Source organism: Phytophthora infestans, genomic scaffold, assembly GCF_000142945.1.
Source record: "Phytophthora infestans T30-4 supercont1.3 genomic scaffold, whole genome shotgun sequence".
NCBI lineage: Eukaryota > Oomycota > Peronosporomycetes > Peronosporales > Peronosporaceae > Phytophthora > Phytophthora infestans.
In genome coordinates this window covers 4933869-4994816 of record NW_003303756.1, presented here as the reverse complement: position 1 = coordinate 4994816, position 60948 = coordinate 4933869, and the positions used below count along the sequence as shown (strand labels likewise).

Here is a 60948-nt window from a genome sequence, read left to right as displayed (position 1 = left end):
TATGGTTTCGTACGGATCGAGAAAGCTCGAGATCAGCGCACAGAGCACAACAAAAGCAGAGTATATTGCTATGAATTAAGGTACTAAAGATCTACGGTGGCTACGTGGACTCTGTGAAGAACTATGTTGGGAGTTGGCGACTCCGGAGATCATCGGCGATAACAAGTCGTGCATCTATCTGACTGCCAAGCCTGGCAAGCACAGCAAGAACACGCACATTATGAACAAGTTTCACTTGGTGCGCCGCCTCGTGAAGGACGAAGTGCTATGGATTCGCCATGTTGGCACCGATGACATGATCGCCGACGTGATGACGAAGCCGTTGCCGAAGGACGAGTTCGAACAATGCCGTGATGGTATGAAGGTGCTGCGCATCGACCGTCAGCAAGGCTCAGCTCGTTCAGTGGGAGCCAAACATCATCGCCGTGCGTGAATGTAAGCTACTACTGCCAGCTCATGCATGCCAAGGACAAGAAGGAGGAAGAGCGCTATCAAGGACGAAGCGTCGTGCTGCAACGCAGCTAGAAGATGTCAAGGACATCGTGGTGAGCTCTACAAGGTGCACATTTTTTGTTGCCGCGCTTCCTCAAGATCAAGTGGGAGTGTCAAAGAGGAAGAGTCAGGACTGCGTCCAGCTCCAACTTGAGGCTCAGGTGCCTTCAGGGCGCGATGCTCGCGTCCAGAAGCCGGACTTTGACGGACAACTGGCTGGCGAGCCGCCAGTCCCATCCTACTGCTAATCCTACGAGTGTATTACCGGGGTTTTCCGTTTGCTGCTGCCCACTCGACAACTTGCGCCGTCAAGAGCAAGCAGCAAGACTCGGCTTTTTCCCCTGCTGGACTTTCAGTCCCTGCAACTAAGCGTTGTTACGACTACTTCCTTCATCGTCTTGGTCACCACTCGGAGCAACCGTGGAGTGACCATCACTCAGTACCATGCTCACCAATTGGTGCCTGCGAGGATACTGGATGCGAAGCAGATAATAATGATGGAGAACTCGATTCTGCGGATATTAAAGGATCACCTCAAGTGGATTTCAAAGCTGCTTATTCGAGCACATTCAATGGGCATGTCGGAAAGAAAATGATCAGGGGCTTAGAACGGTGCAGAGAGAGCTGCGAGACGAGCTAAGGTGGAAGGAAGGCTTGCTTGCACAGAAGTGACTTTCTTATAGATAAGCACCTCAGAGCAGTTATTTTTCGTAACTTTGAATTTCATATTTCGAGGGGGGGGTGATAAGTATTTTTTCGTGGAACCTATATTTTATCATGAACGAGGATACTGCCCAGGTTTTTTTTTGCATAGCCGCGCGAATTTAACCTGTTTTATCTCCTGATTTGAATTTGGCAGGGTAAAAAACAGGCTGTAAGATAAAATTCTCTGTAATAAAAACGTAATATAAATAAATGGATGCTCTTTGTTTTTCTGCAGCTCTTGAATACTCACCAAATGATTCATAAAGAGATCTGCGCGTCCATTTTATATCGAAGTCGGGCTCCAAAGTAATCATGGTGCTTGGACGACATCCGGCTGCAAGCTGAGCTGTAGCTCCGTCTTCGGTGCGTGTCCGGTTACATACCAGGTTGCGCACCAGGTGTAAGTGCAGGTGTGATAAGATGGATTGTATCCTTTCCTTTTATTTTAGTGTCAGGATTTACACCAGGTTTTTCAAACAGGTTTCTGCCAGGTTTTCACACTTGTTTTTTTTTTCAATACTGCTTTGGTTTTAGGCTGGAAACCAGGTTGATGCCGGTCGCTTACCAGGTTTGAGCACTTTGTGTTTATTCAAGGCGTCGATAGCTTCTTCACGTTTTCTTTCTGTCTTTCATGGACAAGTTTCTTTTTATGTCTGGTGCGTCTTTTGCACAGGTACTTACGCTATAACGGGAATACGTACACATCAATTACACAGAGTAAACAAATGTATTACAGATTAAGCAGGGCTGCTAGCACACGTAGCCGGAAGATATTGATTCCAGAGTCCTCATGCGCACTCTTCACATTTTCGTCAAGCTGTCTCCACATGAAGTTCAGAATGTATATTCCGCAGCTGTTTCCATCGTCTTGCGTCGGCGACGCGACCAAAACCAGTTCGAAGCTACTGAACGCTTGATCTTTAGTGATGCTGCTCTGAAGCTTGGTGAGAAACGTGATGTAGTCTTGGTCCCCCAGCGGATCGTAGACAAAAATGCTCTTCGTCGTCGTGTTGATAATAATCGCAGTCCAATACACTTGCGCAAAGCTAACAGGTATAAACACCAATCTGGACGTGATAGACGTAAGTTTGTCCAACAAGTGAATGATGGACACTGGAATACACGGAACAAGTCCAGCAAAGCGGCGAAAGCATATCACATGGCGGCATGGAAGCTTGAGAGTTGTCGAAAAATCACAAAAATCCAGTCAACCTTGCTAAATGAGTATCGCTTCAAACCCCGCTCCACTTCCACTGTGTTGTCAGAGGTTGCGTTAAATGTGTACAGCCGGACCGCGACGTCGGAGATAGCGAGCTCATACTCAGGCTGCAGCGTAGATGCTACCCAAGGTGTACACAGACGTAATACCAAATTAAGTTCTTGTCCATAGCCGTAATGTGTCCACGCCCCCTCAAACGCCACCCTTGCCAGACTTTCGTTATCACATCGACGCTGAGTTCGAAGAAGAGACTCCAGACACTCCTTCATTGAACAACTACCGTCAAGATCGAGTTTGATCTTTCCAAAGTTCGACTCGATACGGTTGTTCGTATTGTTACGAAATGCGGCAATGTTTGACGTTTGTAGTGTGTCTACATATCCTTGCTTTCATCCCAGTTTTGACAAAAGTACTCCCAAAACGACACGTTGCCTTGAGCGCAAGAAAACGTCTCTAAAAGAGAAAAAATCTTAGCGTAGACCTCTTCTGAAGTAGCGTCCACCAAGTTAGCGAAGAGATGACCCATGGCATCGTGTTCACTTGGCGAATAACGCCCGAAGCGCGCCTCACGGACAACTCCACGTAAAACTTCAACACATGGAAATGGCAGAGCAAAACTGTCGCTTCAGGAAAAGCTTCACGGATCACAGAGATCTCCGTCATGTCTTTATCGACCATCACGACACGGAGTGCGTCCCAACCAACGTTGGCAGTCTTGAAGTGAATAAGAGCTTTGCGCATGTGCCAGTCGGAATTCGTTTCAATTAACGAATGCTGCACGAATTGCCCTCGACCGAACGCATCCATACCCTTTAAACTGCAAAGTTGGTAGTCATATCTGAAGGTACAAACGTGAACTGAATTAGTAAGGATTAAAACCTGGTTTATAACTGATACTCAACCTGGCCAATCACCTATGCGAAAGCCTGGTGTCTAACCCGGCATAAACCTGGAATGAAAATTCCTATGAAAACCTTACCTGTTGGTTTTGTGGGTACAGTCAACCAACAAGAGCTCTGGAAACCTGGCGAACGTGGCTCGCATACGTCTCGTAGTCAGAGAAATTGCACCGGTCTCTCCGGAAGATGTATCGTCCACACTAACCACATTGTCTTTGTCCTTTTCACAAAATCCATAAGAAACTCTGCAACAGCCAAATCGTCGTCTGCTTCTCCACGCATTTCATTGCGAATCTTGACTAGGAGGTTAGCCACGTCCTTGCGCGTCACCTTGTAGCTTGAATAGTCACGAATGTACTCGTAAATGCGCAAACTTTTACCACCCGCTCGAACCATCAGCCGGAGGTTTTCAACAATAGGCTCACACATCGCTATCTGCCGATTATGTGGATAGTTTTCGAACACCACTTCGGATAGCGCGTGGTTGTGCGTATATATCGGGTTCTTCACCTCTACAATCCACTTGTCCTTGACGAAAATACTTTCGACTGTGAATCGAAACGGACAGCCAGTACCACGAAGTCGGTACTGTTGCCGCTTTCCCATACCACGGCGCCGAGATTTCGCTCCATGGGTGCAAATATACCTGCGTCGCCACCGCGGTAAGTCGTCAGGTAAGTAGCGGACGCCCCGGCCACTCTTCGCACGTTTGGACTCACGCAGCTGCTTGTTGCGCTTCGACACACTCTTTGCTTCTTGAACGACTAGATGCGCGTTCTCCTCCTCGCTGTAATTAACTCGATACCTCTCCCAAGCGTCCCAACTGGCGTGGAGCAGCTTCAGCTCCTTCCCTTCAAATGAATCTTCCTGGAGTAAGAGATCGTCGAGTGAGTCTTCGCTGCCCTCCCGAACTAACTGCGTGCCCTGGGCTAGCTGCGTCCGGTCCGTGTCTTCATTGTCGTCGCCTGAACTATCTCCTCCTCCACCGAACGTTGACACAGCTTCGTCGTCTTCGTCGGAGTCGACGTCTTCCACATTACACAGGTTCCGCTTCATTGTGGGCTATTGGCGCAAATTGAGAAATGAGAGGCCAGGAGAACGTTTCACCGCCCACCGTTGTACAAAATCTTAAGATTTGATAGGGTAAGGGGAATCTTTGCACATCATTGTAATTTACTTTTTAATTACATTTTGGTCAATACCGTACCGATTACCTGGTCAATACCCTGGTCATTTGTCGCACGGCTATGTAAAAACAACCTGGTCAGTAGATTTTCCGTTTTATCATGGCCGATGCTACAGTCCATGCGTCGACTCAGTTTATTTTCCATGTAATACTCCATGTAATGTCCATGTGTCGAAATAAATTACTTACCACTGTTTTTAAAATCCATAGTGAATGGAAGTTGTTAGACCTTCGCAAACGAAAGTCCTCTGACATCTCTCGTACATACCGGTATACAGAAGTCAGGAGGTCAACCATACGCATGAACATTAGGCGGGTCGATTCCAGTTTCAATAGAAATGAGATTGTATTAGTTGCATTATGGCTTGCTACCGTGAAGCACGAAGTGAAGGATGCGGAAGCGTAACAGCGTTAGACCAATCGGAGCTACGTCCAGCGACACACTCTTGTCTACATATCGCCAAAACCTCAACATTACGTAGAATCCGCAGTTGTATCCGTCTGTCTGGATCGGTCCATTGACGGACACAACTTTGAAGTCGTCGCTGAGCGTAGTAGCCAGATCCCACGACATGCGGTCCAGTACGTCCTTGTACGTCTTCAGGTTCATTGAGTCGTAGTACAGGACATTGTTCTGCTTGCCATCCACGATCATTGCACACCAATGCATGTTCCCAAAATTTACAGGAATGAGCAGTACATCCGCTTCAGTGAGTAGTTCCTGAACCTTTGTCTTCATTTTTTCACTCATGGATTTCTTCTTCTTTGACGCCGAGGCTGCCTCGACACCGACGATGCGAACGCCGGTGCCCGTCCTGTACAATCTCGCGCAAAAAGCCAAAATCAGCGCATCATTAGCCCATTGGGGCGGCTTGAGACGGTACAGCATCGCGTAGTGGTAATCGTTGCCGTCAATTGGGATGGTATCTTGGGGATAGGCGCGAGCAATGGCCTCTGCCATGCTCTGAAGCTTCGATTGTTGTGCTGCTGGTATGGCGCTGGCTGCATCCTGTGTTAACCATTTGGTAAACGCCATTCCATCATCACACGAACGCTTCACGTTTGCTAAGTATGCCATGGCCTCAATCTGTTCGCGTGAAAATGTTCCGATACCCGCGATGTAGACACACTCGATCTCCGGTTTTTTTTCCGTTGCTGTCCATGATTTGTCCAGGTATTGTAGATGTTTCTTCGTCTTTTTGTGTAGTTTGACTCTGGGTGAGTACATCGATGGCTGTTTCATTGGTGTTGCTCACAGGCAGCACGGCAACGCACTTGTCCAACAGTTTGGGTGGAAGTAGGTAGAACGCGTTTTCATTCAGCACAGGCGCACTCTCTCTAGTGTAGTTGGGTTTCTTGCTACCCACGTTGTTGTACCTGGTTTGGAGTGGCAGAACACGACGTAGAGTGTCTTGAAGTGAAGGCTTCTCAAGTTGAAGACTGCGCGCAAGTTGTATTAATGTCACCTCTCCAAGACATCTTCTATGGGCTTCTGACTCGTTAAACAACGCTCGTTTCTTCTTGTCGTCTGCTTCTCTCTCCTTTCTGTTCAACCGGGGCCTACCAGACTTCGCAGCTTTGGGGTTCAGACGGATGCGCAATCCACTATCAGAATTTTTCTCTTCGTTGTCATCAGGAGTGGTCTCAAGCGCAAGCTGCTCCATTTTGGGCTTGGTTCCGGTTCGATTTCGGCTGGTTGTCACTGGAGAGGTCACTTCATCTGTTTCTGTTTCTTCTCTCGTGACTGGAACCTTCGTTTTTTCAACCTTTACACGTTTGCGCTGCCTAATGTTCCTCCATTGTTGCACGACGAAGTCTAAATGCTCACGGTACTCGTCGTCATCAGAGATATCGGCTAGCTCATTGCATATAGCCTGGAACGCGCTGACTGCCTCCTTGTACTTAACATTAGCGTCAAGCACCTTGCGTTTCGCCTCCCCTGGTTTAAACTCATTAAGCACAAAAGGCCGCAGAGTCATCGGTTGTTCAGCAGGATGTAACCATCTAAATGAATGACATGTCAGACCCTCAGCACAACATCAATATTGGATATTACATGGACAACTCACGGCTTATACGTGGATAAATTGTGAGTTAACCCACCTTTCATCGATGCAACTCAGCGGTATTACGCTTCCTGGGGCGGTACTCCACTTCCGAAACGCGATCGCGTGTTGACAAGGCAGACGCATTGCAGAAGCGAACGAGCAAGTGCAGCTCCACGTTTTCAAATCCACAGCATGCGTCTTGTGTTTACCCGTCACCTCCACGAAGCCTGGATTTGACTTTAAGTCGAAATTGAACTTGTCGACCTTCGAACATGCCATTACGTACGCCTTCTCCACGTGTGTTGCTACGAAATGCGTCGTAAAGCGCAAAACTTGGCACATCTCCTCGTCGTAGTTGCGGTTGACACGTAACCCGATCCTAGTCTTGTCGAACACGTATTCACTGGAAGTCCTGGCATCAGCACCCACAAGGGCCTTCACGGTGTCCGTCATGGTCATGTTGGAGTTTACCCCGTCCTTAAAATGCCCAAACCAATTCTCTAAATGGTTGTTCGTGTGGACGCGCAAATGTGCCAACCGTGAGCGTTGGTACATGACCCACATCTCCGTACAAGTGTTCCAGTTTTCATCCATGTAGTTGTAAAATGCCATATATCCAGTCCTAGTGCAAAGTGCCTTCATGGAGGTCCAATTGGTCTCGTAGATCTCTGAACTTAAGGCATATACCATGTTGTGGACTAATGAGTCGATGGCGTCGTGATCGTCCGACGAAAGTTTACCATATTCTGGCTTCCTGGACGCTGTGCGGAGATATTTGAGACGTGAAAGACGCAAATCAACACGCGCGACTTAGGGAAGTACCGACGCAACACGCGGATCTCATTCAGATCTTTGTTGACCATTATAACTTGAACCTTGTCGCCAATCTTATCGTCAATCCGAAATAGATGATCCAGCGCTCGGGACATCTGCCAATCGGCGTTTCGTTCGAGCAAAGACTGTTGTACAGGCTGCCCACGCCCATTGTCGTCTATCATCATGAAGGTACAAAGCTGGTAGTTGTATCTAATGCACATTACATGGACAAGAATCGCACAATACATGGGCATGACATTAAAATAAGCATGGACAATACATGGACAAATAATTGCACAATACATGGGAGGACTTACCGATTCGTTTTGTGGGTACAGTCCACAAGCAAAAGCTCTGGAAACCTAGTAACCATGTCGCGCATATGTCTGGAAGTCATACTGATCACACCAGAGTGTCCCGCATCAGTTTCGTCCACCGTGACTACGTTACCGTCAATAGCTGCGAATTCCGCGAGAGTTGCGGCGCAAGCGTCGTCGTCATTCAACCCTCCTCTTATCTCTGCTTTAACACGTTGCACAATGTTGTCCACATCCTTCTTGACGAGGTTCTCGCCTCTCCCCAGAAGATACTCATAGATGCGTGCGCGCTTTCTACCGTACATCACCATGCTGTCCACAGCATCCTTCGTGTCCGTGTCGTCCAACCTACGGTTCTCCGCGTACGTCTTGAACTGCGCTGTCTTCACCGCATGGTTGTGCTGGTACACACCGTTCTTCACGCGAAGGCGGCATAAGCCGTCAACTTGCACGAGCTGCACCAGAAATCGAAATGGACAGCCGCATCCTCGGACGAAGTGCTTGGTTCGCAATCCGCTGCTCCTGTCTTTTGCTGGCCAGCCATGTGTGCAGATGTATGTGCGTTGGTAAGCACCCCACGTCTCTGGTACGTACGGAACATCCATTCCCTGCTTTGCTGCCGCTGTTTGACCCAGCCGCTTGTTTCTCAATACGCAACTAAGCGTTGACTGGATGCGGATGACCTGGCGGGACTTTACCGAGTAAGCCTTCAAATACTCATTCCACGCCGACCAGCTCGGATACGTCACGTCTGCGGGGCCCTCCACAAGGGAGGGAGAGTCTACGACCTGGACAATACATGGACGCTTGAAATCGTCCGTGTCAGGCGAGGCGTCGTCCGAGTTTGCAGCCGCGCCGGAGGCTGCGGAAGCCGTGGTGTCGATATCTGAAGAGGAGTCGGACGATCCACCCTGTATTTACAAATAGATAACGCACGGTTAGAAACACGTTTACAGAGACCACAAACAGCAAGATAACGCACCTCAGACGTCGCGGAAGCGGGTAGACTGAGCGACATGGCCGGCGATTGCAGCAACGGTTGATCTCGTGACGTAGGCTGCGGCGTGCAGGTAACGGAGCGGCGGCGGCGGCAATGCTCGAAGGGGGGCGAGTTTGGGTTTGAAAAGCAAATGAAAGGCTGGTGTGATTGGTACAACTACCGGTATACAGTATTGTACCGGTATTAACTACATAGATCACATCGTGGACAATACACGGATGAGAGTTGGACAATAGACTTGGCTAGTCGCCAGTTAAAACAATTGTCAGAAAACGGGCCAAATTGAGTTGGAAAATGCGTAAAATACATTACCGGCTTTAAAAAGTGTTTGTCAAAAGTAGAATAAAATTAAAAAAATATCCTCCTAATTAGCAAAAATTCTCACAATTTGCATTCTCAAATACTCGCCCGCTGACATCAGAGCATCTCTCACCTATGGGAAAGCACGACTTCCTGACGCCCAAGGCCATCGGCATCCGCATGAAGGTGCGTCTTCTCCCCCTTTACACGCTCTTGAATATGTGCCTGCAGCTTTCACTCCTTTTACGCTGCAAACAACTCACGTTTCGTTTCGCACAAACCTCTAGGCGAAAGGGCTCCAGAAGCTCCGCTGGTTTTGCCAGGTGTGTCAAAAACAATGTCGAGATGAAAATGGCTTTAAATGCCACACGACCTCTGAGGCCCATCAACGACAAATGTTGATCGTCGCAAATAACCCGAACAAATTTATGAGCGGCTACAGTGAAATGTTCGAGGAGGCATTCCTCGAGAACTTGAGACGCCGTCACGGCACCAAGAGGATGCGAGCCACTCATGTCTACAATGAATATATCTCTGACAAATTGCACACCCACATGAATGCGACGCAGTGGACGACGCTCGGCGGCTTCGTGCAGTACTTGGGGCGCACAGGCAAGTGCGTGGTGGACGAGACGGAGAAAGGCTGGCACATCCAATACATTGACAGGGATCCAAAGGCGATTGCGAGGAAGCAAGAGCTGGAGAAGAAGACGAAAGCGGAACTTGACCACGACGAGAGGAACAGACTGTTCATTGAACGACAACTGAAAATTGCCAGCGGAAACGAGGGCGCCAAGACGCAACACCAACCCACAAAGTTACAGCGGGGGGAGAACGGAGAGAAGATCAAAATGTCACTGGGGTCGAAGAGAGAAGGTGCTAAGAAGGAGACTGCTGCGTTTGGAGCGAAGGGCGCGATTGTGTTTGAACAGGATGGGAAGCAGACGGTAGAGGCTGAGTCGGAGGGGAAGCGCTCGAGTAAGAGGCACGCGGTGGATGCTATAATGGAGGAAACTGAGCGACGCAAGAAGGAGAAGAGTCGACGACTGGAAGAAGAGTCGAAGCGACAGCGAGAAGAGAACTGGGTCACTAGTGGCATTGTGGTCAAGGTGATGAACAAGAAGGTCGGTGGTGGTGCGTACTACAAGTGCAAAGGAGTGGTGAAGGATGTGAGGGATCAGTTCTGCGCTACGGTGGAGCTGATGGATTCTGGAGACGTGCTACGACTCGATCAGGATGATCTGGAGACTGTCATCCCGAAACCAGGACGCAAGGTCAAGGTAGTCAACGGACTTGGACGGGGCTGTACGGCGAAGCTACTGGACATCTCAGTTAATGACTACTGCGCTCGCATCCGAATTGACTCTGGGTCGCATCGAGGAGAGGTGTTAGATCGAGTAGAGTACGAAGACATTTGCAGGCTAGCTGATGAATAACCATTGGCTCTGTTGAAAATTGCACACAAAAAGGGGCATGACGCAAATGCAGTGCAGATGAACCCTTCGCTAGTAATCCCAGTTCATGAAATACCCTCCGCCAATGATAAAACGGAAATGCTACAGTCCATGCGTCAAATCCGCTTATTTTCCATGTAATACTCCATGTAATGTCCATGATGTAAAATATTTTCATTCGGTAATTTATAAAAACAACCCAGTCGTTGAGTGCAATTGTACAGTACCTGAGACTGGTAGTTGAAAAACTGGCTCGGTAGTTATCAATGCTTTGACTTCCGGCACGATCCATTCAAGAGTTTTTTAAAGTGCTTGTTGAAAAATTTAGGCTTTAGGAGAAAATTATGTATTGTCAAAATTTCATTATTGAATTAAGTTTTGGAAGCTTTGTCCCCAGTTCACCGTTTTCGCGTCCTTGGACCTCTGATAAACTTCCGGATGTGATTTTCCTGAATTCAAATGAACTATAGTTTGTAAGCTACAATCTGGTTTATTTGCAAATCCTATTGAGTCCAACCCCGCGAAAACGGGGTGCAGTACTGTATTTCCACCAGATCGATGCTAATCCTGTAGCATTAACATCCTGCAGTAAGTCCATGCCATGCAGATCTTCGAGCAGATGCGTTCACCTTTGTCGAGATATCCCGTGCGACAAATACACCGTACTCGCTCATGTACCAAAATAATGAATCTTGCGGATTACAACTCTTCCGCTCCGCCTCGAGCTGTGATCTTAAAAAAATATTGTATTAAACATTTGTGCAGTGTTTTATTACAAATGGGGCAACTATAACATTATATTTGAAATAAATACCGTCAAAGGCTGCGTTTGCGAGCCGATACTCCGTTTATTTTTATCGTAGCCAAAGCAACAGCAGAAATAACACAAGCCGCTTAAGCAATTTTGCATTTTATTACAAACCACTCCGTCGTATATTTCTTATCTTTATCTTGATTCCAGCATACTTCAAACTCTATCCCAGTCTCGGCATCAGCCCTAGCTTTATTGGCATGCATTAGGAGCATAAAGATTGCATTTTTTAGCACTTTCCTGAATTTGATATTGAAGAACCTTTACAAAACCTCTTAATTTTTTTGCTCCAACGGGGAATTTAGATATAATATCAATATTTAAAGCGCTTAAAAAGTCCCCGTCCTTACTATCAAAAGGTTTATTTTTCTTAGTTTGGAATCGTCTTTTCACGAAAAAGGACTATGAAAGTCCAATAAAAATTGGCTCCAATTTAAAAAATAAGAGAATTACTAATTTGCCTAAATCTGAGCTGAAATTTAATCAAAAAGCTAATGATTGAATTTAAAATCCTATTATTGTTCTAATCACTTATAATGATAATTTTGAGCAACGAACCACTTCCCAAAAAAGCCCGATGCATGCATTTGAGCAAATGTTGGTCAATTCAAATAAATAATCGCATAATGTTACCGGCTCACTTGCCTGTGACTTGCTGCAACACCACACTCTTCAAGAGGGCTAGCGAGTCCTCTGCGTTTACCTGTGTTGATCCGCGCTGGCGACAAATTGACGAGTCATGCTTCCACTCAGCACTAGTGTTTTTCAGCTCTTGAAGCATTTCATCAGGAAGTGGGAACAGGAGGGGTCCAAAGCGTAGTTCAGCTGGAGTGTTATGCTGCATATTACGTTCACGAACTGATCAGAGAAACCTCGAAATCTCAGCTGAAATACTGTGGAGATGACATACCGTTTCAGTCAAGACATGATAGAACCCCACCAGATTGAAAGACGCATCGAACGCTGGCAGGCCGCAGCCTTGGAAGTCGTACGCCATAATTATTTGCACACCTTGTTCCGGATTTCTCAACTGATCGCTTGGTAGCAGTGCTGACAAGGATATTGGTCCATGCCGGGGCTGCGGGTCTTTATCTCCGGGGCTTGGACGAAAAAAGTCGCTCAGGTTCATCGAGTTCATCGAGCTTACGATACTTCCATCTCCATGCAATGCTGCTTCGCTTTCTCGGAAAAGGTCTGCCGCATCAGCCGACATGTCTTTTGTAGCGGCCAGCAGTGCTGAAAAGCGTTGGCTCTGTTGTGTCTCAGCTTGTTGATTCTTCAGCGAACTGGGAAGAGAGGGAAAGCCGCGTGAGAGTGTGCCTACCGGAGGTAGTACCCCCGTCCACGGCACAGCTCCTGCTTGAGGTGACTTGGGGTGTATAGAGGAATTGCTGTTAAGAAGCGATGGCTGAATTAGCAAGTAGTCACTGATCGTCAACATGCAATCAACGACGAACCTGTAAAGTAGCTTGGATATCGATGCGTAGTCCTTCCACGTGTGAATACTGAAGCTTGCAGCAGCTGCTGCAAAGGAAAGATCGTCCGCAGGTGTCTGGGTATCTTCACTTGCACATTTTGACAGTTCATGCGAGTTATTGGACGGAGACGCCTGCTTCTTCGGTGTAAGCTCGCCGCCACTGTACATTGGTCTTTGTCGGTCAGGCCATTGCGTGTGCTTGTCCGACGACCACTGGAGTGAATATGGCGCTGAGAGATTGGGAGCTGTTTCGGTCGTCGAAACCTCGGGTTTGCCTGCATAAAATGCACCAAGAGTAAGTTATACATACATCCGGGTAATCCGTCCCGTGACAAAAATGACTTCGCACCTTGCTCCAGAAGCAGCTTTAGATCGCAGTCATCTCGGTGCTTCGGTATTTTCCCGTACGTCTCTCCACACGATGGGCATTTGTATGCCTTGGACAACGCTTGAGCCAAAATCTCATCGAGATTTGCACCGGGTTTCTCCGTGGCGCTTGTCGGAATGCGCTGCCACTGCAGCTTAGACAGCAAGTCAAACGCTGCGTTCGCCCACAAGCACAAATTCGGTGTCGTTGGAGTGAATGGAGCTGTCGTGTCAGCAGCGCGAAGCGGGATCGACTCCTCCATCTCAGCGATAGCCGCCGCCACATTGCTCGTTATCGTAGTCGTCGAAGACTGCGAGCTCTCAGGTGAAGTATTCGACATTTTCCGCTTCGGCGTGTGCTGCGTTGGCGCTCGTTTTACTTTTTTAGTATTCGCTGATGACACTTCCGTCTCTGCGTTCTGCTTCACTGGCCGCTTCTTCTTCTTCGACAACACCAGCACCGGATCTGACACTACTGAAGCATCGTAGTCGCACCCAGTCACACATTGCGGCACTGCAATCTCCACTCGAAACCTCTGCAATAACAACAATCATTCTCGTTAATCTCAACCCACAGGGTCAACTGTGCGATATTCTCTCCCGTCACCTGGTTCAGATGGTTCTTGGACACTTCTGCAATGCGAATCGCCAGCGTGCTTTGTCTGTTCTTGTCCAGACATTGACCCGACATGACATGCAGGATTTCCTGCTTCTCCACCACCTTCCTAAGCAGCAAGAACCAGTCAGTTCAAACGTCTCCTTGATCGGGATCGATGAATCGCGCTCTACATACCCGCTCTCGTACAGCAACTGCACCGTAAGAACACGCTGCTCTACGCAATTGCCACAGAGCATTGCCGAGAGCTTCACTTTAAGCTCAAACGTCGCCTTGCGGCCGTATTGGTCCTTGTACCAGGTTTCGGGCGGCTGCTGCGTGATCTCGAGAGCAGTATTGAGCTGATTGTCACTCAGCTGCGGCGGCTTCTGGTTATCTGCGGCGCGTTGCCGCTGTGTGGATGGTGTCGGTGCGATCGCCACCATCGCGGCAAGCTCCTTCTTTACTGGAGGGATCATTGCGCACTTCCACCGGAACAACTTGTCGGGCAGCGCCTTTTTAAAATTCGATTGCAAGTACTAATATACTTCTTTTAAAATAAATTGTTCTTTTATTAAATAAAAAGAACATGATGTGGTGCACACGTATTCTTAGATTTTGCTACAGATGGGCTGTTGCTGCGAGTGGCGAGCACCGAAGCCGCTTCGCTATGTGTTACCTGCCATCATTGTGGGGGTCATTGCGTATTTGTACTCTTCCTTCGTAGTTTTCGCGCATAGTCGTGTGCTGGAAGCCGGGGCATCACCTTGGGAACTTGTGCTCTTCCACATCATGACATTTCTGCTATGCTGGTCTCTAGCGCAGACGATGCGCTCATCCGACTCATTCCTACGGCGCCGTACGCTGACAAGGGAGAAGCTCAACGAGATAAAGTTGCTAGCAGCCGAACCCGATGATGCACTGGTCGAGACCAAGATGAACGGCGCCATTCGCACCTGCCGCAAGTGCCGCGCATTGAAACCAGATCGAACCCACCACTGCAGCACATGCAGACGCTGTCTACTCAAGATGGACCATCACTGCGTCTACATCAACAAGTACGTATAGAATTATTTTAGTGTCGGGACAGGTGCGAGCTGACAAGCAACATTGCCTTTTTTGGTGGATGCAGGTGCATTGGCTACTTTAACTACAAGTACTTCGTGCTCTTCCTGGGCTGGAGTGCATCAACATGTTTGTATCAAAGCAGTTTAGTTTTCCGCTACGTGCTGGCCGAGAGTCTGGATCGAGCTGCGACTCTCTACTTCTTCGGCAAGCTAGGGCTGTTCAACTCGCACCTTCAGGTTGGTTGAGCTACTGGGATCCTGGCGGTAGAAGAGTGTTAACTTTTGTCGCTGCTGCTTGGCAGACTGTGAGCGTGTTCTTCGGTAGCGCGTGTTTGGGTTTGGCGCTGGCGTGCTTCCACCTGATGCATCTGTACTTCGTTGCGAACAATTACAGCACGCTCGAGTACTGCGAGAAGCGAGACGACCCCGACTACATCAACTACTACAACGTCGGTATAGTGCGCAACTTTCAGGAGGTCTTCGGTACTCTCCGCGAGTTCCCATTCTGGTTTGTGCCAGTGCACAGCCCCAGCTTTCGGAAGCGAGATGGGAAATCTTTTCCACTAAACCCCAAGTTTACTAAGGCCGACTAGAAAAATAGAGAAGCAACTAACTACGTATTCATTCTTGATATGCGTCAATACCGGTACTGTAGCATTAAGTTATGGCCACGCACTTGTCTGGCTACTCCTAGTGCCTAACTTCCATAGCTCGGCTCGGCCGTGAAGACTGCGACGGATGAGAAATTGCGGAGTCAGGCGAATCGTCAAAACGCGTCTGGTAAAAATGCTCGATTGCCTTTGCATCTGCCCGTACAGAGTCTGCGAGTTCAAACGACTCTTGTTCTTGAGCTGGTGACTCACCCAGGACTTTTGATAGTAATGGAGCGTCCCCAACAAGCAGTTGCGGACGATACACAGCCACAGAACCGCGTCTTGGTGACGAACTCGACACGTCCACATTCGCACGTAAGTCGGCAGTGACGCCCACCGCCGAAGACTGCAATTCTTCCGACGTGCCAAAGAACTCGATCACACTTTGACGCCGTGGTTGCTGACTCCGAAGCGCTCCAATATCGTCTAGACTCGATTCTGTTGAGACTATTTCCCTTAGGAGGTGCTGGAATCCTTGGAGAAGAACATTTCGCTCTCTCTTGGTTGTCACTTCGAGGACGATCCGTCCTCGGTGATAGCTTTTACACACAAGAATGATTCCTCGTCGATGGCTTACTTTCTTGGACAACCGCGGAGCCTCTGAGTTGCCTTCCTTCCGAATCGCGATGACCTGCTCGATGTCGTCTGCAAGTACAAAAGCAAAAAGCAAAAAGCAAACCACCTCGTGATCCTCACTGCATTTGATAGACCAAAAACTGGCACTCACGTAAATTGATCCGAGGCTTTTTCTTCCTCGACGGCGTCCATGTGAGGTAGCACTCGCCAGCCTCGGTATTCCGCACCAGTCGTAGCTGAATCGTCTTTAACGCTCCGGAGATGCAGACCTTGCTCGCAGAAAAACCTTCAACTAGCAAAAGCCGGAAGCTGGCCGCCGAAATGTTTGTCTCCTCCTGTGCTCGTAGCACCGCGAGTCGGCCTCGAGCAATCTCCACCATGTGATCCGTCGCCTGGTGCCAAGTTCGCAACCGGCGATAGCGGCGATAAACCCGTTGGATGACGATATTTGCTTCGGTGCGGTCACCCACGTTAAACACCGACGGCCTGCGTAAGAGACAATAATATCAGCCGTTGCATGCGCAATGATGTAGACTGAGTTGCTTAACACTCGTACGTTGACCGCCTTCTAAACAATGGATATTGCTGCTCCTTCTTGAGAACTTCTCCCTGTTGAGCAGTTTTGTCAAAATTACAGTGTAGAAAATCTATACTATCATCGATGATGGATAGTGTGACTTGCCGGAGAGTCTGGAAGCAGACCGAAGAAGCGCTGGATGGTCCGGCAAAGACTTTCTTCGCTCCAAGAAGCAGGTGCGGCCATTACTTCATCAACGAATAGCGGTTCAGCGCAGAGCACGATAGGAGACTTTGAGTTCTCAGTAGCTGCAAGGATTCGCTTCTGCTCTGCAGGTGGCGAGAGCGGCGGCACGCTCAGCAGGTTTCCCATGGTCTTCGCCTCTGCATTCGCTCTAATAAAATGATAATGTAGTAAAAGTAGGTAATGACTTACAATGTACTACAGCAGTATCCGTGGCTCTCGGATCTCATCTCAAGGAGACTGATTATTACGAAGAGTCGCATGACGTGAATGGACGGACAGCAATAATGGAAGACAGAAGCTACCGAGAACTACCTTCTCGACCTTCAAGGTAGTGGGGCATTTCGATAATGTCATGATGTGTCGTGTTATGTAAGGAGGGATACGTTTCCTTTGTCTTTTCGTACACTGGTATAAACGATCTGGCAAGATATAAAGAAGTCCTGCAATGGGGATATCAAAAGGTCTCTAGCACCAGCGGCACGACTTCGCCATTATCTGGACGGAAGTGAATACCCATGGTGACCGCGCACACCGCCTGAATAAAGCAGACATGGGATACCACCACTACATAGCGCTCCGGTACAGCGTCAAAGAGCTCGGACAAGAAGTTTCTCGCTCGCTCACGAATCTCGTCTTCTGTTTCATGGTGTGTCGGCGACCACAGCAAGTCCTCTTCGTCTGTCACCCGCGAGAAGTCGACGTCTGGGAACTTCTGCTTGATCTCTAACAGCGAGCGTCTCTTATCGAACGTGTAGCAGTCGAACACTTCGCGGCAGTTCTTCATGCACAAGAAGGGTTGGTTCGGCACCTGATCTTTCGTGAAGAAGGACTGTGCCGTCTGAATCGCTCGCGAGAGTGGCGACACAATCACCCGCTCGATGGGCGGCATTCCTCGCTCCAATTCGGCCTTGACACTTGGTGGACCTTTGCTCTTGGCGTCCTCGACTCCGAACGGTGTCAGGTCTGGGTCTAGGAACTCGTCGGTGCGCGCGAACTCATCCTCCCAGCGACCGACGCCGTATTTTTCCTCTACCACATTGTGATACCCCTGAGCATGGCGGACGAAGTAGATCACCTTCACATTACGCGAGCTCTTGGTCAACACATTGATCTGATGCTTGAAAGTGTTCCAAGGGGCTGCCATCTTGTCGAACCTCCTGAAGAGCGACAGCTGGGCGGGTGGGGCTGAGCCATTGAGAGTGAAGAACCCCTCGACGACCTTTATGACGGAGGCACCGTGTGTGTCGGGGGCACTAGTAATACCGCCATTCGACTGGTGAATGCACGGCGTTCCCCAGGATATTTTTGTTTCAAAAAGGTACAGTATGACTCAGTATATTTATTTTATTAAAATAACATGGCTTTGCGATCACCCCGTCTCAGTGACTCATCGTCCTCACATGACTGACAAGCTTCAAACACAAAATGTTTTTGTTCGCATTATTCGCATCATTGCTCGCTTCCAGCAGCCGCGCTAGCGACCGCCATGACTGTGACCATCGACACAACTGGTGCCAGTTCGATCCCCACCACTCTGACTATCGTAAAGGCAGTCGACGGTTTCTTTGCATTCAATACTCCGATTGAAAACGATGCAACCACTCCGCAGCCTCTCTTCAAGCGATTCAAGATGGTGCCGGCGTCCTGGAGCGAGTTCCAGCAGAAACTGGCCCAACTTGAAAAGGAGAAGCAGCCAGATGAACAGGTTAAAGTCGTGTACTTCCTGCGCCACGCCGAGGGTACGCACAACGAGGCCCACAGCAAGTACGGCTCTCCTCGGTGGGAGAATGAGTTCGCGCGCACTGAGACTTTTCTGGACGCACCTTTGACTGCATTCGGCGTTAAGGACGCACAGAGCAAGGGGCCACCGAGTGTCCAGATGGAGATGGACCTAGGAATGCCATCCATTGAGATGGTCGTGGTGTCTCCAATCTCGCGCGCCATTCAGACGGTGCAGAATTTTTTCACAGAGGAACAGGTGCCAAGTCAATCACGTGTATCGAGAGCTGCCGAGAGACGTTTGATTGCCACACGTGCAACAAGCGGCGGCCGCTGTCCGAGCTCAAGCGCAGGTTTCCGGATGTGGATTTCTCACGCATGAAGGATGAAGATGATCAGCTGTGGTCGCCGACACATCGTGAGACGACAGAGGAGATCCAGAAGCGAGCGTTAGGGTTTTTGATAGAACTTTTCCGCGAGGTTCCGGAGCGCTACGTGGTTGTGGCAGCGCATCTTAGTATCATTGAGGCGATCTATGCCGTCACGCTGGGTACGCAGGTGCGTCCCAGCAACTGCGAGGTTGTCCCAATCGTGCTCGAAGCGTTATCAAACTGAAGCGGTGTAAGTACCTAAATGACACGCTACGATTCTCTCTCTCTCTAGTGCAGTCTGGTGCTCGTCTGTCGGGCCAGTTTGCTAGCTTTTAACCTTTCCTCACGAATGGCTACACTCCGCCTGTTTCCTCCCATCCTTTCGACTGCACCTATCTTGGTGACTCGGCTCCGCTATGCAGTAATTACACTTTTAGCCATGCATAGGGTTAATGCAAATTCGTGCATTTTATTGACTACCTTTAATACTGACTAAAGCTTTCATTTCTGCAAAGACAAGCAGCTTCCGATTTGCAGTTCATATAGGAGCGTCAGTAGGGTTAGGGTATTTTTACAAAGCATGCGAAACCTATGTTTTCATTTCGTCAATGGAAGCGCTACTTCCTCCAGCGCAGGTGCTGGGTGACCCCGTCACAAATGTTGTGCTATTTTTCAATCACTTTTAGTAGTACCGTAATATTATTTCAAAAACTTATTAGCCGGTTAGTAAAAACAATGTTATGGATGTGCGCCGAAACATATGCCACGGTCGTAGATGTCCACCGATGTAAATAGCACACATCTGAAGTCCGGGTGCCTCAACAGGTAGGGAAGGCTGGCGCAATGCCATCTTATTCGTGTTTACATTTAGCAGTTATTACTACCGTACCGTACGTAGGGCAGGTTTTCAAAAGCGAAATGTAAATTGCTTAAAGTCAGACACCCCGCTGTTCCGACTTACTTAATTTTTGTATTAGTCTCTGTCTGAAGTAGCTTCCACGTCCAGAAACATCAAAACATGCAACTCTCGATTACAAGTCCAATCGGAGCACTTTGTTCTATTCGTTTTCGCGAGCACAGAAAATGTGAAAAATACTGAATGTGCAAAAAGTTCGAAGGTGAACAAAAAAAGTTGTAGAGGGCCTCGAGTGCGTAAAGGAATTGACAAGATCAAAAGTACTATGTGGTTTTGACGAGATTAAGAGTACTAAGACAAGACTAAAAATACTACAGCAAGACCAAAAATACTGATGAAAGAATATATTACTTGCACTATAGGTGGGTATGTTTCGACTTAACAACCCGACGCTTCCTGTCCAGGCGAATGCACCGTGCTAGCGCATCGATTGTGAGAACATTCAGGTGAAACGCGGCGGTGTCTTTCTGCCAGTGCTTCGAGTAGTATGCACTATAACCTGCCAGTATAGAATCGGTCGGGTTTTTGGCATCTGAAGCTCCCATTTGAGCAGCGAAATATCTCACATCACTCCCAATGAGCTTGGCAACACTCAGCCGGCTAGCCAAAACACCACTCCGCGATACTTGTTACCTTGATCGTCTGTGAGTACCATCCACTTGTCAGGTCCTGCTGCGTCTCGACGTTCGTAACCTCCGTAGTAGTTTGCTACAGCTACCTGATCTTCTCTGCGGTGTGGTTAGAAACCAAAGTGGATGCAGAGACACTTTCCATGAAGGCGACTAGTAGAGAAGGTAGCTCGTGATGTCGCGTAAGCGCTGGGTTGGGATACTCATGGGCGATACAAAACTCGCAGAACTTCCTGAAATATGATGTATACACATTCCTTGTGTCCTGCTTAATCACGTGTGTTGCTGTGTCGATACCGCCTTGTAACAGCTCTTGGAATGATGCGGGGTGTCTTGCCATAAATACGATAGACACTGGCTGGGTATATGCATGTCGTCCAGCCAAAATAACAATGAGCTGCAGATCCAATCATTTGAAGATTCGTACTTTTAGTCTTGTTTAGTATTTAGAGTCTTGTTTAGTACTTAGAGTCGAGTTTAGTACTTAGAGTCTTGTTGTTAGAGGGTAAATCCGATTGGTTAAAATTAATACAAAAACTATCCCTTAATCTGCTTCACTATCCTTCTTCACTATCCAAATCAAAACCAAACACCTCCCGAAAGCGTCGCTCGTCCGTCATATCCTTCTCCTTTTCCTTCATCTTGTTCTCATACATCTTGCCTTTCTCGATAAAGCCCGCCACATATATCCCTTCAAACTCAGCTAAACTTGCACAATTCTTGCCTTCTTTGAAGCTGTCAATTTCATCTTGAATTGGAGCTCTGAGAGCTGCGTTCTGAACCTGTATCTCCTCACAACTGGTAAGCTACTGCTTGACGCCCTCGCTATACGTCGTTCGTAAATAGGCAATATATCTTTGAAGGCGGACCCTCTCTTCAAAAATAGTATGGGCGTCCGCATCGAGCATTTGTGCCTTGTACTGACCGAATACTTGGCATGTTTCTTGAAGCAATATCTCAACAGGTTCTCCTTGAAACTCTGGTGGCATCCAATGGCGCTTGTCACGATGCAGAAGAAGGTGGGTCTTCCGGAACCACGCCTTTGACATCAAGTCGATTTCGTCCATCTAATAATAAAAGGCAGTCAGTGTTAGTGTTTAGCTGAAAGCTTACCGGAATATCTGTACCTGAGCAAAAATGTACTCAAACAGCGGTCCGTTTTGACTGAGCTTCTTAATGGGGTGTTGTCGTAGCCCTTTCGGCTGTGGCTTGTCAGGGACAGCGCCGTGCTCCACCTCTCTAAGCTCCTGTCGGAGCGCTGTCATTATTAGATACAAATCGTAAGTACCACAATTGTGTATAAAATATAAGATACTCACAGTACCTTCGAGTTTCTGGAAAAGTTGTGTAGCGCGGCGAGAACGCTGCTCGGAGACGCGCTTGGTGCGGTGCTTAACCCCCGACCTCTTGCGAATATCAACCCTAAATTCACGTGCTTTTATCCCCTTGCACTTCTTCGCGTGCTTTGAGAAGTTCGTGCGAGATATCGATCTCTCACACTTCACGTATTCTTTTGTCGTGGCGCTGCCGTACAGCACCTTTGTCATTTTGTTTTGGAGTATTTGCAGAAATTGCGTCCAGGCTGGCCATTGCTTTTTAGATGTGATATTCGATGCTGATTGGCTAAAACTATTTTTGCATGGGTTGTTTTTGAGCTGCGTCAGTGAAAGAAGTTGGCTTCCGAGAGTTTACAAACTCTCAGTGAATGGCAGTTCACTGGTCCCCTTTTTACGGAAAGGGAGCGAAGTGACCAATTTTAAAGTAGATTATAAACTGAGTAAATTTATAGGTAGGTTAAGCTTGAGCTAAATACAAACTATAAGTCACCTTTAGAAAAGCAATGTCATCAGCCAATGGTTGGCTTTGGACGACCTTGTCCCAAATATCCCGAAGTATGACGTGTCACACTTCATGTAACTAGGGGTACTCTTGAGGCTACGTACCCCGTTACATCCCCCCCACTTAGGTTCGCTTTACCGACCATTCAGAATGAAGAAGTGTACGTCACAAACTTTCATTCTCAAAGTTGAAAACATCGACTTGGCCGCGCGAGCTCGGCGGAGGCTCACTTCACAGTTAGAGCCTCGGGCAGCAGTCTGTGCGCTCCTTTTCTTGGTCTCCACATCGACCGTTGTCATGCCTCGTGGGACTGCGAAGAGCGGTGCGAAGACACGCTCCAACGCTGCTGCCGGAAAGGCGCAAGCCAAGAGCGCTAAGCCTCACTGCAACGGCTCGGCACTTCAGGAGGCTACTAAGGTGGCCTCCGAGTCGATCGGCTCAACGGGTGATGCGGCTGTGGGCAAGCGAACGAGCAAGCGCCGCAGTCCGTCGCCCTCGACCTCCCCAGACAATTGTCCAAACCCTCGGTTCGCTGAACGTGCGCTCGACGCTGGCAGTGAGGACGAAGCCGAGTCCGAGAGCACACATTATGCCCCTGTGGTCTCTACGGGAGAGCACATCCCGGTGCACAGCCAGCACAAAGACGACAGCGTGCAGTCGCTCGCTAGTGATCACGGGGATCACAGTCCCAGGACGTCGGTGCGCTCTAAGAGCCCGGCCGTCAAGGCTACGGGCACTCCCAAAGCTGGTGGCGATGAGGAAGAGAAACCTCGCAAACGTTTCTCGCTTGCCGAGGGTCTTGCGCGTGCTAAGGCCTCTAAAGCCGAAGGCGCCAAGCCCTCTAAGAAGCGTACGACTTCGAAGTCTCCACTCCGCGAGGAAAAGGAGACTGGGTACTCCTATCGAGGCCTATTCGATCCCTCGGGTGAAGAGGACGAGAAGGAGGAGGAAGAGGGTGCTATTCCTGAGCTCCGAAAGATCTCTAACGACCTCGACCAGCAGTAGGAGAACTTTAAAGCTGCCCAGCGTACGTGTGGGGTCCGTTGGTAGCACCTGTCAGCCAGGGAGCTGCCATCAACTCAAGAGGGTATTGGCCTCCCGAGGAGAGCTCTGGGGCTGATCTCTTCCTGGCGCTTCTCGTCGCTCCTCGCGGCCTTGTTGGCGGCCATGCCTCTAGGGGCGTATACGAGCGCACCCTTGTGCAAAAGGAGCAGTTGTTTGCTGACACCTTGGAGGCGGCTCGGTGTGTGCATCTCGCGCCACACCGTATCCCTCTTAAGGCCTTCTCGACGTGTCGTAAGAAGCCCGAGATCCGGGGTGGTCTCTACCCTCTTTGGGGCTACCCCTGGGTTCTTCCCGAGAACAGTCCCAGCAGGAGTTCTTGTGAAGACATGTTCTGGGCTTAAGTCGAGCCTCTCAAGTACTCACCCTCGGAGTTACGGGAACTCCATGAAGATCAGCTGCTGTCCCGCATCCTGGACCAGCGTGATCTTTGTATTCGGTTTGCCCAAATGGTCAGCAAGCACATGCTGACCAGGGAGATTCTGAAGCGTGCAGCTTCTAGCGCTCACGATGAGCGCGGGTACGGAGTGTCGTCAACGTCCGTACCCCTGTGGTGAAGTGCTTTCTCAAAAAAAAAGAGAATGGACCTAGCAAGGGATCACTATCCCGAATAAGTGACAGTTTCAAGTGATTAGTAAGGATTTGGATCGCCAGACAGAGATTCACGTTGCCTGAGGTGGATTGGCCATGATGAGCGGCATCCCGTATGAGCCGACGATGGATCTGGTATGGGTGACGTATGGGAAGGCAGGATCCACCAAGGAAAGACTCGGATCCACCCTTACCGGAGTTCACTTGGGGGGATATGAGATATACCATGTACGGGTGGATCGAGTGTGGAACCAATGAAGGGATGATGGTAGGTGTCATCTGAAGGTGGATCTAGTATCAACGACTAACGAGAAGGCAAGATCCACCGCGATATGCCCCAGATCCCATACTTCCGAGTTCGGATCCAAGGAGGTGAGGATCCCGTACAGAGGGGCCTGGATCCAGGATATAGGGATGGTGAATGCAGTGGATCTCGAACTTTCGTGGGATGATGGCGTTCATAGTCGGTCGCAAGACGATGTTGGAGGATTGGAGAGCTCAGATCCATGACGAGTGTACACTTGCAGTGATGTGGATCAAAGCGACCTGGATCCGGATCGAGTGTATCCATTATATGGCGACCATAATGATTACGCCATGGATCCGGTAGATCTGATGATAATACAGCTGGGATGATGGGTTAAGGAGATAAAGGACATGCAGCCGAGCCTGTTAAGGGATTTAACAGGTAAAATACATAGAAGGTAGAAATCCAGGCAGGTATAGGCTTAAGTATCAAAACAGACCATAATTTGCACAGTATCACGCAAGTGCCTTCCTGCCCTCAAGAATTGGAACTACATTGGCCGTACGAGCTCGGTGAAGGTTGGGAATTGCGAATCTAGTGCTGGTAGTGATAATTGGATAATACATTGGCCAGATCCTACAACCTAGTGAGCTTTCCTTTACACGTGCAGATCCGAAAGGTTAACCGGATTTACTACCTGGCCGGCTACATCCTAGAGGCTCTCAACTCTCAAGATCCCGTCACAAGAGGCGGCAAGTACGACGCAAAGGCAAGGGAACACACCCGCAAGGCAACCCTAAGGCCAGATCCACGATCTAGACCCTGGATCCACTTGAGCTCGAATATTCGCTTAGGATCCAGAACCAACCGCGGACGCAGAGTGAAGATTTTACCACTGCTGCGCCACCCCATCCCCACGTCTCGGCAAGACACTCAAGCTTCACCACTTGAACTCTTCGGAAGTTACCGAGAGAGCAAGATCCCGCCCTACCGACGGGTACACAAGGTGAGGAAAGTTCAGCAGAACACGGATCATCGGGGGACCCCCTCCGTTTGTTGGTGTCTGGGCGCTGTTGGTAAGTCGGATCCAGCAATCTCGCAGATTTGCTGATCCCGCTACACCACATCCCGTTTGGGCAAGAAGCCTTGGTCTACTTATGAAGCTGCCGCCGCTTCTGTTCCCAGATTGCGACAGCCTTCGGGCAGTCAAGCAGGAGCCGTTCAATCGGCTCCCACGGGTTCTTGGAGTCCGACACAGGGCCATGAGGTTGACCGCCTCCGTCAACGTGTCCTCGTGCTTGAGATTGCGCTTGGCCTTGGGACTGGCGGTGATGCTGCCGCTCAGGCCGGGAATCAGGGCGAGCTCGCTCGTCTTGCGGGCCGCCTGGACCTGGTGGAGCGAGAGGTCGCGAGCCTGCACCTGCGGGTGGACCGACGAGCCTCTTCGTCCGATCTGGACGAGGCCTTCCGCATGATCCGACGGATCGAGGCTCTGCTGCCACGTCCGGAGCCGCCTTCGGCGCACTCCCAGTCGTACGCGTATGGTGCGTACCCGGCGTACTCAAAGTACTCGGCGTATGGCTCCGGGGTCCGCTCGTACGGAGCTCCTCCTGCGTACGGTCTTGACCGCAGCTTTGCCGTTCAGACCGAGGCTTGGGTGCCTGCTCCGACACCTTCGTCGACGTCTGTGGCCGACCCTCGCTTCGAAAAGCTTGGCCAAGTTGGGTCGGCGAGTCAGCAACCCCCTGCGGATCAGAGTACCGCTTAAGACGGCCAACATAGAACGTCGGGTGCGTCGTCATTGACTTAGGCAGGTCGATGGTGTACGACGCACCATGTTTGGCCAGGACTGCAAATGATCCGATGAAACGGTGCTTCAGCTTGTTGCTGCCGACAGAGCTGACAGTGTCAAGAGGTAGGTTCCTCGTGTCTAATAGCACTAAGTCCCCCACTTTAAATACATTTAAGTTTCCTCTTTCATGTTTGTCTGAGTACTCCTTTTGTCTATCTTAGGCCGCTGCCATGGCATCGCGGACCCTGCTGACAATGCTCAGCTTGGTATCCATAAAGGATTCCACTTGTTTCCGCAGCGAAACTGGTCTAGCATCCGAGACCTGGGAGGAAAGGACTTTCCGAGCCCCCCCACTTAGAATAGAGGAGTCAGTGTCTCCTCGAAGCGTGCGAGGCACTCTGGGGTGGCGGAAGCCGTTCAAGTAGAACGGCGTGAACCCCGTGGACGCGTGCACCGCGTTGTTGAGCGCAATCCCAACAACTGGAAGCTGCGTCGACCACGTACGTGGTGCTTCCGCGCACACACTGCGCAGAGTGTCCTCGAGCACTCGATCGACGCGCTCTGTCTGTCTGTCTGTCTGTCTGTCTGTCTGTCTGTCTGTGGATGGACATCTGTAGACGAGCTCCCAGTAAAGGAAACAGCGTTTACCAAAACGCAGTCGTGAACCGCGGGACACAATCGTTTCGGGGAGCCGTGATAGCGGAACACGCCATCCACGAACAATCTTGCGGTTTGTTCGCCCCTAACAGTAACAGGAACCGGACCAAGATGTACCATCTTGCTCAGCCGGCACACAAACACCAAAATTCCGGTGTTGCCGTCTTCGTCGGCGGGAAGCCCAAAGATGAAGTCCAGACTCATCGACTTCCAACACTCAGTCGGTACGGGCAGGCTCTGTAGTGGAGCCGAAGAGTGCCCTGCAGGTTTGACCCGCTGACATGTTTCATATGTCTTCACGTATCGGGCAACCCACTTGTACATGTGGGCCCACCAGAAGGCCTGAGAGACCGACAGGAAGGTCTTCACGCGGCCCAAGTGGCCGCTGGAGGGCGCGTCGGGCGCCTCCGCGAGGATATCGAATTTCAGATCCTCGTCGTTGGGCACGACCACCCGTGGAGGTTCATGGGGCTCCACCCGGTAATAGAGGAGGCCATTCTTCAACTCATATCGGTGGAGCCGAGAGCGCTGTCGCGACGAAAGCCAGTCGGACTTCGCGCGCGTTCCTGCCCTGAGGAACTTGACGATAGGCGCGACAGCCTCATCGTTCCGATACGCCATGCGTTTCCGATCATATGGATCTGTTGTCACCCGTGTGATGTGGGCCAACTCGTAGTCCGGACGCCGAGAGAGGGCGTCCGCAAGCACGTTGAGCTTGCCCGGCTTGTACTCGACGCGAGCGTTGTACTCCGCGAAGAAGGACAGCCACCTCGCCATCCGTTGGGAGAGGTGAGGTGAATTTGTCGCCGTCTTCAAGGATGCGTGGTCTGTGTAGACCACGAAGCTCGTGAGCCCAGAAGGTGAACCCGAAACTTCATAAGAGCATACTTCATTGCGAGGACCCCCTTGTCGTGGACAGGGTAGTTCCGTTTGGTGGCTTTGAGCTGCCTGGACTGGAACGAGATGACTCGTTCATGTCCAGACGTGTCGGCCTGCAGCAGTGCACATCCGATGGCGTAGTCGGAGGCGTCGTAGACGACGCTAAACGGCTTCGTCTCGTCCGGCAGGGTCAGGACAGGGGCCTCTTGGAGACTGGCCTTGATGCTGTCAAAGGCATCCTGGTGCTCTTGCTCCCAGCGTCAGTCGACGTCCTTCTGAAGGAGGCCCGACAAGGGCTTAGCGAAGCCCGCATACCTTGCGCTGTACCTGTGAAGGTAGCTGGCCAAGTACAACCACTTTCGAAGATCCTTCTGGGATCGGGGCGTCGGCCTTCATGACTTTTTCTGGATCAGCCCGAACGCCCACGTTGCTTACGAAGCAACCGAGAACTTTAATCACTGGTGACGCGAAGACGCACTTGTCGATGGTAGCGTAGATCTTGTCCGCTCGCATCAGGTCTGACACTTGACGGAGGTGCATCTGGGGCACCTCCATGACCGTCTTGCCTCCCTCGGCACGGCTATGGACGAAGATGTCGTCGAAGTACGTCTGTACGAAGGCGCGCAGTGGCCGGAACAATTGCGTCACCAGGCGGTTGAATGTCGCCGGGGCGTTAGACAAGCCCTGCGGCATGATGAGCCACTCCCAAAGCATGCCGCTTGAAGTGCTTACCGCGGTGAGCGGGATGTCGCTCTCTTGCATCAGAATCGGGTAGTATCCGTCTACCAAATCCAGCGGACTGTACAGTACGCTTCCGGTCATGTTGTTTAACTACACACCCTTTCGTGGGATTGGTGATTGGGCCGACACCGTCGTGTTGTTCAGCTTGTTATAAGCATGACCTAGACGCCACTTTCCGTTCGGCTTCTGAGCGCAGAAAGCTGGCGTCGAGTGCGGGGACTTCGACTCCCGCACCATGCCTGCCTTCGCTTTCGCAGCGAAGACGGCATCAATGACCTCGCACTGCTCGCGCGGAAGAGTCCATTGCCTCGTGACACAATACTTTGTGCCGGGCACGAGATCAATCTCGTGCCGTACGCCTCGATCTGGTGGGAGTTGGATCGGTGGGTGTTTGTTCACCACCTCCGCATACTCCGTCACCAAAGGATACTCCGGATCCTTGGGATTCTTAACGATCTAGGAGCCCAAGCGCGTCTGACGCTGCTTGTTCAAGTCTTCCAGGACCTCCTCGTCCAGGACAGAGGAGGGGTTCAGCTCCTCCCGAGTGGTCTAAGGTCTTATGAGCACCATCTCGGCAACCTTTTCAGCCTTGAGGTTGGCCAGGAAAGCCGCGACCGTAATTTCCTCGAGGCTCAGTATCTCGGCAACCTATGGCAGCGGGTCCAAGTGGAACTTGACGGGTAAACCCTTCTCGCCATCGAAGATGTGATAACACGCTTCCACCGGCCTTGTCAGAGGAGCCCGGGCCCTGAACTCCGAGTCGCTTGAAGCGACGTCGATCTGAACGAAGTTCAGATCCAACTTTTGGCGGCGGCGGCGTCGTCGTCGACGTGGAGCTTTGTTACCCACGTCTGGTGATGTCGGAGCGCCGACATCCGAGGCACTCGTCGCCTCGTGTGGTACTGTGTTACCCACACAGGAAGCGTGTCCGACGCCTTCCTCTTCAGTTAATTTCTGGGCTACCACGTGTGGCACTATGTTACCCACACAGGAAGCGTATCCGAAGTCTTCCTCTTCAGTAAAGGTCTGGGTGACCGCGTGTGGCACTATGCTACCCACGCAGGAAGCGTGTTCGACGTCTTCCTCTTCAGTTAAGGTCTGGGCGACCGTGTGTGGAACTCTGTTACCCACCTTGAACACGCTATTGCCAGTGTTCGTGACAGCTGCAGCTGTCTGCGGAACTATGTTACCCGCTTGTGGACCTACGTTACCCACTTGGCCAGCGCCTTCTCTGGGCGCCGCCACCATCAAAGGATCCTCGGAGTCGTCATGTACGTCGACGACTCCCAAGCATCTGCCGAATGCTTTGGTACCCTGGCAGCCCTTGCGGGCGCCCGAGTCCTGACATAGGTGGGAACATGACTCACCAATGCTCTGTCGGACTTCGCAGGGCGGCTGGCACCAATTGCCTTGCCTCACCAGTCGATCCAGGGCTCGTGCTTCTCGATCCAGGGCATGCCCAGGATCATATCATATGGATCCATGTCGAGAGCAGTGAGCTGTTCGAGGCTGTCAAAGTCTTCAAACTTGACGGCCAGGTCCACTTGGACGTTGGGGACAGTGACGATCTTCCCGTCGGTCAGTCGCACTGACACCGTCCTGTTGCCCTTGCTTTTTCTCAAAGCATCGGACAACTTGTTGCTATTACGAGCAACCGTCTGGGGCGTGCGAAATACTTCGACGCCCCAGAATCGACCTAGATATTAAAGGGGTGATCGTATCCCCGTACCGTTCCGTGTACTACGAGCAACCCGCCGCTGCTCTTCACCGATTCGAGAGTGCGAAGATTCTCAAACGCTAAGTCCCCGTGGTACGCGCCACCCGCGCACCCTTCACGAAGGCTTAATTCTTCCCCAGTAGGGCGCCCCGCCCCTACTGGTTTCCAGCGTTCCCGTTTCCCCGTGGGCCTGGCTTCTGCCAGCTACTCTTGAGGACGGGCTTGGGGAAGCCCGTCTGCGGAGCCTTTCCGCGGGACAGTCGCGCTTGATGTGGCCCATCTTCCCGCAGCCGAAGCAGCGAATGTCGCGCTGCTCGGCGGACCCGAGCTCCATGGGAACTGGTCCGCTGGGGCTCGCTCGCCGGGAGTCGACAAAGAGCTCCCAGGCCATGCTGAGGTCGGCGTACGCGCCTGGCGATGGCTGTATTCTTCCTGAAGAGCCACTTGAATCGCCTCTTCAAGGGTGCTTGACTGCACCCGGAACAGCTGAGTGCGCGCTGGGCCCACTCGAAGGCCGTTCATGAACACAGTCATCTTGATGTGTCCCTAGTGGGTTTCCCACTAGGGACACCTGGAGCTCCCGTATCGCTTGGACGTACTCATGCAGCCCACGTCTCCCTTGTTTGCACGAGAGGAAGCGCAAGCGCTGGTGGTACTCGTAGTTTGCCGGGACGAACGCGGCTCGGAGCTGTTCGCACAGATGAGCCAGGATGTAAAACATCCAGGGGATGTTGCCTCCCGCGTGTACACCCGACGCTTAGCACGACCGCTAAGGCTGGAGAGTGCCAAAGCAACACGAAGTTGCTCGGTCGAGATCAGAGCCGCGTCCATCGCGAGCTCTACCTCTCGGACTCATAAGTGAAGGTTCTCACCTTTCTTCCCTTCATACGGCTTAACCTTCAGCCGTATTAGCTTCGGGTGAGGCGGATTTGTTTCCGCCGCCGAAGCCTGCAGGCTCTCCCGCACATGCGCGATGAGGCCCTGCTCGTACGCGTCAAACGAATTGACGCGCTCGAGCTGCTCGGCCGGTGTTGACACCACCAGGCGCTGCAGGGCCTCCATCCCGAAGATGCCTGCCATCTTCCGAACACACTCGAACTGTGAGTCATTCATATGGGAGAAGTCGTTCCTATCCATGGCAACGAACTTCAGAGAGGTTCAGGTAGTCTACCCGCGGTGGCGTGGATTGACTACAAGTGCTACCAGGTGTGACGGGGTCACACAGCACCTTGCGCTAGAGCAAGTTGGCTTCTGAGAGTATACAAACTCTCAGTGAACAACAGTCCACTGGTCCCCTTTTTACCGAAAGGGAGCGAAGTGACCAATTTAAGGTAGATTATAAACTGAGTATATGTATAGGTAGGCTAAGCTTGAGTTAAAAACAAACTATTAGTCACCTATAGAAAAGCAATATCATCAGCCAATGGTTCGCTTTGGACGACCTTGTCCCAAATATCCCGAAATATGACGTGTCACACTTCATGTAACTAGGGGTACTCTTGAGGCTACGTACCCCGTTACAACATTGTGAAGCCCAAACGTGAGCGATATATTTTTAATTTTAGTATCAACGGATAGTTATGTTAATAGCTCTAATTTCTTAAGAGTGCTACTTCTTTGAGCTATTAACATATAGCTTTGTTCAAAAGGAATTCTTCAGTAATACTGCAATGTGAGATGTGACTCAATATTGTGGACCATACGAACTTGCTGAATAAGGATACCTCGACACATTTTCACAATTGTGCTTAGTTTATTAAGCACGCTTTCTGTTTGAAGTAAAACATATTCTTTTAATATTTGCTGGGAGAGATGTGGCGACTGTGGCGCAGTGCGTAACGGCGCATGATCAGTAAAAATCACAAAAAGGCTTAGAGCCCAGCAGGTGTACCCTGAACTTGACTAGAGCGTACTTCATGGCAAGTAGCGCTTTGTCATGAGCTGGGTAGTTCTTCTCTGCAGCTTTGGGCTGGCGAGATTCAAACGCGATCACGCGTTCTCGCCCTTCGACGCCTGCTTGTAGTAAAGCACTCACGATTGCAAAATCAGAGGCGTCGCAAACGACGCTAAACGGACGATCCGGGTCCGGTAGCGCAAGTATTGGCGCCCGAAGAAGGCCCTCCTTCACAGCTTGAAAGGCTTCGTCGTGTTCGACATCCCGACACGACGGTGCATCCTTCTTAAGGAGATTCGACAATGGCCGAGTCATCTCTGCGTAATTTGCGCTACACTATTGCAAGTAATTAGCTAAGCCTAGCCACTTGCATAAGTCGTTTTGGCTCTTGGGAATCGGCCAGTCCACGATGGCCTTGACTTTGGTAGGATCTACATGCATGCCACGCTTCCCAATGAATCAACCAAGGAAAGGTATCTCCTCCGCGCCAAAGACGCAATTGTCCAAGTTAGCATACAGCTTATTAGTGCGCATGCACTCGAGCACCGCTCTCAAATGGACAATGTGGTTCTACACGTCTGGTTTCCCGTGCTCAGTACGACTATGGACGACAAAATGGTCAAAGTACGCCTGAGCCTACGCACGATGGGGCCTAAACAACTGCGTCACAAGACGATTGAACGTTGCTGGTGCGTTCAGCAGCCCCAGGGGCATCACCAGCCACTCCCAGAGCATACCGCACGGAGTACTCACCGCTGGCAGCGGAATATTGCTCACTCTCATGAGCAATTGGTAGTAGCCATCGACCAAGTCGAGTGTGCTGTACAACGTACACACTACTGCCTCCGTTCAACAAGACATTTAACATTTCTTTTTATGCCTGTTATATTTTCTTGCAAACAAATTCTAAACTTTACAAAGTATGAAAACGTTAGCCAGGTGTGCATGCTTAGTGTTGGTAGCTGCAGCGCTGTATTAACGCGTCGTAAACGGTAGATAACATCGCCAGAATGAGGCGATAATTGAGGCATCTGACCAAAACTTACGCTATGCAATCAATAAAAAGGCTACGTCGACCAGGTTTGTCAGATTACACACTAGCGTATCGTTTTGGACTCATTTTACTAAGTAATATATCCTCTAATCAAAACCATTCTTGATTTAAATACCGCTCCAATTTCGAACTTAATCGGATATTAACGTATCGATAGGATATTTTCGACCAATCCCCAAGTAATATTGAATTAGACCAAGTTTTAAGGCTGCTAATCCGTGGATTTAGCCCATCTACACAACAACATCATCCAACGCTGCCTTGTCGACTTTTACTGCCTCGCTTGAGCATGGCAGCGAAAGAGGGGGATCTCCTAGCCAAACCCACTTGTCCTTGCCTAGATGTGTAATCTAGTAGGTGTTTCCGCCTCGGGCCAGCATCGCTTGTTCCAACACAGATTGTAGCGTTAGGAATGACTTACTTAGCGTCACAGACTCGAGCTCAACAAAAGCTGACTCCACCGCATCAACTAACCGCTCCACGCTGTACGCTCGCTTCTGGTATTGAAGATCGTGGATACTGGAAAAGAAGCCAAGGTCGAGAACATTGAAGTCAGGGCTACGTGGCGGCTGGTTGTGAAAGGTAATGTTCCAGCCGTCAGAACAGGAGACCGTTTTCACTTCATCTGAGTATGCATTACCGTGTGATGTTGCATTATCTTGCTGCACCGAGACCGTTTTTGATCCTGAAAAATTTATAATAAATAAATCAACGCGAGTCAAAACAAATAAACAAAAACATTATTGAAAAAACGTACCTGGCCACTTGGCCTTGATTGCATGAATAAGCTTGTCGACAAAGGTACTTCTTGTACCGTACCTTGTCGATCGCCAGCGGGACGGTTCTTCGATGAGCGATTAGCCTTCACCATCTCCACGAACGGCCAGCTACCCAGCGTCCCATCGAACCACGTACGGCAGTGTGGGTCATAACGAGGTCGTCCAACAGCTACCAAAACGAGAACTCTGGTGAGATGAATGACGTTATGAACAGCAAAGTGCGGAACTTCCTCATTGTCTGTCAGGTAGAACGACTTCCGCTTTTTTGAAATGTAAAATCACTTTTCATCTATATGAATTGTGTCATTCATAGAGTTGAATATGTTCCTTCCTGCTCCACAAATAATTCAAAAATATAAAATATTGTCAGAACGTTTACAATAGAACTTCATTAGAGCAGTGGACGTACCAGCACCTTCCTCCACAAATGAATGTGCAAACTCGATGCGCTGGTGCATTTGATCAGACGTCAGGTATGGCTTCACAGCCCCCGTAGCTCGAAGAATGCCGGCCTTGTTCGCCTTCGCGCGCGCGAGGGTGGTTCTAGGAATCCCAGTGGCAGCTGCCAAAGATCGGTAGGATGTCCTCTCGATGGAAGGTACGACCTGCAGCGCCTCCTGAATAACGTCAGGAATCCACACTCGGGCTATGCCTCTGGCGCTTTCGCACGTCTCCTTGTCCCTGGCGTGGAACACGGAGCTTACTGTCTGCCGTGTGCGCTAAACGTGCTCAGCAGCGTCGTTAATACAGCCACGCGGGAGCTTCCCGTCCGTCATCCGCTCCAACAGGTAGCGATTGATGCCTTCTTGGTCCAGCGGTATAGGGTCAGGACCGAAGCTCATGCTTGCGCTTGGATGTTACTATTGGTGGGGAATTAGCGAACCGCGGACCGTGAGATAGTTTCCCAATAAAAAATAATTTTAACCAATCGCATTTATGTAACATTATGGTGTTTACCACACTAAGTTTGATTGTTAAATGTCTTGTGGGAAGAAGGTAGTACCATGTTGTGCTGCAGAACAACCTTGCGAGGAATCGGCGTCTGTGTCGGAATGATAGCCGCATTAAGCGTACTGAAAGCATCCACGATGCGCCACTTGCCATTCGGCTTTCTGACACAGAAAGTGGGTGTCGAGTGGGGAGACTTTTTCTCCCGCACCATCCCCGCCTCGTGCTTTGCACTGAAGAATGCGTCAATGACGTCACACTGTCCTCTTGACAAAGGTCATTGCCTCGTCACGCAGTATTTGGCTCCAGAAACCATGTCAATCTCATGACAAACGCTTGAATCCGGAGGTAGACCCGTCGGTGAACCCTTCGAGATAACGTCTCCGTACTCCTTCACCACAGGGTAGAAGGGATCCGAAGGATCTTTCAGAATTCGCCGATCTGCTTCTCGCGCTCAGCGCCTTCTTGGTGTCCTCCAGGACCGCATCCTTCACGACGAACGAGGAGTTCAACTCCTCCTTAGGTCTTAGCAAGACCACTTCGTCTAAATCACCCGCCTTCAAGGCTTCGTCGAATTCAAAAACGGACATCTCGTTCAGCTTCAGCAGAGCATTCACAAGGGGAAGAGCGCTCAGGCTGATGTTGCCTTCGACCTCTCCAGTCATTCCGTTCACGAGTGTGTACAACTGCTCGCAGCATTCATGTGGAGACGCTCCGCTCAACACGTGGGACACATCGTCCAACGTCGAAGACGTCTTAGACGTCTTTGACGTCTGACGTCTTCTTCTTCTTTCCCTCCGTGACCGAGCCCGGCCGGAAGAGGGTGGCGTGGTGCCATATCCCTCACCACCGCCGGGTGCAGCAGCACCATCAATCCTCGAAGAGGATTCAGTGTCTCGCGAGACACTCGCCTTAGAGTCATGCGGTCCATGACGCGCACTCAGTGAGCTAGGTGTCACTTCACCTGCATCTTCTGGGCCGTACCCACGATTCCTCGACGCGCAGTCGACCGCAACGCTCGGGCCACGCAGCGGTAGGACATCGACCAGATCCATACCATTCAGTAAATTACTCCGCGCTCGCCCTCACCAGGACGCAGCAGTGAGTCATCGACCAGGCCTGCACCGCTCTGCGGATAACGTGCCATAGCACGACCGCTCTCAAGATGAGCAACATCCTCGTTGTCCACCAATTTCGAAATGCCAATGTTCAGCACTCCGGCCGCTTCGGCCTCGAGCTCGCGCCAAAAACGCTTCTGCCTCCTAGCAGATGTGGCTTCATGACTCACCAAAGCTCCACTAGGTGCGGGGTGCGTGGCACCCAATGTTTTCGACTTCCGGTCGATCCATGGCTCATGACGCTCTAGCCATGTCGTGCCAAGGATGGTTCGCTCCTCGAATCCACGTCTAAGACCAAACAGCATTCCACGCCACCGAAGTCCGCAAACTTCACCAAGATCTACTGAGCCCTTCGACACAGTCACAAGTGTCCCCGTCGCGAGACGGAAACATTCAGTGCCCCAGCAAACAGCACCCCTTCCAGGGTGGAGTGACTCGTGTAGTTACCCGAGGCTTCCGAGTTAATCAACGGGCTCGCGAAGCCTTTCCCGTCCGCTAGGACGACCAGCAAACCTGGCTTGCACACTGTCTTTTCGCAAGAGGGTCCAGCTCTCGTCGGTGCTAGATCCCGTTGCCCTCTACCTCCTCGAGGCACAACAGAACTGAGTTTATCCCCAGTAGGCTGCCCCGCGCCTACTGGTAGTTGCCGTTTCTCGGCGATGACCTGGAAAGTTGGCTCGCCGGGGCCTCGGGCTTATTGCGCAAATCCGCTACAAGCCCGCAAATGCTTGGTGCTTCTGCACACAAAGCATCGTCGGATGCCGGCGCGCTGTTCCACTGGGAGAAGCTCCGCTTCTTCATCTTCAGCATATCTGAGGTCAGTCGGCTCCGGACTGCTCCGGGAGCCTGCATTACCAGTATACCAGCCCGGTTAGGCTGACTTAACGTTGTGTTCGGCATTCAATGCCACGTCCACCGCCTCTTCAAAAGTGGTAGGGTATACAAGGAACGCTTCTGTTCGGGCTGCGCCTACGTGGAGCCCTTCCATCAAGACGGTTACGGTGACCAACTCAGGTAGAGAGTTCGTCGCCTTTCCGGCGATCAGAGTTCTCAACTCTTGGACATAGTCCAGCAACGCCTTCTTGCCCTGACGGGGGCAAGGATCTTCGACCGAACACGGTATGTCTGGTTAGGCGGAGCAAACACGCGCGACAACTGCTGCTTTAACAGCGTCCAAGTGGGGAACGCAACGTCCACAGACATACCGCACGCTAGTGCGCACTCGCAAGCGCGACCTCCAAGGTTTGCAATTGCAAATGCCACGCATTGCTGCTCCGCCTGGAGCAAGGCCGATTCCATGGCCATATCAACCTTACGGGACAAGGCGATTATCTCCATCCTTCCGTCCGAAGCTCTTCGCGCTCAGTAGGAGCGGCTTGGGACTCGCTGATCCGTCACGCGTGACCGATGTTGCCGCCGTTACGGCGCTCAGCTTTTCTTGAACTTGCTCCAAGAGCGCGCTCTCATATAGCGAGATCGACCCAGCCGAGCGGCCACTGCTTCTGGACCTTGCGGCGCAAGTTGAGCCACGCCCTCCGGGCCAAGCAAGGACATAAGCTAGTTAAGCGCGTCCTGCTACCCGGGGACAATACGTGACCACCCGGTGTTCCATCCTCGCAGAGGATACCGTCAACCGACTCAAGAGCGGGATTGACTACAGGTGCTACCAAGTGCAGAGGGGCTGCCGTTGCTTCAGCGTCAGAGGAAGACGTTCGACTTAAAGAGTCCTGGATACAAAGTTCCTTATCTCAAGGAGCTTTAGCATAGCCCTTCGTGATTTTAAACCAATCACGACCTTGTCAACTCGCGGGGCTGACACGCCGACAGCACATCTACTGTTTGAAGCTAGTGTCCCTTGTATATCTGATGCGTCAGTCCTCGGGATCACCGTCACAGTCACTGTCTGTGACTTGAAGTTCTTCCATACTTGGTCGATTAACGCCCAGAGTTGATACTTTCATTGACGTAGGAACGTGTCTCAAATCTGATTTCCGATTTGAGACAGACGCAACGACTGAGATAGTCGTTGCGACTTGGGAATGGGCCCGGAGGCTGCGACGTAAGGTGCTGCCTCAACGGTGGGATCGGATGCACCTCGCGGTGCATGCGCGACACTAACAGAACCATCGTTCTCTGTCACGTTGTGTACAAGTGTACACTTCTCCCAGCTGATCACTAGATCATGCTGTTCAAGCCACGTCGTGCCCAATACCAAGTCGAACTTATCGTCCAGATCCAGGACGATAGTATCTTTCACAAACACCCGGTGTTTGTACGAGAAGCGGACGCGTATTACGTACTTCTTCGTTCTTACGGTGGCACCTGTTGCCAACCGCACCTCCAAAACACTTCGAGGTGTTTTAACTTCCTCAACGTTTAGCTTCGGGAGACTTTCCAGTCGAACAAAGTCATTCGACGCACCTGAGTCGACCAAAGCCCGAAGAGAGGCTGCTCTCTCCGACGTCACCTTTAGGATGACAAGATTTGGCTTGCCATCCTGCTTCTTGCAGCAAGAGCCCCTCTTGCTGGGGCTGCAGCCCTCAGTGTCGCGTGTCTGTTGTAGCTACGCGCGACTGCAATACTAGTAGGACGCCCCGCGCCTACTGGTTCTGCTTGTTTTTTATTGTACGCAGCGATGATGCCCAAAATCGCCACGTTGGCACCTGGCCGAGTGAACAGGTGCTGTGCACTAACGCGCAAAGTGTTCAGTGCACCCACATCGGAAACACCTCACTTGGCTTCCAATACGCTGTTGGTGTCCAACGGCGGAAGTATTCAAGAGGCTTATAGGCCCTGGACCTCCCGCCCTCATCATCGAACATGTCATCCTCGGCACGTTCGCATGCGGCGTAGCCTGCTTCAGGCTAAACTTCTATTGCATGGCAAGAGCAATCGCAGCTTCAAGAGTACTTGGGTACTCTCGGAAGAGATAAGTCTTAACCGACCTATCCTTTAAGCCCTTCATGAACGTGACGACCTTTGTCGCCTCGTCGATCGGATTGGTCACGATGTTCGAGACCAAGTACCGCGCACGCTGGGCGTAAGCATGAACGTCATGATTACCTTGCTGCAGGTCAAGAAACACTGCTCACGACCGGAACTCCGTCTGAGGGGGGCTCAAACGCTTGTCTGAGCTCCTCCTTAAATATCTCATACGTCCTAGAGCACGTATGATCTGTGAGCCGGCGGCCATACGCCCAGCTCCTCGGTCGTCCGCCAAGACATGACATGGCGAACACAACCTTTGAGCCCCGTATGGTATTGTAAAAACCAACTAGTTTGTATCGTGATTTGTGCCGCTTAATTGTTAAATAAAAATTCAACAAATATAAACTGGAGTGTAAAAAAGAGTTGGTAACAGGTATTAAGGGTAATGACCTACATGATCCGCCACCGCTGGAGGGGTCACCCTTTCAACTGAAAGGAGAAACGCTAAGTCTATGGGTTTATTTCATGTAAATGCGCAGGCGTGAGCGATCCACCACCCTCCTGTTTTGGTAATGCTTCGGGTCATGTGTATAAGTAATGCTTCGGGTCATGTGTATACTTCGAAATAATAAAAAAGGTAATGTAGTGTAAAAATTGGAGGTACCCTGAGTCTCGAATTACATCGGAATGCTCATGGGCAGGGCTGAGACGGCCACCGGTGAGGTGATTGGCTGTCGTTAGCTATGATACATAGTTAATTGACCATGTTCCTTTTGTAATAAAAAAATATTATTATTGAAAGCCTGCTCGTGGGTAAAACTAAAGGGTCAAAAGTATTAATCTGATTTGATATGATAGAGAGCTGTATGAACGTCTAAAGATTGCTCAGTAGCTAACGGATTAACCCTTTTTAAGTAGCTAAAGGGTTCAAAGGGATTGCTCAGTAGCTACTGAGCAATCTTGGTAGGCTTACACATCTCTCTATCATATGGAATCCGATAACCGTATTTAAAAAATTGAATCTTTATCGGCCAGTGATAATCGGGCCTTAAATCGATACGTCCCTCTACAATTATGTGAAGCCAGTCTCTAAACTGAGAGCGGTGTTAAAAAGATGAAGTCTGCTTGCTATGATGTATGCTGCTGGTGCGGATCGACGCCCTGTGATAAGTAACAATACAGTGAGGAGGTCTGACAGGCTGGTGGCCGCTTGCAGCAGAAGCTGCCACGACGCAAGCATCGCAGCAAGGTGCTGCGCCTGACGCTTGGCAGACATTATCGCCACATGAAAAACGACAGCTTGAGAGGCTGCGTTTCACAGTGTGTAGCCAAGAAGCTGGAGGAATACTGACCTGATACTCGTTGTGACTCACGAACAATGGTAAAGATGACATATATTGAGTTATTGTCCCGGTAACCGAAGTTGATTAACTTGTGTAATTGTTTCGCTCTTTTCTTCCTCGATCAGGTGACAGGCTCGTCTGTGGAGGACCGTCAAAGCGCTTTCAACGCACTCCGGATCTGAGGTGAGCCTTCAAGACATCTCTGTTATGGAAAGCTGTAAAGCGCTCGACATGGAAACCTACTCACACTTTGTGCACCCGTATCGTGCCATCTGCTTTGTGTTGCCATTGCTGAAGAGATGACACAACCGTTTGCCGCTGCTGTTCTGTGTAGAGTTTGGTGCTATTATACAAATTGAAGACCTAACACCCACTATATCCTTCATCGTCGCTCGAGCTCGCTTTTTTTTGCTATAAGTTTCGCCTGCGTTTGTTTTGTTTTTCTGTGCTTGTGAGTGTATCAGCAATTCTTCTCTTGAATTCTCGCAGCGTGACACCTTTTGCCGTCTCAGGTCTAGCTGTCTTTAATAGTATATGTGCATTTATCAAGGCAATATCCATTAGTCACGTGAGCATCGTCATACCTAGACGCTTTTCGCGGCAGCATATAGGATTGGTACTGCGTAACTGGTCTACACGGTCGATAGCAACTATATGCAGTTACAATTGTTGGAGTCATAAACACTTGGCTGTGTATAATTCAATCGTCTGTTCATCGCTGAATATGATACCTCCCGTGGCAATAGTACACAGCGTCTGGTGATGTTGATGGCAGCCTGAGTGCAGGTGGCGTTGCTTCCAAGTCTTTGTATAAACTTCAGCAACTGTGCAATATTTATCGACGAGGTATCTAGCTTTTTCGGTTTGCTGAACTTTTGGCTGAATCTACGTGCGTGCTGTTTTTCTTACGCGGCGCTGAGCAATCTGGCATGTTTTCCTCGTTGCTTCCCATTATGGCTCAGGACTGACAGCCCCAATCAGCTCCCATCTACCCCGCGCTCCAGCATCAACGCGCTGGATGGATGGTTCAACTGCCACTTTATTCCATTTGCACACGAAGTTGATACGGACCGTCCCTAGCAAATGCATCTTGTCATCCGTAAATCTGAAATGTGCTTCGGCAAATGTATGTATGTTATATAAAATATCAGACACGATAGGGCGGTGGCCCGAATGTGAACACAGTGCTTGGGGCTGGCGGGCCGCCATTGCAATCCAGAGAGCCGTAGAGGAATCCTTCTCTATAGATTTATCATCGGCACACATGGTATTGTATAGTGGCGTCCGCAACGCCGGAAATAGGTTTGTGCATCGCTCGGTAGGGGTAGATGGAAGTCGATTGCCCGGTGAGCTATCCCAGAGTGAATGAACGTATAGTTAGCTCCATCCGACTACAGCATAGAACCGTACTCCATATTTATCAGGTTTAGAAGGCGTAATTGTTCGCGCTCGTGTTCGCGCCTTCGTTCGGACTGCCATTTGATTGATACTGCTCACACCAAGACAGAGGCTGGCCAGCACAACAAATGTATGAGCACCACAATAACTAGAGGTTAGCACAACGAGACAATGATTAGCACCACAAACGATGGTCCTGTACACTAAAACATGGGATAGCACATCACAAAATATTTGGACACATTAAATTCTATGGTAGACACCTGTTTGCAGCGGGCGATTATATCTCACTTTAGGGTTCTCTCGAAAGCACCCACATTCTCCAGACCCCACCTCTCTTCACCATGCCCTCCCCACGCGCCTGGCAACTGATCTGTAGTGAACTCTCCGAAGGAGATGCCGATCTTTTGTTGCTTAGCATGAAAGCCTTCATGACTAACAAAAGTCAACTCATGCCGTGTACTGTGTGTGCATCTGCAACCCCTCATTCGATGAGATACAAGATTTTACGCTGTGCCTGCAAGCAGTGCAAGGCGGTAGCTCCGCTCTCTAAGTGCCCGTGGGGTGCCAAGATGCTGGTCTGCCAAGAAGCCAAGTCCGTATACATGAGTGAGCTTGGTAAGCACTTCTCGGCCGCTATTCCAAGCAGGAAACCTTCGATTACGAGAGTCCAGCGGCTATTCATTCACGCCATGACTCGTGCAAATTTGACGCCTTCCCGTATTCTACATGCAATGACCCGAAAATTTGAACGGAGCCTCGAAAATTTACCAGTACTGCGGAAGGAGCAAAACTGCGTGAGCCACTTTCGCAGAACAAAAATCGGTGGTAACGATCGCGTCGGCGGCGTTGCTGCCCACGTTGCTGCTGCATCATTTACAGGACGCGAAGGAGAGCATGACGCGTTCTTATTCACGCGAGACAGCGATGCCAGTGGCAAGTGCGCTGTCGGCGACGGATCAGACGCACGCCCATTTGTTGTTGGAGTCACAACGAAGGCTCTCTTGCGATCGGCCAAACGTGATCCGTCGTCGGTTATTCTACATGTGGATGCCACGTTCCAGCTTGGCCAAGTCAGCTACCCGGTCATCGTCTGCGGACTCTCGGATGGCTCCCGAACTTTTCACTTGTTGGCTCTCTTCTTTACTTCGCAGTTGGAAGAGCGCCATTTTGTCGACGCCTTCGCTGCTCTGCGTACGGTACACGCGCAGGTGACAGGCGAGCGAATGAATGTGCAATATGTAATGGCGGACGCTGACCGTGCTCATTCAACGCTGTTCAAAGTGTGTTTGGTATCGACTGCACGTTCACGTACCTCATGTGATTTTACCATGTCATTGCCAAAGGACGACTGGCTCTAAAAAAAGGGCGCGTGCGCTACATGGGGATGTGGTGGCTATGCTGTATACTGGTATCTATGATCTTCACTTTTCGCTCACGAAGGAAGGTTGTACGGTGCGGAAGGAGCGGATGCTGTTTGAGTGCAGCAAGCATCGTGAGCTGGACCATTTCAGGGCATATATGAACAAGCAATGGTTTAAGGCAAACTATAGTGGGTGGCAATGTTACCTTACACCTTCTGGGTTCGCGACTACTAATAATCCTTGCGAGACGTTTAACCGCGCGTTCAAGCGCGACTATACTCAGAAACGAAAGCTGAAACTAGTGCTGCTGCTGCAGCAGATGCGAAACTACTGCAGTCATCGGTCTATGGCCACTATGGAGGTTTTACAAGAGCGTTCGCTCGACAAGTGCCTCCAAGCTTGCGCCACATCTCTTCGAACGGAAGGTTTTTTTTCGTGAGCATGTCCACGAGCGAGGAAGCATCGACTTCATGCTGGACGCCTACAGCTTCGACATCGTACGGGCTGTTGAAGTGCAACCACCGCGCTTCTACATTCCAGCCCGAGGCCGCTCGGAGGAAGCTCTTGATGTGGCCGCTAGATTTTCGGTCAACTATGCTCGGATTGAAATAGATGAGCAACCAGGTACGGGGTGGCCGGTTAATATCAAGACGGTCTATTGTCCCTGTCGATACCACGCTAAAATGGACTCCTGTGTTCATAGGCTTTTCGCCCTGCGCGTACGTAACTATCTGGATGGAACGGGCGAGCGGCTCATGTTTAACCGTTCCCGCAAGCGCGGCGATGAAGATGTGAGCAACAAGCGTGGTCCTGGATGACCAATCAATGCTGGACATGCACTACAGAAAGAGTAAACACGTAGAAGGCAGCAACATGTTTTATTAATACATCGCCTCAGCTTCACTTTAATTGTATTACCTTCCTTCTGTATGGTAAACGCTTTGAGCCGACTGATAACAGCCATACTAGCCCCCAAGCTCAGCAGCCTTCTTGAAACGCATGAGCTGTTTAGTCGCAAATAGAATACAGATTCTGAAAATATTTTTTGTGATTGAGATGTGTGAAAACGTTTGACTTCATTCTTATTTTTTGAAAAGTGACCGAGCTAAAAATGGGCACTCAGTTACTGGATCATTTTTTTAAAATTTCTTCACTGTCCAATTTGGAGCTAGAAGATGCCATCACTTAGTCGTAAACGTTTTACAGGAGCAGTTAGACCTTTTATTAAACAACATTCCCTCGTGTAAAATTATCGGACGAAGCCATTCGACCCCTGAGACTCGAGCTTCCCCAAGCTGAATCAAACTCCAGCGAGCTGACAAGTCTACTGTCCAAAGCCTCCTCCAAGGTGGAAGGCGCCGCATCGAAAGCTGCCACGTCAGAGCATGGTCAGGCCTACCGCGCGAGTCGAGTGACGCAGCTGAGGAGAAAGCAGCGCTGATGGGAGCAGAAAATGCACTCGAGGAAGAGCATTTAGACGCAGACTCAACGGCCGAACAAAAAGAGCCGACACCCTCGAGTAATGACACCGCCAACAGCGACCACAGCGACAGCGACGTTATCTGGATCCCACCGCCGCGCGTAGGCGAGGCGAGGTTGACGCTGCGTGAAGCTCTTGGGGGCGGCGATAGCAGCAGTAGCAACGAAGAGATGGAGCCGACCGGGGCCTTGGCAGCTGGGAACTACTATGTTCGCAGCATCACCAACTCCTACATCAGGGATGGACGGCGCGTGTATGTAACAAACTGGGAAGCAACCAAGGAGCCTGCGGACAACCTTCCTCCTGGAATGGTCGCGTCCTTCAATCGCCGTCGCAGAGCTCAGGTTCGTCAAGCCTTCATAGAAGACGAAGCTGGTCACACCAGCGAGCGCCGTCGTTCTTCCGCTGAGGCTCCAAGCTCATGTCGTCGGCCGCTTCGCCGTCTCCGCGGGTATGCCGATGCTTAGCACAGACAAGAAGAGCTCATAAGAACAAGATCAATTGCATATATTATCATGCCATCAAGCCTTCGTAACACCTTGCTACCCACGACATTACACAGCAAGGATCACGCTGTATAACAGCACACCAAGCTTACATGGTCCAGCGACAAGGTATCGAGGAGCAAACAGCAAAGTTCCACTAGAAACAGCACACTAAGCTTCCTTTGCCCCTCTTCAGCTGCTAACGCATCCCTTCAGCCCACAAAATCACTGGAAGAATCCATATTTCGTTAGTCAACATCGTAACCCCAAAACGTACGGCGCCATCCTGCCTTATCCGCTCCTTCAGTGCTGTCGTACTTTGCAGAAGGCCCTCGATGTGTCGCTGCTGCTATCGAATTGCTGCTCGTGGCGAGGGGCCCCGCCACCCCCGCCTGCGGATGCCCGAGGCCCGAGCGCGCCGCTCCTGCGCACTCTTCTCGTTATTCTGTTGTGCGGACCTCCGTTCTGAAGACCGGTGTTCTAAAGATTTTTTCTGCCATGGTTTCTCTGCCTTTTTATCCAATTGAATTCGAGTTGCAGTTGAATTGGTAATTGGTTGAAATACTACATGCTTCACCAATCACGACCGTATCGGCTGCCAGTGTCGGCATCGTTATTGTATGGGACAATGCTTTGCCTCAGAGAACGTTTCCCGATCTTTCCCAATGGTCTGGCTACTACCCGGTACAATGTACCATACATACATTGCTATTATCTCGTCTCGTCACTGTACTTGTTCTCGTCAGTATGGTCTTGTGTTGATCAGATTTTATAAGCTTATTGTGTTTGTGATATTTTCTCCTCACACCAACAGCACTGCAAATTCAGCAATTCGTTGCTGAAAGTACCCCATCATCGTGTGTCACCGTCATAGTGGAACGCGTTCTTTGTCGAATGCATGATTCTCCGGAGGATGAAGTGCCAATAATCCGCGTATCTGCTGGAATCTAGTCCTTGGTATAGTCTCAATAAACGCACGCTGCCCGAGAAAACGACGGTCCGACCAAATCTCCGCAATGCCATTCATGGGGCATATAGTCATTGCGATTTCAAGTCTTAAGTTAGCGCTGAATTCGCTTTCCGTGATAGCGGAGATGCTCTAGGCCGTGAGTATATCGGATGTCCACGTTCGCAATCGGTCCTTGGAGACTGCGGTGAAGAACAGCAAGAACTCGCCATACTCAGCGCCATCTTGTCGTAAGCATTGACCACTGGCTCCAAAATCGAGACATGTAGGCTGCTCTGCTCCTGTAGGGACGCTAGATATTACTCTACAACGACACTTGCTGCCATAGTGGCCTTAATTGCCGTGGGTACTGCATTTACGACTGCCGCCGCAGCACTGGAGGTGAGACAGTCACCGGCTCTTGGGCAGTGTTTGCAATCCCACTGTCCGTTGTGGCGCCCTGGCTATCATAAGACGTGACGCTCTCTTCTTCGTCGACATCTCAATCTTCTGTTAACCCCTCGGTATCGCCCCCAGCGTCGGCCTCCATGCTGTCTGCGTGTTTCTATCAAGTTCAAAACGGAAGTACGTAAGTACCTGTATGACACTTATATCGTTAGAGGGACGCCATAGCGTAGGGCCAGGAGATGCTCTACTAGAGGTCAGTATAGACCTCTTTCAACGTCATGGCTACATCAACTGTAGGCAATGACATATTTTTGTCCAATGGGTGTTGTTTATTTCGATTCGTAGAGGTCCACCCAAACATCGACTGTGCATAAATATCTACGGCTCTCCGTTCTTTCTTGCATAAAGCCAGCTCTTCAGTCCATTAATGCGCAGTCAAATTACACTACAGTCGTGCACCTCCAATTCGGCACCGGTATCAGTCAATACCCTGCCAGATTTTATGATTACGCGAATAGGGATGCGCAATTACCTTTGCCCATCACCAACCTAGCAATTAACCTCAACGGTTTATCCCTCCTTGTCGAGAGATGACACGCCGCATCGATCTGATTTTAATTGTGGATCGGACGTCTTCATACAAACACACACTTTGATTCTTACCGCCAATACAACAAAGGGACATCGCCCTTCCTCCTACATGTCCCACAAAAGCAGTCTTTGTGCGAGAAACCGCAAGTCAGATTCTGCATGCTCTCACTCCGAACTTGCTCGTTGGGCGACGGAGCGCTTTAAGACCCCCCAAGCAGTAAAGCGCACTACCGTCCAGAGTATTCTTAAGCGGTTGGCGGACGTTGCCGCCTTGCCGGACGCCTATCGCGACCGGAAGCGCTGTTGCGCGCCCGCAATTCTCGCGTCTGACGCCGAGAATACGCAGAAGATTGGCGTAAATTTTGTACTGAATTAACAAATAAAATATCAGTGCAGTGGATTTGCGTTTGTTTGTTGCTTTACGTTGTGCACTTATGCCCTGGCACTGCTGATATGGTCCGCCCTGCCGAATTGGAGGTGCACAACGGTATCGTTACCAGGTCCGAATATCGGCCGTATCTGCTCAGTATGCCGCAAAGACGTCGGACATTCGGTCTTATATATAACTAAATCTGCTTAGATCTAAATCAGCCCTAACCTCCATCTTGATCTCTCGGGATTCACGAACATAAGCCGTAGTATAAATCAAAGTAAGCTCGTAAACCCATGTGATACGTGTCTGATTTAGCTTTTATTCGCTTCTGCTTATACTAATTAGGACCCTAAACCGCAATTTACAATTCGATTAGACAAACTAATCGGCTCTTCCAGTCAATTAATAGTGTTCCCGGTCCAAATAGTTCCCTCTGTGTGGCAACACAAATTATGGAAAAATGTGAACTTTAGCCATATTTTTGATCGCTCTATGCTAATTAAGAAAAAACTCTGACTTTAGGCAGATTTTTTTTATTGCCTAGGTAACAATAACTAAAAAAAAGCAAAGTGGACCTAGAAATTATTGATTTAAAACGCTAGCATTTTGCTGTAGAAATAGTGCCCCTAGTACGAATAGAAGCACCCTCTTCATTTTTCGTTAAATTTTAGGGGGTAGTAATAAATATTTCCCCGGGCACTATTCGTAAAAATACGCTCAATGCCAAAAACGTAGATTTTGAAACCCCCTATTATCTTTATTTTCTGAATAAATATAATTTACAGCTAATGTAAAAATGCAATATATTTTCCACTGCAATCGGACACCGTACCGCGAAAGAGGTGGCTTTTCGTGAAAAGGGTGCCACTAAAATTCAAATCGGGTTTCAAAAGTTCGAAACTGTTTGTCACGTCTGTGCGCGCTTACACAGTGTGTACACAGATAACGCTAGCTAGAAACGGACCATCGACGATAGCATTAGAGATCATTCGAGCCCTGTTTTCACTACCATTACCTCGGCAAAACTGTTTTAAACAATCACAAATCCCGTGGCCAGCGGGTGAAATCCGAAGAAATCACTGTGGCCAGTAAATTTCATTCACTACCACGAGTCCACATTAAAGTTGCGAGTATAATGTCATTGAGACGGAAAAGAAGCTTTTCAACGACACAGACGACATGATTCTCCTAAAGCAAGGATTGTAGCTAAGCCAAACAAGGAAAAGCATGGTAAGGCCAAGGCGCAGTGGGAAGCAGTTACTGCCGCCCTTGTCGCAACAGCTGAGGTCTCTCGGGCGCATCTCGGTCGTAAGACAGCCCAGAATCGCTTCAACCTTCATGTTGGTAAGTTTATCGAACTCATACTTCTATTTGATGTCATTTTAATGCCAATTTTCTTATTTTTCGTGTTATATAGATACATCAAGAAAGCGTGTGTGTCAGCCAAGAGGGCGTCTAGCGTAGACGAATCGTATACGGGCAAATTGGAATTTTTGTTCCATCGGGAAACGCAAAAACGTTGGTTAATGCCGTCCTCTGAGCAATAGCACGGCAGTTTGAGCTAACACGGCGTTGTAGAGGACTTGTTGGAGCATACAATTTTGGTTTATATCTCCCTTCTACAAAATCAACTGCAAAACTAAATTAGTTTGCCAATACTACTTTCATTTAAAAATAAACGTACTCATCCACAGACATATTCTGCAAAGTGAACCCGAGGAGTGGCCAAACTTGCTCGCCATGTCATGGAGGTGTTGAAAGGGGCTTAGTCTATTCAGCATAATCGCTGTAGTCTCTTCCTTCATGCAACAGTCACCATCCTCGGTAATTACTGTTTCTGGAAGTCGAAAAGACGTGCCAGGGAGCACACGTCTTCAATTGTGAAGCGGAATTCGAGCTCGGCGTTGGCAGCGCCGTAGGTCCTCACATTAAATCTGTAACAGGGTACAAGTAAAGAGTGACCCGTCACTCGTGTGAACACCTGGTACACGGTACCAGGTGCCCTCGGGCATGACTACTGAGCTCCACTATAAGTATTTTCTAGCCCCAAGCTTATTTTCTTTTACTTATAAATACATCAGTCTTACATCTACTCTTCTAAGGAGGAAACCGCTCCAGCTGAGACCGGGCTAACGTTCACTCGGGTAGTAAATACCCTTAAGCCCTTCCTCTGTGCAAGGTTGCTGTGTGATCCCGTCACAAAATCGGATGTTTGGGATAAGTGGGCGCTCCGGCGTGTCAAAGGCACCCAAAGCTGCCAGCTCCATCCACGAATCCGCCTCTCCGAAAGTCGCAAAAAACACCAACAGCTCAAGTGACCCCGCCTGTGTAATTGCGGTCATGGTGTTAGTGCTTTCGGTTTTACTGCTTTTGTTTTTTGTGAGGGGATCGATCGTCAGTAAAAAAAACTTACTGTTTGAGAGCACAAAGACATCAGTATTTTGTCACGCACGGTAGTGCGCCTTTGGTTAATTGAAATCTCCAAATCTCATTTTGAGCTGTCATTACCCTCTGCTTCACCTGCACATTTATGTAGGTAATGACAGGGTAATCAACGCCTCGAAATCTATCTATTCTTCAAAAAGAAGCATTCTTATATTTAAGAATTGTTTTATTATTACATGAACCAGGGGCTCGCCATCGAAAGAGAGTCGCGGCAAGGGAGGAGCTAGCTGTAGAAGTACGAAAAGCGAGTAGTTGGCTTGGACTCCAAGGGTTTCGTGATAATAGGAGCTTCGGAACGGATACAAGCCGAGTTCGGCAACTGTTGCTTCGTAGCGACCACGGACCAGACCCCATTCGAAAGTCGTAAATGGATTGGCTGTCAAACATCTGACCCCACTATCAGGCCCTTCCCGTACACGACCCAAAACAAATCTACCTTTTATACGTGCTACATACAGTACTGTTTTCATGCTGGTTGTAGCTGAGCACCTGCACAAACATGTGAGTGGCCAACGCTTACGCTCATGCCGGGAGGGATTACATATACAGTATGTTCTATAGAATTTGGTTTAGCGTTAATTTTGCTGAATAATCGAGGCGAACTCGATATGAAGAAAACAGATGTTATTATTAACGTGATCTCGATTTCAGTACAATGAATTCCACGGAAATACAGGATAGCAAACAACGTATATACTTGTGAAGCTGTCACTACTGGTAACGGCGTTCCAACCTTGATCTCATGCTTGTCTTGAGTTTAAGCCCGCGTGCTTCGCACACGGATCTTAAGCTACAGGCATGGATTCGTGTTGCCGAGCGAGTCGGCATCCTCCCTATTTCGTACTTACCCGTCGGCTTACAAATCCCAAGTAACTCCCCTTGTGTCAAAAGTCACTCTCCAAGCACTTTTGCTACTGCACAGTACCGATTCTAGTTAAATTGTTAGTACAGATGAACCCTTCGGCTGTAATCCCTGCCCATTGAATACCGTCCGACAAGAATAAATATCGGTCCCCGAAGTCTTGTACGAAGTAGTTGACAAGCCTATTATAGGATAAAAATACCTCACCCCTCCCTCGGACTATGGAATACATGTACAGGTACAAAAATACGAAAAGTGACTGTTCTGAGGTCATCCAAAGTAGGCAAGGCAAGCAAGGACGCTTGCACCCTTCCTTCCTGCTTAGCTCGTCTCGCAGCTCTCTCTGCATCGTTCTAAGCTCATGTACACTTCTATCGTTGAATCTGCTCGAATAAGCTGCTTTGCAATCCACTTGAGGTGCTCCTTAGTATTCGTCTACATCAATATTATCTGCTTCGCGTCTAGTATCCTCGCAGACACCAATTGGTGAGCATGGTGCGAGTTGACTCAGGTTCAACTGGCCTCTCGGGGGCAGTAGTTGGAATTTAAGAATCAGAGAGACTCCGTGAGGACCGCAAGTGCACGGAATGAAAATGGATGGTAGTGTTCGGTTGGCTTCTGTCATGCTCCATTTCGAAGGGACACCTTGCTGATCCACCCCACAACAAGAATCCCCTTAGATAGGCGTAAGATGTTGGTTCCCGACGCTATGACAACCGAAGGGTTCATCTGTAGAATACATTTTTGCGTAAATATTAAAATACATATCACTTGAACCGGTAAGTTGATGTTTCACTTCATTCAATACTTTAAAATATGATAATATCGTGTAGAAGTACTGTTCCTATACTTCGAATCACCCACTAAATTATAAATGCGCGAACACCAATCTCCATTATTGATGAGTTCTGAAAAAAAACGCTTCAACAGAATTAAAACATGAATGTACAGTTTCTTATCCTCCCTTTCCGAATCGCCAGGTAGCGATTCAAACTTTCGATGATCATCTGTATCAAGGGAATTGGACGTGGTTACCAGAATTATGACATAGACGACCACCAAAGTTGCAGTAATGCTGGATTAAAGACCACCCCAGAAAAATTAATCTATCATGTGAGTAAGCGAAAAGAAGGTGGGTCGAGCCAACTATTTTCACTCTCAAACTTTTTTTGACGACCGATGGTTCTGCACCAGTTCACAATTTATGAATGTATGTGAGCGCGTTTCGCGAGCAGTTCACAATTTATACCAGCTGTATTGTCAGTCATTCACATTCCGAGCCGTAAACCGTCTGCTGCATGCGTTTGGAAAATAACATGAGATGGGAAGTATTGTAGGGGAGACGTCGTTGAAATCGGCAATCCTCTATTAGCCAAAAGGACTCGGCTAGCGTTCGTCGCGTTGCCACTGTCTTTCTGTCAAGAGTCTCACAGCGAGACATGGTTTCACAATCCCAAGGCTTGACCCACCTGGTATCCGAGCTTTCAATTTAAAACCGTAACACTGTACACCCATGTTTTTCAAATGGCCGCACCTAGCAGCAGGGCGTGTGGTCGAATCCGTGGGCATGACGCTCCTTTAATTAATCAGTTGATCACTTTCACATTTGCCTCCTAGCACTCAAGTCTTTAACCGCGACCCAGTACAGGGCAAAACATGGTTGTTTCGGTCTCCGGCGCTAGTCGCGCGATCTTCGCTCTCTGCTCTCTCATCGCCGCACAAGGTGACTTTGCTGCTGCCCAAGCGGGTGACATCGGTTCGTGCTTGACCAAGGCTGGTGTTGAGAACTCGCTGCCTACAACTTCTACCTGGGCCGTGGATACCGAAGCTTGGAACTCGCGTCTAAGCCCCGTTCCTTCTGCTGTCGCCTTCCCCAAGACGGAGGAGGAGGTCTCGGCTGCTCTCAAGTGTGCCGCTGATGCCGGCGTCAAGGTAACTACTCTTGGTGGCAACCGATCGTTTTCCAGCATGGGCTTCGGCCGCAACGATGGTGCCCTTATTGTTAACCTAAAGGGTCTGAAGCACCTCGAGTACGACGAATCGACGCAGCTCCTGTCGTACGGTGGTCCTGTCATGATCTCGGAGGCTGCGAACTTTATGTGGAACAAGCACCAGCGTACACTTCCTCACGGCCGTTGCCCTGATGTCGGCATGACTGGTGTGGCCGCTTCAGGTTTCGGCACTCTGTCTCGCTCTAGCGGCACGGTCCTGGACAACATTGAGTCTGTGCGTGTGGCTCTCGCCAACGGTTCCATCGTTGACGCCGATGCCAAGCAGAACTCGGCCCTGTTCTGGGGTGTGCGAGGTGCTGCCAGCTCGTTGGGTGTTGTTTTGGACTTCAAGATCAAGACGTACGAGCCTCCTTCGGAGCGTGTGACGAACTACACCATCGAGTTCAACTCGAGCTACAAGCCGACGCAGCAGGACAATGTTGACGCGCTTGTCGGTACGCAGACGTGGGCTCTGGGCAAGGACAACAACGATCTTGTGTCCATCCGCTTCAGCCTTAAGACCAAGTCTGCTCTGCAGGGTTTCTTCTATGGCGGGGGCGCCGAGGCCAAGACTGTGCTGGGTTCGCTCATGAAGAACTTGCCTTCTTCAATGATTCTCACGATCGAGGAAAACGATTTCTGGACTTCTGAGGACATTACGACCCCAGGCCTCTTTAAGGAGACGCTCACCCCGCGTCGCTACTTCTACATTACCTCAGTGACGATTCCCCGTAAGACCCCGCTAAACAACGCCACGGCCTGGGAGCTGTTCTCCAACACTGCCTTCTCTCCTAAGCTTCCGGACGCATCGGCCTCTGGCTTCGTGGACATCTGGGGTGGCAAGTACGCGAAGGGTGTGAAGGCTGACGCTTCAGCCTGGAAGCACGATGACAACCTGCACCTGGTTCGTTGGGACATGCGCTCGTCTGCCTTCAACGTTTCGTTCGCGGACAGCACGATGACGACCATGCGTGAGGGTTTCTACAAGTTTGTGGACGCTTACAAGGCTTCGGGTGGTGTACCCGGTGGTTTCACGACGTACCGTGACGAGAAGTGGACGGTGCCGGAGATGGCCGAGTACCTGTATGGTGGCGGTAACTTCGAGAAGCTGCAGAAGATCAAGACGGAGTACGACCCGAACGAGATGTTCAACACGGACCCTCAGGCCATCCCCGCTCTGTCGGCTTAGACGATTTTCTAATTGAGATTGTTTGCATCTATCTAGTGAGCGTCGGATCCTTAAAATGAAGAGGAGTCATACTCACGTTGTGATTGTTCCGACCTGCGCTTGTTTCCTTCTTTTTTTCTTTCTTTATTAATCTCTGGTTTGAAAAAAAACAAATCTCAGTTGAGGTAAGAAAAATCAAACCAAAATTATTTAAAGAGTAGTAGTGTAGTATTAAAACCACATTTAATGTGGTTTTAATGTTTAAAATACTATAACTTTTTTATTATAATATTATCGCAGAAGTAAAACAACGTAGTATTAGAAAAGAGCTTTTTTTAAGGTGTATTGTGCTTTGCAGTAACAAAAAATAAAATTTGCCGGCGCTAAAAATGGCAGACAGTCATCGTTAAGTGGTGTGAAAAAAGTCGTTCCCTAATCTTTAGCTAAATGTTTTATCTAAACCCACCTGCATATATTAGTCGATGTGGCCACGAGGCTACACCAAGGTGCAGTGCCTTATGTTTGCGCTGGTAAATCCATCCCAATTTGATTGTACAGCTACAGGGCTGTTTCCACTGCACCTGTTCGCGCCGCACTTCACCGTGTTTTATGTAGTAATGTTGGTAAAATATGCAGATGCTAGCAGTTTAAAGTCTAAAGAGTGCTGGTAGATAAGTAAATACTGTGCACAAGTAGACGAGTAGCAAAGACGAGTAGCACCGCAACAGCTCACGGATAAGCCCGAAGTCGGGCGGTGACAGCAGTATACAATAGTTTTTTAAATACAAGTAAATATTAAAAAAAAAAATACATGGTGTCACAGATAAACTCTTACGCCTCTTGAATTGAGGTAATATGATTTGAGCGAGGTTGTCATTTTCTATCATCAAAAAAATTATTTCGTTTAAGAGCTCGCAACCGCGACTTTCCAAGGAGCTCATCTGCTGCTGCGACTAGGGGACAGCTCAACAACCGGTGATCCATCGGCGGTGTTGGGGGCAGTCAAAGCGGGAGCCGCAGTGGCAGGGGAAGGAACCGCGGCCGCAGCGGCGGGAGTAGACGTCGAAGCAGCAACTGAGAAATTTGCCGCCTCACTGATATATTTTGGTACAAATACCAAGCCATCAGTTGCGCTTAGTTAACCCCTTGAGACCGAAAGGTTTCTGGTCCCCCCATCTCCCTCAATCCTAGCTGATTTAACGTTTATATGGGGTAATGGCTCCAAAACAAAAGTCTATTTTTTTGCTATCGTGTATAGTGGACTGGCGCAAGCTAAACCTATTCCCCGGAGGAGGTATCACGTATGGGCATCATTGTGGTCAGCAATACGCGTTTATACTGCAATCATGTAGGTCGTTCAATAAAGTCTAGCCTGGTGTGTGGTAGACTCATGGCGTCGAAGTGCAATGCTGAGCGAGAGAGTATATAATACTAACACTAGCAACAGCTGCAATAAGGCTGTATTGCGTGACATTCTGCAATAGTGAATTAAATCAAAATAGACTAACGCTATCAGTTACTCAAGCCGTGATCACAAGGTTGACAGCAGACGGGATCGCTTCGGACGGCCGGAGCTCGTCTTGGACTCATCACGTGATCCCTCGCTGCACTCTGTACCCTCTTCCGCATTCCCCTGAGCTCCTTCTCCGGCACCCTCCCCACTCAAGTGTTTCTTCGCAGGTGCACGCGCGCGAATCGTTCGCTTTTTCGCGCCACTTGATGCAGGCGCCAACGTCCCATTTCGCCAGGCACTGTGCTAAATGTCAAAGCAGCTCACCGCCTGCCCATTCACTATATGTCGTGCTTTCCCACAGAGAAAAACGCGCCAGGCCAGAGGCTTCTTCGACGCGTCTGGAAGCTTGCATTTACTGCAGTACACGGATGAGACACCACCGCTCCATCAATGCCTTTGCGTATCGAACAAACTTTGCGCGCGCGAGCTCGTCGCTTCCTCCCCTGGTTGTTGTTGCCAGCGCACCACTCGTAATTTAGCTGCAGTTGATGCGCGACTTGCCGTCGGACAGTATCATCCGCACTTCTAGAAGGTGTCTTGAAACTATTCGCTGCTGCGTAGACTATCCCAGTCCTCCTCACGCAGCTGACACAACTCCAAGTACAACTTCTTCAGAAATGTGACGCGGCTCATCTTAGGAAGGCTGGCATCAGCAAGAGCAGCGTTGTGCACAATGTATGCGTTGATTTTTGCTAAATCGATGAGTCCAAGAAAGAGAGACTTGTAGTACCTCTTGTATTTGATGCAAAGCTGCAGGGAGTACCTGTAAGTGGTACATACACGAATAGATGCTAAGGTATGATGTATGGACATGATACGAACACTTTATCTTTGTAGCCTTAGTTGATCATGTACGTCGACACCCCCCATGAGCGTCTGATAGTTTTTTTACCACACGAGGACACACCACTTCTTGCTGTTCTCCAGTCAACTTGTCGCGGCGCACAATGCGGTCCATTTTTATGCTGCCACCCGTGCTCAACCTATGCACCATCCGCGTATCCCACCACCACAAACACCTCAAGCTCGGAGCGTGAAGCGCATGTGCTGTGATGAACGTCCCTCGTGCAATGTTTGCAGATCGATTTTTTAGGATTTTAGGAGGCCTCTTTTCACCCTTTTCCTTCTTCGGGAAGAGCTCTACACTCAGTCCTAGTCGGTCAGAGCGCACGGTACCAATAGAATGGAATCCCATCACCAGTAACTCCATAGTCAGCGCCACAGACGAGTAGTAATTGTCCATGACAACAAGTCGCATTGTTTCATCTGAAGGAGCTTTCGGTCCGAATTTTGCGGGGGGGGGGGGGGCTACCCACAGCAGCTGACCCTGTCATCTCGTCGGTCCAGCTTGAGACTCCTGCTCGTTCCTTCTTACCGCAGTAGACTTCGAAACTATTGCATACAGCTTTGCGTTCATGTCAGATCGGACCATACACGATAAGATCACTTAGCAGTCGAAACAAAAATGTGGGCGTGGCCAAAGACACGCCTAATACTTACCGGATGCAGTTTGCCAACTTAGCGCAGCAGAGCTTAAATGGTTTAGTGCCTCATTTGTGGGGCTTGTCCTTCATGAAGACACGCATTCGGTTGAAAGTAGATCTCGACGGTAGCATTGCTTCATCAAAGACCATGATGGCATGGGCCGTTCAGCCCGCAGCAAAACACGATTGCAGTGCTGCTATTACCGGTGGTAACTTCCAAGCACGGTCAGTGGAGGCACGCTCGTCGCCTTTTATGCTGAAGTGAAGGTTACGCGACACATGCATGAAGCGATCACACGTCATGAAGTGCCCAAAGCAACCGCGGGGAATGGCCCCTTTATCGGTCGTTTTCCAATGGTTTGCCAGCTTTTCCTTGTTTGGGGTTATTGATCGAGCGATCAAGAGGCCGATACATTTACACAGATCTCTAGCGGTGATGGACGGTGCTTTCAGCACGTCTTCTCCAATCCTTTCTTGCGACTTTCTCTTGAACTCGGGGTGTTTCCGCTCTCGCGCCACTTGCTTTGCATACAGCCCCTTCACGTGTTCGTCAAACTTCTTTTCAAAATATTTATTCGGCTCAGCAGCAATTGATTTCCATAGTTCAGGCTGTACAAAAACCGATAGCTTCAGAAGGTGTTGCGGCAGCTCGTAAATCCTTAGAGGCTGTCCCAGACTGACCGCTGCACAGATTCGAATAAACATCTTGCATTGTGCCTACCGGTCGGGTTTCGTATAGATCCATCCGGTGGTCGTACGGTGTGTGCATCACTTGATTCGACCAGCCCGTTGCCGACATCGCTCTCAAAAAATCATTTGACACTGTTCTGGTCGAGATGTTTGCCAAACCACCAGCGGCCGATATGAAGTCATCATCAAATCTCCGCTCGGAGGGACAGGAAGATCCACGTCCACAGCGTCCAGGTCATCCTCAGACGTCTTGTCGTCTTCTCCGTCATCGTTCGGCAGCCGACTCGAGAACTGCAAATTTTAGTGGAGCTTCGCCAACTTGGTTGACATTGATACATAAAAGACACGTTAGTGGCAAGCATTATCGTGTATGTACATGATACAATATATCAGCACCTTCAACACGTGGTGCATCAGCCTCATTGACACGACTGCTCCCTTGAATGTCAGAGTTATTACGTCGTTCGTCGCCGGTTTCTGACAAGACGCTGTCATTTTCAGCTTCGTTAAAGGCAGTGTCGAGATTGCGCCGGCCTACAAGATAGTGGAGCCATACACGACTTGAAAAACAGATAGCATGTACATACACGTCAGGTACACTCACCAGCGACAGCTTCCTCTTCGTCAGAAGCTGTTTCTTCAAACGCCATGGAGTGCGGAGACACTGCCCAAGTTGCATCGCCATTTGGAACGGACACAGACGTATGACGCGGGCACGCCTTGGCGTTGCTGGAGTACCCTGTAGTGCTCCGGCGATATGCTTTGGAGGGATACAAGCTATTTCAAAAAGACACGATTAGTCTCAAGAATAAAGTGTATATACAAGGCGGCTCGTGTAGCGGGCCAGGTATTTACTCCGTAACTTGCTTACACAATAGTGTTGAGGAAGCTCGCGATATGACGAATTGAGTCTTAAATTTAAGATATAATCAATTCTGAGTTTATTTTAGGACCAAGGCCACAGCCCTGACCACTTCAATACACGTCATAGTTCAATTGGCTAATAGTGGGTCTGGCTCCCATATATCAGCCAATGGAATGTCAGCATTTCAGCACACGCTAGTCGTATGCTGATGCGCCTACTTATGCTAAGAAAACTACCTACCGGATTCCTCCGCTTTTTACTGACAGTCATGTTTGGCTACATTTTGATAGGAAAATTGTGTACAAACAGTAATGTCTGCCGCGCGTTGTAAATCATAAAACGTGAATTAATTGAGCAGCTCATCGCAGAGCGGACTGCTTTCAATTGTGTCGTGATCGTCTCCACAGCACCAATTCTATTGTCTACAAGACTAAGGCTAGCTAGTTCAGCGATCACCTCACTTGCTACCACGTCTACATCTTCTATGCCGAGTCCGGTTTTTTTGTAGCCCGCTTTTACCGTCTCTTCACTTAACTCCGCCCACGTTTGGCAAACCCAATCGATGTCACTGCGCTTTTGCCGCCACTGATAGATAAGATTGCGCCGCTGTTCGTGCGCATGCTCATCTATGCCGCTATAGAATGTTTTTATAACGGCAGAGATATCTCCACACTGGTCCCATGCGTACAGGGCCGCCAGCTTTTCCGCTGCTGTGATGGCGGTGCGCCTGCGTATTGGTTGCATCCCGTGGATTGGGAAATGTCAGGTGCCTAGCCCGTTTTTGTGTTGTCAGTAACAAGTGGAGGATTTCGATACAGTGATTCGATTGGCTATAATTGAGTGTCAGTAATAAGTGATCGTCAGTTAAAAGCGGGGGAAGCCGGTACTTATATAATGGAGAGGCCCATTACATTGCCCTCTCATAAAGTTACACTTACGCAACATAAGCGCGGACGAAGAACACACCTGGGACGCCAGCGGAGACGATAGCGGCGGCGGCGACGATGCTCGCGACACCAAGACACTGATGCCTCAGCTGGTGGGCGGCCACGCTCAACGACGAGCGTGCTCCTGTAACCTCGAGCGACAACGTGGGAGATCGCCGGAATCGGTGTCGATGTCGACGCTGGTGAATTTCGACGTGGTCTGGCGAGGATCTATTGAGGCAGCGTTTCGATCACGTGGTCATTCCCGCGACCTCGTTTAGAGTCTTCGACGCGTAGTCCGAGTTCGTAGCACTGCTAGATCTCGCGCAGTACACGAGATTTCGATTACCACCGAGAGCACGTCGGCAGGTGCACGTTCAGCAGCCGTTTTTATCCGGAGAGGACGCATCACGCAGAACCAAGAGGCACTGCTGACAACGTGGAACATCCACGACGCCCAAGCGCCCATGGCGGTGAATCCACGGGAAACACGATGACATAACACCCGCCGCTCGAGACTTTGAACACCAACAACGCGTGAAGCTTCGCTCAGTTGGCTGAGCGATGAGTTGCAAAGAAGATTGCGACGCTGGAACACGGAGGTTTGCAGCTTGGACAACATTCGCAATGCTGCGAGCGACAGGAAGATGGGAGACATGCTTAGGCTGTTGGGAGCTAGCGACTTGCTCACGTCCTGTCGACTCACTCACTCAATATTTTACTCACTCTATCTTTCGCTCGGCTCAATCACCGAGTGGTTCAGTGGTACATCGGTGAGCTCACGCGCCGATGGTCACTGGTTCGACCTCAGAGCCGACTCCAAATATCTTCTTAGCTACTGCGGTGACCATCTCCGTGCACACGCAGAGACAGAGACAGCTCACCATGAGCAGCGCTCACAGTCGTTCCGACCTGTGGTCAGGATCACTTGTTCTCACGTCACGCCGTGACTACGGCTTCCAGACGCGGAACCCTACCGAAGCGGCCCGCCTCGCAGCGCAGCAGCCGCTGCACACGTACACGTGTGGGCCTGCGGCTCGACTGCTGATAAGAAAGTGCAGCGGCACCGGATCCGAGAGCGATACTTGACTCCACAAGTCTCAATTCCTCGGGGGTATCAGGCGCACCTGCAAATGCAGCGCAATCGCCAAACGGTTCCTTCCATGCGAACCGTTCCGGTTGTTCTCAGCCCTGGAGCCCCAGCGTGCTTACGAAGCACAATTTTGAAGCTGAGTGGAGAGAGCTCGACGGCTCACCTCATATAATGATCTTCGAGCAAGTTTCTCTGAAATCGATATTCGTCTTGAGAGACGTTTGCGCTTAGACTTCGCTAAGTCGAAAGCACGCCGTCAACTCTCGGGACCCCGTCCCCATCACCACGAGGCGCCACCGCCTCCCGCTCATGCTGCGCTTGAGCGACCGACCGACAGGTCGGTTGCTGAGCTCAGGCGCCGACCAGTGGCTGTAACAGCCGGCTCGTGGGAATGAGCGGCGCTCTACGTCCATCTTGGCACCGGCTCCGAACGCGCGTCCTCATCCTACGCGGCACCTCCAGCTGAAGCAGCTCCACGCTGCTCCACAACACAGCCTTCCTGACCTCGGGAGTCGCTTCCTCCACCTCCACGATCTCCACCTTAGCGTATTTTGCCAAAACCATCGCCTCTTACGTCGCTTCGGTCTCCACCGCAGTCACAATATCAATCACAGTCAATCTCTGTACGGACAGCTCAGTAATACTTTTTAAGTGCAGACGCGAGGTAACACACGCCAGCACTGTCAAACAACGCGCAGTCGACGTCCAGCTCGGCTATCGCCAACAGCGCCTGCTCTCCACACCATTCACCGCTGCCGCCACCCCGCTATGCCGACGGAGGACTTGGTGGTCCCCAGAAGCGTTGCTCCGCGATTGCCTCGAAACAGCTATATCCCGAATCTAATCGGAAGCGGCGACAATATGTGGTATGTAGGTGGGAGGGCTGATACGCGACGGA

General features: G+C 50.0%; 10 protein-coding genes across 10 annotated transcripts in view; 6 read left to right on the top strand and 4 right to left on the bottom strand.

Moving 5' to 3' along the window:
• Positions 1-9117: 9117 nt before the first annotated feature.
• PITG_02945 (uncharacterized protein) lies at positions 9118-10418 on the top strand (the record flags this gene model as incomplete). Its single annotated transcript, XM_002907753.1, has 3 exons — positions 9118-9168; positions 9270-9858; positions 9934-10418. 3 exons carry the CDS (start codon positions 9118-9120, stop codon positions 10416-10418), a joined length of 1125 nt encoding a protein of 374 aa, XP_002907799.1.
• A 2274-nt stretch (positions 10419-12692) lies between these two features.
• On the bottom strand, positions 12693-14164 carry PITG_02944 (uncharacterized protein; the record flags this gene model as incomplete). The annotated part of the gene is made up of 6 exons (XM_002907752.1): positions 12693-12715; positions 12814-12954; positions 13074-13626; positions 13698-13815; positions 13884-14074; positions 14129-14164. 6 exons carry the CDS (start codon positions 14162-14164, stop codon positions 12693-12695), a joined length of 1062 nt encoding a protein of 353 aa, XP_002907798.1.
• Positions 14165-14312: 148 nt separating this feature from the next.
• On the top strand, positions 14313-15345 carry PITG_02943 (palmitoyltransferase, putative; the record flags this gene model as incomplete). The annotated part of the gene is made up of 3 exons (XM_002907751.1): positions 14313-14743; positions 14818-14989; positions 15055-15345. 3 exons carry the CDS (start codon positions 14313-14315, stop codon positions 15343-15345), a joined length of 894 nt encoding a protein of 297 aa, XP_002907797.1.
• Positions 15346-15442: 97 nt separating this feature from the next.
• Positions 15443-16361, bottom strand: PITG_02942 (uncharacterized protein; the record flags this gene model as incomplete). Its single annotated transcript, XM_002907750.1, has 4 exons — positions 15443-15573; positions 15671-15686; positions 15788-16050; positions 16133-16361. The coding sequence occupies 4 exons, from the start codon at positions 16359-16361 to the stop codon at positions 15443-15445; spliced, it is 639 nt and encodes a 212-aa protein (XP_002907796.1).
• A 275-nt stretch (positions 16362-16636) lies between these two features.
• On the bottom strand, positions 16637-16870 carry PITG_02941 (uncharacterized protein; the record flags this gene model as incomplete). Its single annotated transcript, XM_002907749.1, has 1 exon — positions 16637-16870. The coding sequence occupies one exon, from the start codon at positions 16868-16870 to the stop codon at positions 16637-16639; it is 234 nt and encodes a 77-aa protein (XP_002907795.1).
• A 328-nt stretch (positions 16871-17198) lies between these two features.
• On the bottom strand, positions 17199-18038 carry PITG_02940 (phosphoglycerate mutase family; the record flags this gene model as incomplete). Its single annotated transcript, XM_002907748.1, has 1 exon — positions 17199-18038. One exon carries the CDS (start codon positions 17886-17888, stop codon positions 17199-17201), a length of 690 nt encoding a protein of 229 aa, XP_002907794.1.
• A 336-nt stretch (positions 18039-18374) lies between these two features.
• Positions 18375-19078, top strand: PITG_02939 (phosphoglycerate mutase family; the record flags this gene model as incomplete). Its single annotated transcript, XM_002907747.1, has 2 exons — positions 18375-18665; positions 18731-19078. 2 exons carry the CDS (start codon positions 18375-18377, stop codon positions 19076-19078), a joined length of 639 nt encoding a protein of 212 aa, XP_002907793.1.
• A 20240-nt stretch (positions 19079-39318) lies between these two features.
• Positions 39319-39976, top strand: PITG_02938 (uncharacterized protein; the record flags this gene model as incomplete). Its single annotated transcript, XM_002907746.1, has 2 exons — positions 39319-39348; positions 39842-39976. 2 exons carry the CDS (start codon positions 39319-39321, stop codon positions 39974-39976), a joined length of 165 nt encoding a protein of 54 aa, XP_002907792.1.
• Positions 39977-51976: 12000 nt separating this feature from the next.
• On the top strand, positions 51977-53500 carry PITG_02935 (berberine-like protein; the record flags this gene model as incomplete). Its single annotated transcript, XM_002907745.1, has 1 exon — positions 51977-53500. One exon carries the CDS (start codon positions 51977-51979, stop codon positions 53498-53500), a length of 1524 nt encoding a protein of 507 aa, XP_002907791.1.
• A 7318-nt stretch (positions 53501-60818) lies between these two features.
• Positions 60819-60948, top strand: part of PITG_02933 (uncharacterized protein) — a gene marked incomplete at both ends in the record, with an annotated part of 493 nt that continues 363 nt past the window's right edge. Inside the window, one exon of the mRNA XM_002907744.1 lies at positions 60819-60851. Coding sequence (XP_002907790.1) covers positions 60819-60851 — 33 coding nt within the window. The remainder of the gene's footprint in view (positions 60852-60948) is intronic.